This window comes from the organism of the source record quoted next, unplaced genomic scaffold (assembly GCF_019419815.1).
Source record: "Pyrus x bretschneideri cultivar Hongxiangsu unplaced genomic scaffold, Pyrus_bretschneideri_v1 Contig5, whole genome shotgun sequence".
Classification (NCBI taxonomy): domain Eukaryota; kingdom Viridiplantae; phylum Streptophyta; class Magnoliopsida; order Rosales; family Rosaceae; genus Pyrus; species Pyrus x bretschneideri.
In genome coordinates, this window is record NW_025999787.1 from 2,821,343 (window position 1) to 2,893,431 (window position 72,089).

The 72,089-nt window shown below is 36.5% G+C and overlaps 3 protein-coding genes across 6 annotated transcripts; all 3 read left to right on the top strand.

Moving 5' to 3' along the window:
* The first annotated feature begins 20,679 nt into the window (after window positions 1–20,679).
* On the top strand, window positions 20,680–33,681 carry LOC103954747 (GABA transporter 1). The gene is made up of 8 exons (XM_009366568.3): window positions 20,680–20,792; window positions 20,904–21,048; window positions 22,109–22,339; window positions 31,394–31,491; window positions 31,877–32,063; window positions 32,254–32,384; window positions 32,763–32,996; window positions 33,080–33,681. Exons 2-8 carry the CDS (start codon window positions 20,910–20,912, stop codon window positions 33,458–33,460), a joined length of 1,401 nt encoding a protein of 466 aa, XP_009364843.1. The 5' UTR covers window positions 20,680–20,792; window positions 20,904–20,909; the 3' UTR covers window positions 33,461–33,681.
* Window positions 33,682–34,094: 413 nt separating this feature from the next.
* Window positions 34,095–35,312, top strand: LOC125470289. Its single transcript, XM_048569129.1, has 2 exons — window positions 34,095–34,861; window positions 34,967–35,312. Exons 1-2 carry the CDS (start codon window positions 34,095–34,097, stop codon window positions 35,310–35,312), a joined length of 1,113 nt encoding a protein of 370 aa, XP_048425086.1.
* Window positions 35,313–48,511: 13,199 nt separating this feature from the next.
* Window positions 48,512–54,893, top strand: LOC103954746 (GABA transporter 1). Of its 4 annotated transcripts, none has more exons than XM_048569284.1 (7): window positions 48,518–48,817; window positions 49,806–50,036; window positions 52,670–52,767; window positions 53,153–53,420; window positions 53,533–53,663; window positions 54,041–54,274; window positions 54,358–54,893. In XM_048569284.1, the coding sequence occupies exons 1-7, from the start codon at window positions 48,679–48,681 to the stop codon at window positions 54,736–54,738; spliced, it is 1,482 nt and encodes a 493-aa protein (XP_048425241.1). In that variant the 5' UTR covers window positions 48,518–48,678; the 3' UTR covers window positions 54,739–54,893. The 4 variants fall into 4 exon arrangements, with proteins under 4 accessions (XP_048425243.1, XP_048425241.1, XP_018504804.2 ...); XM_018649288.2 differs by having other exon boundaries at window positions 48,522–48,817; window positions 53,153–53,339; XM_048569286.1 differs by lacking the exon at window positions 49,806–50,036 and having other exon boundaries at window positions 48,512–48,817.
* The last annotated feature ends 17,196 nt before the right edge of the window (window positions 54,894–72,089 follow it).

Consider the following 72,089-nt stretch of genomic DNA (forward strand, 5'->3'; position numbering starts at 1 on the left):
TTCCAATTGATTCAGTGTACTATTATCAATATCCTTATGTTTGACAGCTTCAAGAGCCTTAGCCTGCTAATCACAATTATCACCCATGACAAGTTTGTCAATATCAAGTGTAGGAAGCAATCTTACAAATGGACTTGACTACTTGCAACAACAGATGCGCGTGACTCCAGAAATCATCCCTTAAAATGGCAGCTTCAATACTTGAAATGTCATTTGGTGCACTAAGCTTCCATTGCATTCACCTTTCGCCAACAACCAATTCTTGAAGTGGTTCCTTTAGTTCAAAAATCCTCTGAACGACGCAGAAAAAAGGTGCAAACTTCATATAAACTGTATAAAAGCTTCCTTTCAGATTCTAATTGAACTTACATGGAGAAAAATGTTGATATGTGGTAATGCATTGCTCAATCTCTTTAGCACATTAGACAACGGGTTTTAACGAGTCCAATTCTATTATTTTTCCATCAATGCGCATATAGATTGTGAAGTACAAGGGGAGACCAAAATATTTGAGGAAACTTTGACAACATAATCGAATCAGATAATTTGCTAGCATCGCCTAGATGAGAGATTATCTGAAGCACATTGCTGGGCCTAACTTCCATAGCAGTATCACCAAGAACAACTGCAAATACATTCTCTGCCCTATCAATATCATCTATATCTACTTCTCTAAAAAACATAAGTCCTCTTGGATTGGTGATGAATATATTAATGCAGAAGCAACCTAGCATGCTTTCTAAGCAACCAAAACACAATATTGAGCATCCAATGTGCGACAAGGACTCCTTCACTAGAGCCAAAGGTCTTTCTATCCTTCCTTTCTCTCTACTTAAGAAAGAATCGGAAAGCTCATCTATTGAGAGAGGTTCGTACCCAGGGCCAAAAGTAGAAATAGCTTTAGCCATGTCATGAAAGTAAGGACAGTTGATAACATTGAGATTCAATCCATGAACATAAAAGTATCTAGCTACTATTTCATCTATATCTTCTTTAGTGGCGCATGTAAGACTTGGTCGTGAAGTCTTGATGTGCTTGCTAGGCTTTGTACATCCAGAAGTTTTCTTTCTTCTTGTGTGCTAGTCGCTTTTCCTCTAAGGCCTTAAAGGATTCTCTTAAATACCTGTCTATTGCTGGGCTGCGTTTGACCCTAACACCAGAGAACCCAAGAAGGTGGGCTCTAGAATAAGATCCATTATAACATAGGTTACAATGGTTGCATTTCCACCTTTTGGTGCCACTTCTTTTGTCAAGCCTACCGAACACAGTAACATGCTTCCATCCCCACTTATTAGATTATGATGACACTAATTGAAGGATATGGACATACCCGTATATTATTGTTCAATGACATTGAATTGACCATTAAAGAGGCATTATATTCTCCACGTTTTGGAAGAATGTTGTTGAGCTTTAAAGACATTCGAGACAATAACTATCACCATGAAACCTCTGTAGAAAATTAAGTTGAATTTTTGTGCATCATTTCCATGAATACGGCTAGAAGCATATTCTAGAAAAGTGGAGTGTTTCCCAAGTAGATTGTATACTATAACCATATGCTCCATAGAAAGCCACTATGTGGCTGGCCATACCTCAAGGATTGCACACGAAATTTTGCTTTGGCATGATCGGTTGGGACATCCTCAACGAGTTGTGATGCACTGTATTCTCAAATCTTCAAACTGGCAACCTCTAACTAGAAGATTAGGTGAGTTCCAGAAGGACATTGCATGCCAAACCTGCTCTATAGGAAATCTAATTATTCAACCTTCCTATGATAAGATCCAATTTAGGGGATATTTGTGGACTAATTCAACCACCATGTGGCCATTCAGATACTTTATGGTATTGGTTGATGCTTCCACATGCTGGTCACATATGTGTTTATTGTCTATAAGAAACACTACATTCTCCAAACTGTTCGCTCAGGTTATCAAGCTCATGGCTCATCACCCTAATTATCGATATATCTATTCGATTGGATAATGCTGGAGAATTTATATTGAAAACCTTCGATGACTATTACATGTCGGTTGGTATTGAAGTTGAACATCCAATACCCCATGTTCATACCCAGAACAGCCTGGCCGAAGCTTTCATTAAGCGCTTTCAAATGATTGTTCGTTCGTTAGTCATACGTACCAAGCTCCCAATTGATGCTTGAAGCTATGCAATGTTGCACGCAGCCATGTTAGTCTGCTTGAGGACCGTCACGACCTAACCACATAGCGCCCTTTAGTTAGTTACCGGATAACAACACGACATATTGCATCTGTGTGTTTTTAGTTGTGCGATCTATATGCCGATTGGGCCGCCTTTATGTACTAAAATGGGTCCTCAGAGAAGGATAGGAATCTATGTCGGTTATGATTATCCTTCTAATATTCGTTACTTAGAACTTTTGACAGGTGATCTCTTTATCGCTTGTTTCGTGGATTGTCACTTCTATGAGACAGTCTTTCCGTCATTGGGGAGAGATAAGAACGTCAATGTTCCATAAGAACGACGTAAATTATCATGGACAACTCCCACTTTATCTTATTGAGATCCCCACATAGCCCAGTTTAAGCTTGAGTGTGATGTATCTTAGATCTTTAGAGCATGCCAAATGCTTTCACAGATCTAGCGAGAGTGATGAGATCACATACACTAGCTGCAAACGTTCATACTAAGATGAATGTACCAAATGTATGACAGACCTTCCTCTCAGAAAGTGGGGACTCTTGTGGCCGACCCTCATACATTGGCGGCTAGCCAACGATATGCTTTTACCCAAAAGTGTGGCAGACCTTTTGGTTCAAAGGATTCACAACCTCAGAAGAGGAAACCCACAACACAGGCTTGTAAGCCTATCGTGAATCCAACCATCGCTTACTCATTCTATCAAAACATAAGGAAATTTTAGACTATGGAAGCGTCTTAGAAGAGGCGAATCTACTTGTCAAGAATTGAGAGATTTCGATCCATTATGCTAGCTCGAATAATGTTTGGAATAGAAATGGGATGATAATCGATGATGTATTAGCATACGTAGTAGCTACTAAGATCATGTTAAGCGATGACATTGAACCTTGTTCCATTAATGAATCTTGACATACAATTGATTGGTCAAACTGAAAATAAATAATCAAAGTTGAACTCGATTCTCTTGCAAAACGCAAGGTGTTTAGGCCCATAGTTCCTAAACCATCACATGTGAAGCACATTGGCTACATGTGAGTTTTCGTAAGGAAGCGTAAGGAGAGGAATGAAATAGTACAATATAAAGCACATCTTGTGGCGCAAGGCTTCTCAAAACGCCCTGAGATTGATTATAAAGAAACGTATTCTCCCGTAATGGATGTGATTACGGTCCGCTACCTTATTAGTTTGGTAGTTTTCAAAAAACTCGATATTCAACTCATGGACATGGTAACTGCGTATCTCTATAAGGATCTTGATACGTAAATCTATAAAAAAGTTCCCGAATAATTTACATTGACTAGATCAAATAGTTCTAACCATGGAACACCCTCTCCATTTGACTAAGGTGTTCACTCTACGGATTGAAGCAATCCGAGCTAATGTGGTATAACCGTCTAAGTGAGTATTTGATAAGTCAGGAATATTTGGACAATGAACTATGCCCTTGCGTACTTATTAAGAAGTCACATTCTGGATTTGCAATCGTTGCAGTTTATGTCGATGACATGAATCTCATTGGGACTTCTGAAGACCTTGAGAAAACTAATGATAGAATTTTTATCACTTGCAAAAATAGGGATAAAACTACTTAAAAATACTTACAAGAGTACAAGGTACATAATCATAGTATAGTCGGCTTTAGTAAAGCCGTTCTCCACAGGGATTGAATGAATAATTTATGTCAAACCAAATCTTAGTTAATTATTTAAAAAAAAGTTTGAGAAAAGGTTGATTTTATGACCTAAAATAATAAAAACGAATTTAAATAAAAACAATTAGAGAAATAAGAAAATAAAAGAAAACAGTTTTGAAAATCAATTTAAGCACTAGGGTTCCACCGTCGCCTTAATAATCATATGTTGTTCTTCCAATTACTTATGACTTACACATTCATAGTTTGAAGGTTAGGTTTTCCTAAAGTATGCTTTACTTGGTCCTCAATCTAGAACGTATATCAAACATGCAACCCGTATGTTGTATTCAAATCAAATCTAAACATGCAAGACTCATTAAGTTTTATGAAAACCCCTTGAAAAATCATGCAACCCTTAAGACGTGGTATTCATCTTAAGTGAAATTACACTTATTAACCACAAGAAGCCTTCGTCAATTTCAGGGACCGCCTTTGACCAAAATTGCATCAAATTACTTTTCTAAATATCCTAATTGTGATTAAGCATTAAGACAAATAGATAGTTTAAATACGGAGATTAATAATTCAAAACTTGCATGCATAATATCATTAAAATTGAAAAGAAAGTACATATTCTTGCTAAGGCTCGTGGCCTTGCCTACCAAAAAAAAAAAAAGTTATACACAATCATAAAACAAAAGGAATTTTATTGAAATAGAAAAAGGATAGAAAATACCTTGAAAATAAACTTGAATCGTGAAAAGCTCTCTAAGCCAAATTCTCCAAAGTAGTGCGGCTCTAACCGTAATGGCTAAATAGCCTTATATATACTAACACAAAATAAAATCCTTCCTAGAAAAGGTTTTCTAAAAAGTAGGAATCAAAATTACTTAAGAGAAACTTGAAAACATAATAGAATAAGATAACTAGGAAACACATTCCTATCCTAACTTTGGGAAATTTGCCTAGCCACAAAGAATCTCACGTTATCGATCTTTAGGGCTCCAAAACAGGTGCAAAACGACTTGAATTAAAGCTTAGGATGTCTTGAACATAGTTACAAGCCTCAAATCCAAAAGACATCATCTTGGACGCCAAAAAGCCCAAAGAAGCCCAAAACTTCAATTTCACAGCACTGCATGTTGTACCTTTATTTCATCGCCATAAATAAACCGCTAGGTAGAAAAATCTGAAACTTTGATACAAACAAGCTGAAAGACTCATGAACATCTTCTAATTAGAGTCACTTCAAAATTCATCTGTTTAATCATTTTTTGCTCAAGAAGAAGTCAAATATACTACATTGGAAATACAATTCAAAGTATCAAAATTCTACCAAAATAATTAATAAATTAATAATAAGATTAGAATTAAATATATAATATAATACTGACTCATCAACTAATGCACACTTGAAGTTGGAATTCAAGAAGAAACGTGTTTAAAAAACTTGATAATGTCTTGGCCTGGAGATTGAGCATCATTTGGATGGAATCCTAGTACATCAGTCAAACTACACCCCAGAATATGTTGCATCATTTTAATGAGGATAAAGCAAAGCCTTTGAGCACTCATATGGTCGTTCGATCGCTAGATGCTAAACAAGATCTCTTCCATCCTAAGGAGGATGAAGAAGAGATTTTGGAACCCAAAGTTCCATATCTAATTGCGATAATCGCTTTATTGTACTTAACTTAGTGCAATAGACCCGACATCTTCTTCGCTGTCAATCTTTTGGCAAGATACAGTAATTTGCCCACACACAGATACTAGACAAATGTTAAAGACATCTTCCATTACCTCAAGGGTATGATGGATTTGGATTTGTTCTCACATCAGCAACAAGAGCATTATACGATTGAAGTTAAGCAAATCCGTTCTTAGGACAACCTGCTCGACCTTTTCACCAAATTTTTGTTGAATACGACATTTCAGAAGCTTGTTCAAGGAATTAGCATGCATAAACTTTCTGAGTTGTAACATTGTTAGCTTTCTTTGGAATCATGTCAAATTCAGGAGGAGCATACTCACTTGATCTTAATGTACTCTTTTTCCCTACGATTGTGAGCATTGATCCCTTTGGGTTTTTGCTACCTAACAAAGTTTTAACGATGTACCCATCCTAGGTTGGTCATATCCCAGATGTATGTCCCGTAGACATTTAATTTGGCTTGACACTTTCTCACGCACTTTCCTTAGACTATGGGTTTTTGTCCCGTCTTGGGTTTTACCATAGCCATTGGGTTTTCATGAGATTTAGTTCCATATGCAAGTGTCTTTGTCTAAGACTAGCGTGTTTCCAGATCAATAATTCCTACTAAGATTGTATTTACTTGGAGGACAAGTAATCCCTCTCCTTTATACTACTATAAATAAATGCACTACGCTTGGGGATAACATCTCATAAACACGGAGAAATCTCTACACTTTCTCCACTCTTTCTCTCCTTGCTGCACCTTATATTCCTTGTCAGTTAATATAGGCCACAACACTTTTCAAATTGAATAGTATTCATATTTTCTTCCCATATATAAAAAGTACTCGAATTTTCATCCCCAAATCTGCTTTATTCGGGCAGATATCAAATTTAATGGGTTGAACTGGCATCCCTAAATGGGACTTAACTAAAACAAACTTTACAGATTGAATTTTTATGCTACACATTCTATGGATTGTTTCTACCAGCTGTTGTTTTCAAATTGGTTGAAAACAAATACTTCAGTTCTCTTTTTAATTAGTTAATAATTATATTAATTGCATTGACATAATAATCTTTTTATTTAATTTGTTTCAATTGCCATGATGGTACAACGAGTTTTAAGACCATCTCCAACCAAAGAAGGGCCAGAGGGCTCATTTTAGCCCTCTGGCCCTCCAAGAAATTAATATTTTAATGAACAGTGCATGGCCATATTTCTTACCATCTCTAACCGAGAGCCATAGGGCTCGTTTTAGCCCTGTCACCAAAAACCAGTCTCCAACCGAGGGCCAAACATAATTATTATTTAAATTTAAAAAACTACAACAACTTAAATTTAAAAACTACAACTTATATTTAAAAACTACAACTTAAATTTAAAAACTACAAATTAAATTTAAAAACTACAACAACTTAAATTTATAAGGAAAAAAAATGAAAATTTGCCGTTAGATTTGAATTTTTCTTGGCTATAAATAGGGTGGATATTGGGCTATAATTCACACACCTTTGAATTCAATCTCTTTCAATTCAAGTTTACAATGAATTCCAACTTTGGATTCTATTCGAATTCCAGTTAGGGGTCTTCATCCAATTCTGAATTGAAAGAAAAATGGGCTCAAATGAGACGAGAAGATGAGGAGTTTGATGAAGAAGATGAAGCATGGTGTAACACACAATATGTGGCAGCCATGGCTGCGACCATGGCATGTCAGCCAACTGAGGAGCAACCTTAATAGGGTGGCTCTGTTGCTGGTCGCTCTTACAAACCACGAAATAGAGTGATGATGCATGCCAATCTGATAAACAATTACTTCAACCCTAACTCAGTGTACATAGAAGATGATTTCAGATGTCGCTTTCGGATAAGGTGTCATGTCTTTGAGCGTTTACTTCATGATGTCCAGCAGGTCAATCTATACTTTCAACAGAAGCTGGACAGAGCAGGTCACCCTTATTTTTCACCTCATCAGAAGGTTACTGTTGCACTACGAATGATGGCCTATGACTTCCCAGCTGATTCGATGGATGAAACCTATGGTATGTCTGAGTCTACATGCCTTGATACTTTTGCTGAATTCTGTAACATAATTGTTTAGCTTTACAAAGAGAAATACTTCGCGAGCCAAATTAAGAAGATCTGGATCGGCTCATTCGCAAAGCTGAAGACCGTAGGTTTCCGGGCATGATAGGGTTATTAGACTGCATGCATTGGAATTGAAGAACTATCCCACCGGATGGCAAATAGGCTTTAGCGGAAGGTCGAGAAAACCAACTATTATGTTAGAGGCGGTTGCCTCGTATGACACATGGATCTAGCATGCTTTCTTTGGAGTCCCTGGATCCCAAAATAACATTACAGTTCTTGGGCGTTCACCCCTTTTCATAACCTGACGGAAGGTAAATCACCTCAACTTGACTACTATAACAACGACCGTCAGTACAATATGACGTATTACTTAGCACATGGCATCTACCCAAAGTGGGTGACACTTGTCCAAGAAATTCCAAACCCTAAAAATGATGCCGAAAAGTGTTTTACCTTACACCAAGAGGCATACCTGAAAGATGTTGAGAGAGCTTTCGGTATTCTATAAGCATGGTGGAAGATCATCAAGGAACTGGCAAGATGGTGGAGTTGAGAAAATTTGGACTCTATCATGATGTCTTGCATCATATTACACAACATGATTGTGGAGGATAAGCGAGATGAGTATATTGATGGAGAGTTTGATGATGACCAAGAGGATCCAAATAGGTCAAGAAGGGCCCATGCAAAAATATATGATGAGCCTAATTTGCATTTGAATCCAATAACTGATAGTATCTCTTTAAATGAGTACATGAGGCGCTATAGGATGATATGTTCCCGTGCCACAAACAAGTACCTACAAGAGGATCTTGTTGCACATCTTTGGGCCAAAAGAAGCATGGAGTAGATGTTTAAGTTTTATGTTGTTAAATGTTTTTAAAAATGTTGTTTAAGTTTCTTGTTATTAAATATTTTTTTATGTTGTATAATTTTTATGTTGTTTAATGTTATTTAATGTTGTTTCATATTGTTTAATGTTGTTTCATGTTACTTAATTTAATTTAATGTTGTCTAATGACTTAGGAAGTTATAGGAAAAAATATCGAATTTAAAAAAAAAATTGTAAAACAAAAAAACTGTAAAAAAATCAAAATCAATATCAAAATAAAAAATAACAGCTAGCTGACGTCAGCTAAATAGCTGTTGCAATTTGAATTATGGCATGGCCCAGGGCCGGTTGGCTAGCTCATTTGGCCTGCTTGGTTGGCCCTTTGGCCCTTTTTTTGTCAGTGAGGCCCACGAGCCCTTTGGCTTGGCTCTCAGTTGGAGACGGTTTTCAGGCTATTTTCTGCCCCTCTGACCTTCTGGACGCTTCGGTTGGAGATGGCCTAAGGACTTAGTCTCTAGTATATGTACTGGCAACCATGAGTTTTTTTCGATACACAAGATCATCATCTCTATTCTCTAATCGAGCGCGTATTCTCTATATTATTGTCTTGCACTTTCATTTTTTTTAAGGAAAAGATTCAAGTTGTTCATTCGACTTGAGTATTGTGAGTGTATGCTTACAAAAGTCAATAGGTTGTTGTATCCTGGAGGGTATGGCGTCATAACCTACTACACCGATGGGCAAAATCTACTTTTAAGGACAGTGACTTACATGTCTCAACCTAATTTTTGTTCATGTTCAAAGAAGCATAAGCTAGTTCGTGCGAAGAACTGTTTACCAATGACTAACTCCCACATCCAACGAAGCATTATAATCTCTACTACACTTATTTTTTGCACATGTTAATGCTTGACCTTCTAACATTTTGTATCATAAAATGTTGCTAGGGCTTATCACCGTCTCACAAAATTTAAACTAATTATATCATATAGACATTTTCTAAAGAAGCATCTAGTGACTCTAGTCCCATCAAGTTTCTAAGAGCAATTGAAATTTTTATAAGAATGCAACTAATAAAAGAAAAACTACCAGCAAAATAGTAAAAGTGTTTTTGAGCTCCTCTTATCAATAAATGCGTGTTGGTAATCATAAAATGGAAGGGCATTATTCACTCACTCCTGAGCGCCACTTATGAGTGGAGGGGCATTATGCTCTCACTCCTGAGCTCCACTTAATCAATAAAATTTTTAGTATGCTCAAAACACGATGCGTTGCGTTACATGTCATTACATAATTTTATATTATTCTAAAATCTTTTAACTATTCTAGATAGACACATTGAAAAATTTCTTTCACATATTCCTTGACTCTCACTCTCTCAAACATGACACTAGTAGAAAAACATGTTTGTGTGACGGAGCAAATTTCGTGGCGCAAAGTATGTTTGCGCGACGCAAAACACAAAACTTCGTGCAAACGACCTCTGCGTGACCAAGGCTGGCGTCGTGCAAAATAGCTTTGCGCAACGTAGGTGCAATTGCGTTGCGCAAAGCTGCTTTGCACGACACAACACCTACGTCGTGCGAAGTTTTTTTTTTTTTTTTTTTTGCTTTTGCTTTTCTTTTGGGGTTCTTGCATTGCCTTTTTCTTTTGTGGGCGATTGAATTAGTTCATTGTATTCATATAGGTTTAAAGAGTGTAGCTGTAAAAAATCATCAAAATCAGAGTTAAAAAAAAGGTTAAATCATGATTTTTCGTTTATAGCTGTCGAAAAGGTTTGTCCCGTTACATAATATCTGAATGTTTGTTTTTTGCGATTGTTGGCGTATGCGATCTCGAAGCATATACAAACAAGTTTGAAGGTTGGATCATTGAAACTAGTTTCGTACAATGCGTTTCCCATCAAAACAATAGATTTACTAACACTTGGAGTTTATTTATACTTTCAATAAGCATAACATAAGATTTTATGGTATTCAATTGTGTAAGTATTTTAAATTGATGATCGAATTAGTTTATTGTATTCATATAGGATCAAGAGTGTAGCTGTAAAAAAATCATCAAAATCAGAGTTAAAATAACCGTTAAATTGTGATTTTTCATTTATAATCGTCAAAAAGTTTGGCAGGTTACTTGATCTTTAAATGTTAGTTTTTTGTGATTTTTGGTGTATGTGATCTCGAAGTATATACAAACAAGTTTGACGGTTGGATTGTTGAAACTAATTTTGTACAATGCATTTCCCATGAAGTTCAATGGTATATGTATTTACTAAGTAGATTTTAATTTAGTTATTTTGTACTCATAAGCAAAAGGGGCAAAAAAAAAAAAAAAAAAAAAAGACTTTGCACGACGCAGGTGTACCTACGTCATGCTAAGTCTTTTATTTATTTTTTATTTTTTTGCCCTTTTCCTTTTCTTTTGGGGTTCTTGTATTGCCTTTTTCTTTTGTGGTATCCACTTGTGTAAATGCTTTAAATAGACGATCGAATTAGTTCATTGTATTCATATAAGGTTAAAGAGTGTAGCTGTAAAAAATCATCAAAATCGGAGTTAAAATAACCGTTAAATTGTGATTTTCTTTTATAACCGTCGAAAAGATTTGTCCCGTTACAGAATCTCTGAATGTTTGTTTTTTTCCACTTTTTGGCGTATGCGATCTCAAAGCATATAAAAACAAGTTTGACGGTTGGATCGTTCAAACTAGTTTCGTACAATGCGTTTCCCATTGAAATGATAGATTCACTAAATCTTGGAATTTATTAATACTTACATCAAATATAACATAAGATTTTGTGGTATCTACATGTGTAAATATTTTAAATTGACAATCGAATCAGTTCGTTGTACTCATATAGGGTTAAAGAGTGTAGTTGTAAAAAACATCACAATCAGAGTTAAAATAACCGTTAAATCGTGATTTTTTGTTTATAGCCATCGAAAAGGTTTGTCCCGTTACTTGATATCTGAATGTTTATTTTTTGTGATTTTTGGCATATGTGATCTCGAAACATATACAAACAAGTTTGACAGTTGGATCTTCGAAACGAGTTTCGTACAATGCGTTTCCCATCAAGTTCAATGGTGCGTGTGTGTATATATATATTTACTAAGTATATTTTAATTAATTTATTTTTTATTTATAATACTTTAGAAATTGAATGATATATATGTAAAAAAAATTATTGTGTGTTTTTGTTAGAAAAATATATTATTGTAGGGTTTATGTAAAAAAAAAAAATTGAATTTGAAAGGAGGAAAGTCACATTTTCAGTAATTCTTATAATAATTAACAAAAAAACAAAAAAAAAAACCTCACACGACGTTTTAATGTGATCATCGTGCAAAACCACTTTGCGCGATGTCAAATTGTATACCTACGTCACGCCAGTTGTGATAATTTTGGCGGTGCAATAGTGAAAAATAGGCCTTTTTTTTTTCAATTTTCCAATTCTTTCCCGTACACCTCCAAATCTTGAACCCCAAAGCTTTCTTCCTGTAGACCTCCAACTCTTTCTTTCTTCCCTCTCGCTCATCTCTCTCCCTCTCTTTCCCGTGAACCCTAAATCTTAAGCCCAGACCACCACACGAATCTCTCCCTCTCATTCTAAACGACGGGCCACCACGCTCTCCAAGCCGACGCGAATCAAGTCCCAAAATCAAGGTAAGGGTTTCTGATTTTCAATGGGCTTTTGTTATTTAGGGTTTAGGCTCAAATTGCATGTTGATTTCTGAGTACTTTGTCGAAATCTCTAGATAAAATTGGATGTTGGTTTTGGTTTAGGGTCAAATTGCTTTTTTTTTTTTTGTGATGTGATTCGAGTTGATTGTCTGAAGTGTTTGCAATTTTATTGATCTGCATGTGTGTTTTGTGTATGAACATGGAGGAAAATGCTAACAATTTCTGGGCACTGTTCAATTATTCAATAGCATCATCCCTTTTGTTCGTTTGGGACCATGACATTAATGCCTCTATCCATCTACCCTCAGTGTTTTGTAGTTGCATGAGTTGAGCTCCTTGGACTGGTATCAATTTGTTTCCAGGTACAAGAAAAACTTGACAAGATTGGCATATGAACTACATTTTGAATGCGTATGCTGGGTGGGGACTTGTAAAATTTATGATTAACGATTGTGATTTGATTACGATGAGAATATTGAGTAAAATAATTTCATTGTCGATTTCAATAACTGAAGTAGTTAAGAGTATTTATTCTCGATTTTAATGTCCTGTTCGATTATTTTCACTCTAGGACTTAGCTAGGATGATACCCGTTTTTTCTTCACTGTTTTTGTAGGTTCGCAGCGAACTTAAACTCAAGTGATTAAGAACAATTATTTATGCATTTGAGACTTTAGGTCTAATTATGTCTTTCCATTGTCGCTTGTATAGAAAAAGATACTCAACACCTAAACTTTTAGTGATGGGATGGTTGGGATGATAGTATGTATTGAAGGTGGGGGTTTCTAGCTTGGACCCTCAACAAATTACAAAGAAAGAAACTCTCCCTATAGATCTGCCATTGGCATCGTCTTGATAATTTACAGAGTCCTTTCAGTTAAAAACTAATAACTTCTTAATAAGACGTAAGTTTGTTAAGAATATTGGTGTTTGTCAAGTTGATAAGTAGTAGATAACTACTTATGTTGTTGTCTAGTCACAATCCTAGAGCAAATGACGGAGAAACAAAATGGGAAGTGAGTGAGAGTGTAAACTAACTGAGTGAGTTGGGCACAATTTTTGATTAAGATTACATCAACTTTTCTCTGGTATGTGAGGTTTATGAAAAAATAATTGCATATTTTTTGTAATTGCTCCGTTGCATACGAGGTCAGTGCTTGGAAACGAAAACGCCAAAGTAAATTAAAGAAGAAACTTAAACAAGATTAATGATTAACAGTTCAATGGAGCATTTTGGGTACTTCATAGTAAAACTTGTGTAGGAAATGTGGATAAATCGCCCCAAATTATGGACCCGGAGATCTCTGCAATTGTTTGGCTTAAAGAGAATTTCATGAATTTAAATATTAAAATAAAAGTTGTTTTCTAGGAATGATGATTTATGGCTTCTAGTTTGGTATTAGCATTTGTTGTTTAGACATAGGTACGGTTTTTGTGTGTTAGTAGTGTATAATAACTTGAACAAGAAGTATAGGTCTGGCGGCAGTGGTTAATGATGCTATGTTGACAAAATCATTAGTTATTGTGTGAGCACCAACTCTAGTTGAAGAATTTGGATAAAGGAAGTGCTTTTATATTTCCAAATGTTTGTATGGATCTGTTATTAGAAAGTCATAGTTACAGGGATGAAGAATTTTGAGTTATGTGTGCTTGTTATTTGGTTGACCTTTGAATGGAAGTCCTTTTACATTTTAAACGTCCTTTTGCTGAGAAAAAAAAAAAAAACTAAAAAGTGTAGACGGATATCACTGCAGTTATTATTGGAACGTAGATTTCTAAAGGATAAATTTGAAGAGTCTGATCTTTTGAGAAACTAACTTTGACTGCCTCTGTTTGCGAAGGATTATGGATTTGGTTATTTGTTTTGTTTAGTCGTTTCGATTAGTAATTGTTGTGATTAAACACGGCAGAGGTCGATGCATTGAAGGAGGAAGTGACAACCTTAAAGGGTCAGCTTGCAATCCAGGAAGAGTAGATAAGGGCCCAGGGCGAGTAAATGAGGGCGCATCTGAGGGCCCAGGGTTAGGAGATAAGAACCTATGGCAGGACAGTGAGAGACCTTGTACAAGCCATATATATGTCCGGCCTCCAAATCTCGCTACCAACACCTTATCTTGTTTCACCTTCGACCTCAGAGCCACCTTGCCCTACCGATACCCAGTAGCCAGATGTATTAAACCTAGTTCACTTGTAGTTTTTTCTTTTTTGTTTGGACATCTTGTATGTACATTTTCATATATTTTATAATTAAATTCTTTTGCTTGGTTAATTAATTATTCTTTGCAATTTAATTAATGTTGTAAATCGACGGTGTGTGCAGTGAATAAATAAAATAAGACACAAAATTTACGAGGTTATTCTACAGTTAGTGTGACTGTAGTACGTCATCGGAGCAGCAGTGGTGCTTTCATTATAATTTAGAATAATAGGAATACAAAATAACTTTCTGTATTATTTCCTCTCGTCTTCCTCTTTTCTCTCTCTTCCTCTGTCATGAACTTGTCTCTTTGATGTTGTGTGGAGTTTGTATTTATATAGAAAAAAGGAGTCGTATGAGGCAAGCTTCGGCAAACAGTGGAAGGGCTCATTATTTAATTCTTTGAGTGGATATCCACTGTTCTACAACACTCCCTCTTGGATGACCATAAGTCTTCGATTGACTCGTTAAAATCTTGATCTGTTTTTGGATGCTCTCCCTGATGAGTATCTCCCCTGATGAGTATCTCCCCCTGATTTCAAATCATTTAGGCTGATAGTTGATCATTCTGCTTTAGTCTCTTAGCAAGAAGAGTTGCCGAAATAAATGCTTTACTTGTTAATTTTCTACGTGCTTGTTCTTGAACTGGGCTGGAGGGTCTTCTGCTAGACTCCCTCCAAAGGTCTGAATTTACTCCTTTTATCTAGAGCTGAATTTGATTCAAGGGTGATGGACACTTGATCTTGAATTGGACTTGTGATTTCTTCAAGAGCCTTGGGACTTGTTCTTGAATGAAATGGGACCACGAGTGGCTTCGTGTGACAAATGAACTTCGGCTTTGTTAGGAATGAATCGGCACGCGTTTTGTTGTACTTGTCTCCACATGTGCAATGTATCATTTTCACTTACCTTATCTATTGCCCTTGCAGAAGTGGTATTTTCCCTATGTAAGTGTGACATCTTCTCTTGTAGCATTTGTCCCTTGATGCAGGAGTGGAATGCAACCCTTTCATTTGAATGGTCCTTCAGAACATCACTTCTCAGCGACTTATCATGCTTGGTAGCTTCAGTGTAAATAGCGAACATCATATCAACAGTTGAAAATGGGTACTCGAGGGCAATGAAAGGCAATAAACCAGGCAAAAGTTCCGGGCAATCAGTTCTAGATCGGGAGCTTGATTCCATGTGGCAACTGATTGCTTTTTTTTCTCCTTATCCTGTAGGTGAGAACAAGGACAAAGGAAAGGATAAGGAGATTGCATGATATGAGATACTCTTGTTATGAGTGTGACTTGTTTGAAGAGGTATTCTCAGAGAGGAAGAAAACTGAGTATTTTGAGATGCAATCTCGGAGATGAGGAAAAGTTAGGTATTCATGCAGGTCTGCCTTGTTATGGAGAATAAACATATATTGAGATTTCCCAATAGCAAGTAGTAATGTTGTGCCTTTACTCTTGTCAACAACTGTGGTATAATTAGAACAATAAGATTTACATGTTTTCAACATTGTCATAAATCTTTGACGAAGTTGCACATGATATCTGAAAAACTGAGATTGCGTCTGAAAAATGTTGATGAACTTTGATCCAGGAAATCTAGCTTTTGAAATTCGGAGAGCGGTGCATTTTCGATCTCCGAACAAGTGGCTTTGTTGCCTCTTCTTTTTATAGAGGCATCAATTATGCTTAAAATGTATGCTCGGAAAACTGCATGCATGTAGAATTTTCCCCTTCTTGCACTTTTGAGATTTTATCTGACGTCATTTTTCCTTTATCATTTCTGAAAATGGCTTGCCTATCTAACCTTTGTTTAGATTTGAGACTCGGGAGGGATACTGATGAGTCGAGCCAGGAAAATATATGGCACCCGTCCTTCTCATCTTCTAATGGCCACAGTTAGAGACTCTGCGATGAGGAAGAACATAACCGCTAACGTGGTGGCTAGGAATCTTCTCACTCCAAAGGATAATAGAATCCTTTCAAAACGGTCTGATGAATCGGCCGTTCAAGACTCTTTGGCTCTCAGTGTTCAGTGTGCTGCCTCTGTTTCCAATATGGGCCAACGCCTACTTGCTCGAACTCGCCAAGTTGAATCATTGATAACTGAGGTGGTAAGTCTTAAACAAGATATTAGAGGGCTTAAGCATGAGAATAGAGTGTTACACATGCTTACAAATAATTACTCAACGAGCATGAAAAGAAAGCTTGACCAGCTGCTGGAATCTGAAAGTCGGACTCAAAGTGACAATCAGAGGTTCGAGGCTTTATTCCAATGGCACCTATTGCCTTCGTCATTCGGAGTTTTACCAAGTATAGAGGCTCCAAATAATCAACCTCCGGTGCCTCCCCTTTCTGGGGTACTTCCAAGTATTGAGGCGTTACCTGAGCAACCTTTGTGAAGGCTCCACCCTATTTGTTTTAACTTATGTGTATGTACATGTCTATAATTTCTCTGAGATATCAATTGATAAGCTTTATTTCATTCAATGTATTGTGCTAATACAATAAAGCATATACTTCACTAAGATGTGGTACTTCTGGACCAAATATCAATTTATCTTTACCTTATCGAAGATAAATGATCATTCTTAGTGTCTAAATCATTTGAGTATTCAACTCATAGTCTTCAATCCATATGATTCTTTAATATCATAAACATCATGGATAATATTCGTGTTGGCATATTGTTCGATCTGCAGTTTGAGACAATATTCCTTTCAACATTTTATAATCTTTCTAGACTTTTCAGGAGTCCTAATCTAATGTCATTGACTCTTGCAAAAGATTTTAGTATGTTGGAACAATATCATAGTGATAGTACTCATTAAGGCAGTTTATACCATCCATTAGTATTGAGTACATATTTTATGTTTTACCTATTTAGGGCTTTCTTCAAGCAATAAGAATCCTTCAGGGATTTTCTACACTTCATGACACATTTTCCTTTGGAATTTATACAGAGCAATTTGCTTCCATGTATTCTTGAGGGATTTACTTATGGAGATATGATGTGGGCGACGTACAACCCTTCATATATAATTCTCCATTCATATGAATTCCTTTACAACCTTGTGTCATATCATGTGAGTGTATTTCACGATATTACAAATGCACATATGTAACCTTCTAGGTTTAACATCTTTTGGCTATTTGTATTGTATTCAAGTATATAGGTCTATTTATCCATGTTCTTACAAAATTGTAATGAATTGCCTTTCTCCATTTTGGTCAATAATTTTGTTGATGGAAAAAGAAGAGAACTTAATATCAACATAGCTCATTGATTAATTTAGTAGCTACTTGTAAAAACTAACATTACCATTGGTTATCGTCAATCTGTGATCCCATATTCTCATGCACATGCGCATTGCATAAAAACTTTTCATTGCTTTGGATATCCATTGCCTCTTCAAGGGCATTACACTAATCTCTTCTAGGATAGTCATAATTTAGAGAATGCGGATCATAACCTCTTCTTGAGTGTTATAGAGCTTGGATTGCAAGCTCCACTTCCAGGAGTTGAGTCATTGGAACCTATATTTCTACCATGCTTCATGCATGAGACACCAAGATTCTCATGTCTGCGGATTGTCCTTTTTGGGGCGTGTATCCATGCGGTGACTGTCATGCTTCTGGCATGCAACAGTTATGCTTTGGGAATGCAATAGTTGAATTGTGTCATATTCTTCTTTTTTCGAAAGACCGAACCTTTTGAGTCTAAGGGTCTGCCACACTTCAGGCATGCAACAGATAAATCATTTACTGCCTCATTATATTGTCCAACAGGGCCATCAATTCTTGTAGGCACATTTGAAGCAAGTATATGTGATTTCATCACTTTTGTTGCATCATTAAATGCATCTGACATTTAATTAACACATCATTCAATTATTCTTACTTCATTTTCATATCGATTGCTTCGTAAATCAAAATAAGACAAATTCTCTTCGTTCTTCTGAAACGGTCTTTTCTCATCATTCTTCTGGAATGATATTTTATCATCGTTCTTTTGGAACGATGTTATTTTCTCCCCCTAACGGCGAGAAAATTTTCTTATCAAAATGATAGTTCGCAAACCACGCTGTAAGGGTTCAAAATATTGAATGATATATGATGAATCAAATCCAACATAAATTCCTAGTCTGTGATGCTGCCTCATTTTAGTCTATTGTGGCAGTGCAATAGGCACATAGATAACACAACCAAAAACTCATAAATGTGTAATGTTTGGCTTGCGTCCAAACACGAGTTGTACTGAAAAATATTGATGGTTGGCAACAAGTCTCAACCGAATTAATATTGCATCATGTAAAATGACATTTCCCCATGTAGAAACTTAGCAATTTCATTTTCATGAGCAGAGCGCAGGTAATCAATTTTATCCGCTTAATAAATACTTCTGCTAAACCATTTTGAGTATGGATATAAGGAACTTCTGGTGTGGACTGAGACTCTTCTGACCTTTATACTGTTAAGTTGAGGCACTGCGGCACTTCAAACTTACTGTACTCATTAAGGAACTTCATGTCCTGATCTGAGGATCATGGGACTTCATGCCTAATCTTTTTGTATGATGGAACTTCGGGTCCAATCATTTTTATATGATGAGGATCAAGAAATTGCAAGTTCTGATCTGATCAAGGAACTTCAGGTCCTGTATATACTCATCGTAACAAAAGATAAGTACAATAAATAAATTAAAGCAATAGGCGGTAATTCGAGCCATAGTAAATAAATTGCATTTAAGTAAATAAAGCTTGTGACAAGGGCTTTAATTCAACACCATTCACACAAATCAAAACTTAAAGCAGTAAGCGGTAAAACCGTCCATGATAAATAAATTGCTTTAAAGTAAATAGAACTTGTGAAAGGGACTCCAATTCACATAAATAACAAGAAGTATCAGACCTCCTTTTATTTATTATTTTTCTTTCTTTTGTCAACACTTATTCAAACCCTGTTATTATTACTTTTCTTATTTCTACAGCATGGTGCCATGCACCAACAGAAACATTTATATTTGTTTTGTTTATTTATTTATTTATTATTTTGACCAAATGGTGCTGTGGACTATTCACATTTCTTTATATTTTATTATTATTATTTTTCTTTGGGTGCAGTCAAGACCACACATTTCCAAACTTTTTTTATTTGTTTTATTTTTTCACATGTGCCTTACCATTCCATCAATCCCCATTTTCTATTATTTTTCTTCCTTCTCTGTCAGTCTCGAAACGCAGGGCCAGTTGGGTTGTTATGAAGGTTGCCCAAATTCAATTGCATCCAAAAGGCTACGAGAGACTGAATATGGCATTGCGAAGCATGAACCTCCTCACAGAGACATAGATGACAGTGAGGTTGATGGAGGCACAAGAGAGCGAGGCCTGTGTGGAGTTAGTCCTGCCATCACCATCTTATATAACTGAGGATTCATCGGAGTCTTCGAGATCCGTTGAAAACAACGCGATCTGGGTTTCTAAGTTTGATGAGATTCTTCTAGATCTTTGGAAACCAATTATCAAGTACGAGTTTTCTCATCTCGTTTTTATTCTGTGAGATTTTAGTTGACGGAGGTGAGAGGTAGATAGTGCTTCACCTGATTTATGGCGTTGTGCTTTCTACTAACATGAGAGCTTCTCGTGCTGATAATGTGTTGTAAATCGACGGTGTGTGCAGTGGAATAAATAAAGCAAGATACAAAATTTACGAGGTTCCTCTACAGTCAGTGTGACTGGAGTATGTCCTCGGAGCAGCAGTGGTGCTTTCATTATAATTTAGAATAATAGGAATACAAAATAACTCTCTCTATTTTTTCCTCTCCTCTTCCTCTTTTCTCTCTCTTCCTCTGTCATGAACTTGTCTCTTAGATGTTGTGTGGAGTTTGTATTTATATAGAAAATAGGAGTTGTATAAGGCAAGCTTCGGCAAACAGTGGAGGGCCCATTATTTAATTCTTTGAGTGGACATCCACTATTCTACAACAATTACAATATTTATCAAAAATTAAAAAAAAATTATTTTTGACCAAAACAAAAAAAAAAGGTTTGCACGACCCATGCCTACGTCGCGCAAAGCCACTAAGGCACTTTGCACGACACAGGGCGCAAAGCCACTAAGGCACTTTGCATGACACGCGCCCTGTGTTGTGCAAACCCTATTGTCACTGTCTTGGTGCGACGGTTAGCGCGGAACGAAAGTTACGTCACGCAAACCCTTAGGCAATGATTTTTGACTTTGCGCAACGAAAATCCCTACGTCGCGCAAGGTGTTTTTTCTACGATTAGCTCGCAAGAGGGGTTTGACCATTAAGTAGAGACGTAGCCACGTTGACAACACTACAGACCTTTTATATCACATGTTTTTTTTTTTTCTCTCTATTATATTAGAAAGAAAAACAATAATATATAGTGACGAGATGCCGGAGGAAAGTTGCGCATCATCGAAGGGACCGCTTTGACTGTATGCGCTACGCAGGTCGGCTATATATTATGTACACACGCAGATATATAACCCCAAGTCTCTTCAAGATCTGATCCCATCCCACTTCTTTTGTTGCTCTTGGTTTTGTTTTCTGTTTTTCGGCAGAGAGAGATGGGGACGCTGCCACCAACATCGGTAGTAGTAGATGATGATCGAGTAGATGATGCAAAAGTTGGCCGCGAAGAAGATGATCATGATCACGAACAGAAGCAACTCGATGCCGGTGCTCGTTTTGTTCTCAAATCCAAAGGTACACCTATAAACTACTTTGTTAATTCTTCATATCATATTATAAGATACAGAATATTACGGTTGTATGAATTCATATTAGGAAGAGAAACTATTGTCTAATGATTTAAATGATTATGAGCCTCTTCTTTTTATTTATGTATTGAGTTCAACAATTCGTATACGTAATCTTATGTTTTTCAATATATATAACGATGTACACATATTAAGTTCAAATAATATCATGTATAAAGAGGTGTGTCGAAAATATAAATCTTAAACCTAAAAAAAAAAAAAAAAAAAAAAAAAATCTTGCCTAAATAATTTCAGCTCTCTCAACCATAACTGGTAATTCGATTAAAAAAATTAGATTTAGAATGGAAGCTTATTTTCTGTTTGTTTATCATTATTGTGATGATCTCTTCCACCGTGGTCATTATCATTATCATCACATTGATTGGTGGCTTTGATATTTTTTTCTTCACCCTTTTGTTCTCTCTCTCTCTCTCTCTCTCTCTCTCTCTCTCATAATTCATATGGGTCAAAATTCTGGTTGTTACTGTTTCTCACACCACTGTACATGTTGAGTTGTTGACCATACGTACCACTTAATTTGCGTTGTGCATACATATGTGCTCGAGTATAACATCTTGTTTTATAAGATTTTTAGCCGTTTAGATTTCTATTTATGTTAGGGATACGATATATATTGGTGCAACTGCTAAGAACAAAACAACAACAAAAAAGGGTAACAATCGCAAAGTAAGTGTGATGGTTTCAGGCGTACTTATTGCTAAAAGTGTTAATACTTTGGTTACTGTTATCATGCTTTTAGCAATAACTAATCTAGAAATAGTCTCGCTTGCTCAATGTCTATTTGTAGTCTTTTTATTTGTGTTATTTGTGTTGAAATTTTCTAGTATCATTTTTCATAAATAGCTTCAAATAATATTGTTATATAAAATGGGGGAAAGAAGTAAAAAGAAAAGACAGAATATTTGAATTTGTAATATTGTTAATGTAGGGGGAAAGAAGTAAAAAGAAAAGACAGAATATTTGAATTTGTAGTATTGTTAATGTAGGATCATGGGTGCACTGCGGTTATCACTTGACAACATCGATTGTTGCTCCGGCACTCCTGAGTTTGCCGTACGCTTTCACCTTCCTCGGATGGGAGGCCGGAATTTTGTGTTTAGTCATCGGAGCATTAGTTACTTTCTATTCGTACAATTTAATCTCTTTGGTTCTTGAACACTATGCTCAATTGGGTCATCGCCATCTACGATTCAGAGACATGGCTCATGACATTTTAGGTACGTACGAATTTGAAGACCCTTTTTTGGCCTCTCATTTCTTAATTATGTGCACCTGTCGTTAATAAGTTTTTAATGTTATTACTAGCAATAACACTATCAGTACATGACAATCCACTACTTGCTAGTAGAGTTAAAGTGTTGTTATATTTATAAGTTTACTTGACATGTAGATATGGTGTTGCAAAAGTCTTAAGGTCAACATTTATAGTTTAGGGTTCTGTTTGGGCCTGAAATACCAGTAAGCTTAAGTGAGATCGTGGGAAGATTAAGCTTAAGTGAGGCTCAGTAAAGTCCTCAGTGAATTAAAATTGCCAAAGATAAGGATGGGCTCATATGAGGTCCAAATTATTCTAAAAGTCATAATTCATTCTTGATCAGATAGTGATGAATTAAGTGCACAAAGGGGTTAGGTTCAGAATCCTGGTTCAAATCAAAGATGTTAGGACTGAATAAAGATGAGTTTTGACTAAGGAAGTGATTATAGTGATAAAGAGAGAATATTCAAGTAAACACAATCCTATATGGACTCTACCTAGGCGACTTATTTATCATGAAGTTCATCTCTATAAATAGAAGAGGTTCTACAATATGAAAGCCTTCAACTCAACAAAAAACTCAAACACTCTATGTGAAACCCTTCTCACATCTTAAGAAAAAAACTAACAATCTTAACCCTCCCCTCAACACATCTTCAATTTGAATAAGTAAACAACAATGGAGTAGTATGATCAAATAGCTTAGGAGCATAGTTTGGACAAGTAAATAGCACCGCTTCTAAGTTGGTTGGTTATCTATCCAAGTCTTAGTAGATGAAGACTTCTTACTTCTTTTGCCCGAAGAAGTCGTTTCACTAACCTCCCGGCAAAGTAAAGTGTTCTATGATTGGTTACTCTCGTCTCCCTTTAGTAACTTTGCCCTTAAAACCTCGGGTGCACCTATACTTTCACGAGTTAAGTTAAGTCAACAAAACCTGGTGCAGTAGATCCTAAACTTCGCTAATAATTTCTTCAATTTCTAGAATCCAAGGACGAGACACGTTCCTTCCTCTGCTGTAGTTTCTCAAATGTAGAAGTCGCAACGCATCCAATACCACCACCACCACACCTATTCTACTTGTTTGGCTGAACTTAGTCTTAAGTTGGCACGCCCACATTTATCAGAAGAACACAGTTAACTCATAGTTACTCAGTTACAAACCACGTAGACTTTGTAATTTTTAAAGTTATTTAAAGTTTAAATTTTAATAAGGGAACTTTAATGAAAAGCTCTCGGTACTGTTTACTTTAACGAAAAACCACATTTTTACACTAGAAAGTCAATCCTGGTACTATTCACTTTACTCTTTATTTTGTTCTTATCGTTAAAACTCAAAGTTTTCAAACTTTTTTCATTAATTTTCCTTTTTAATAATACATGTCTAGGCTATAAATTGAGCAGTTCGAGTAGACATATAGCTGCCATGTAGTCTATCGCCTACCCACATTGCCTACTAGTTTATTATTGCATATCATGGGTGCCCTATCCTACATATATTTGCACTAATCTTAGCGTCACATGGGTTTTTGACTAGTTGTAGCCCAAGCTAGTGGTCTCTTTCCTCCCACTAGAGGCATATGAATATGATTGATGAGTAATAAATATTGATATCAAAATAAAACATATGATATTAATACATATTGCAACTTTAGTAAGTGGTAGATTATCATGATTGTTAGGGTCTTTTTTCTTCAACTTGTTGCATTTTGGCTTGAACCCATCCCTTTTTTTCCTCAGTGGAGAATAATGTAAAATATTGTTTGTTCCTAAAGAAATATAGAGAGCAATTGTAAGTGTAGAATCTGTAGATGCATCAATGACAATAATGTACACAACCAGCACTAGATTTAGTTAACCAGTGTCAAAAATGTGTTAGGAAACCTCTTAGTACTATGGTTTAGTACTATTCTTCTTCACTTGTAAGTGAGAAGTCATAGGTTTGATTTTCGTCAAAGGTGAAGTTGAACCACATCATTATGGTGGATCCAATGTGAGACTTAGTTCATTCTCTCACCCCCTTATTGTAGATACCATCGTTTGTCCAAAAAAAAAAAGTGCTAATTTTTACACTCTCTTTTTTATTTATGGTCATTAGATTAAATAAGTCAAGTGAAATCCAAGGTTATAAATAAATATTTTATAGAGGCTTGTTATAAATAGTTAAAAGTTAGAGAGATAACCTTTACTAACGACAAGAGCGAAGCAGGTGTAAAATATCACACTGTAACTATTACACCAAGGGATGACAAGTAAAAGAGGGAGGAATAGATACTGATGTTATTGATCTTTCCTTTTTCCTCTGTGTATTTTGATAGCAGTCAGAGCGCTCTATTTATAGAGCAACTCCAAACGTATTAATTACACCCTTTGAAAAATATGATCTCCTTCATTTCCAAAGTCTACATTACTATGTGTGGGTATTGAAAAATTTGTGTGGGCATTCATTAATCTGCCAATATTTTCAACATTGCCAATGTTTTCAATATTGCCAATGTTTTCAACACTCCCTCTTGGATGCCCACATATCAACATTAGTTGCCTCGTTAAAACCTTGCTTGGAAAAACCCAGTGGGAAAAAACCATAGCGAAGGAAAAAGAGTACAACTTTATCTGGATAGTATGCTTATGTTGCCTTGTTAAAACCTTGATAGGAAAAACTTAGTGGGAAAAATCCTAATCGAAGTAAAAAGAGTATAACATGCATGTATCATGGATGCTCCCCCTGATATTTATCTACCCCTGATTCCGCATTCTCCAAATTTATCTGATTGGTACGTTGACGTAATCCGATACTTTGCACTAACTTCTGAAACGTGCACTTTGGTAGAGATTTGGTGAACAAGTCTGCCAGATTTTCATTGGAACGGATTTGTCTTACTTCAATAACTTTAACCTTTTGAAGCTCATGTGCACTGAAAAACTTTGGAGATATGTGTTTAGTTTTATCACCCTTGATAAATCTTCTTTCATTTGGGCAACATAGGCTGCATTATCTTCATAGATGACAGTTAGAGTGTCTGTCTTTGAAGGTAGACCATATGAATTCCGAGTATGATGGATCATTGATCTTAACCAAGAACATTCATGACTTTCTTCATGTAAAACAAGTATTTCTGAATGATTTGAAGATGTAGCAACTAATGTTTGCTTTGTTGAGCGCCATGAGATTGATGTATCTCCATTCTTGAACACATATCCGGTTTGTGAGTGGGTTTTATAGGGATCAGAAAGAAAACTAGCATCTGCATATCCAACAATGACTTAGCCATTTGTGGATTTCTTTGAGTAGAAGAGACCCATGTCTGTTGTCTCACAAAGGTATCGCAATACATCTTTGACTCCTTTCCAATGATGACTTGTTGGAGCAGAGCTATACCTTACTAACAAGTTGATTGAAAAGGCTATATCTGGTCTAGTACATTGTGCTAAATATAGTAAAGCACCTATTGCACTCAATATATGGTACTTCTGGACCAAGGACCAGTTCATCATCTTCTTTTGGACAGAATAGATCTTTCTTAATATCTAGAGAATGAACAACCGTTGGCGTGCTGAGTGGATAAGCCTTGTCCATGCCAAATTGCTTCAAGTTTTTTTCAATATAAGTTGATTGGTGAACCAAAATTCCACTAGCACAATGCTCAATCTGCAGGCCGAGACAAAATTTTGTTTTTCTAAGGTCTTTCATTTCAAATTTGCTTTTCAAATATTCAGCAGTTTTATTGAGCTCTTTAGGTTTTCCAACTAGGTTCATATCATCGACATATACTGCCACTATAGCAAATCCAGAGTTTGATTTCTTAACACACAAGGGCAAATGACATTGTTGGTACACCATTCTTTGATTTAATACTCACTGAGATGATTATACCACATTCCTCCAGATTGTTTCAGCCCATGCAATGATCTCTTTAATTTGATTGAGAGCATACCTTGTGGTTTATTAGTTGTTTTAGGCAACTTAAGTCATTTTGGGACTTTCATATATATGTCAGTATCTAATTCTCCATATAGATATGCGGTGATGACATCCATAAGTTGCATGTTAAGTTTTTCTGAAACCACTAAACTTATTAAGTAACGGAACATAATTGCATCCATTACAAGAGAGTACGTCTCCTCATAATCAATTACAGGTCTTTGTGAAAAGCCTTGTGCAACGAGTCGTGCTTTATATCTTGCAATCTCGTTTTTCTCATTACGTTTCCTTGTGAATACCCATTTGTAACCCATGGGTTAAAACCAAGCGGGGTTTGGACTACTGGTCCAAAAACATTTCACCTTTCGAAGGAATTTAATTCTGCCTGGATTGCATCTTTCCACTTAGGCCAATCTTGTCTCTGTTTGCATTCATCAACAGAGTAGGGCTCCAGATCATCACTTAGTATGATTTCATTGGCTACTGCGAATGCGAACATGTCGTCGATAATTATTTCATTTCGATCTCACAATTCATTATTACAAACATAATTTATGGAGATTTCTTTGCTTTCATGTACTTCTGTTTCTTCGGGTACATGTGTCTCATCAAGGACATTTTCTTTTTCTGAAAGTACAGAATCATGAATTGTGGATTTGTCATTCATTTTCTCTTCTTGAATGATTTCATTTGGATTCAGTTGTGCCCTCATCTTTCTCTTTCAATAGGCTGAATCTTTTGAACCTGAAGGTCTACCACGCTTCAGGCGTGCACCAGATGAATCATTCGCTGCCACTTTATTTTGTCCAACAGGGACATCAATTCTTGTAGGTGCATTTACAGCTGGTATATGTGATTTTGTCACTTTCATAGCATCATTAAATGCATCTGGCATTTGATTGACACTACTTTGAAGATGAACAATCCTTTTTACTTCATTTTCACATTGAATGCTTGAGGATCAAAATGAGATAAGGTGGGAATAACCCATGTCAGCTCTTGCCATTTTTCTGGAACGGTCTTTTCTCCCTCTAACGATGGGAATACTGTCTCATCAAAGTGACAATCAGCAAAACGAGCTGTAAACATATCACCTGTCAGGGGTTCCAAATATCTAATGATAGATGGTGCATCAAAAGCCACATAAATTCCTAATCGGCCATGATGTCCCATTTTAGTTTGTTATGGTGGTGAAATAGGTACATAAACAGCACAATCAAAAACTCGTAAATGTGAAATGTTTGGCTAATATCCAAACACAAGTTGTACTAAGGAGTATTGGTGGTTGGCTATAGGCCTTAATTGAACTAATGATGCAGCATGTAAGATGGCATGTCTCCATACAAAGACTGGTAATTTTGTTTTCATGAGCAGAGTGCGGGCTATTAACTAAGCCCGCTTGATCAATGCTTCTGCTAAACCATTTTGAGTATGGACATGAGGAGCAAAGTGTTCAACATCAATGCCCAATGTCATGCAGTGATCATCAAAGGTTTGAGACGTAAATTCACCAGCGTTATCAAGTCGGATTGACTTAATGGGGTAATCTGGGAACTATGCTCACAACTTAATTATCTAAACAAGAAGTCTCACAAAAGCTACATTCTGAGTAGACAAGACACAAACATGTGACCATCAGGTAGATGCATCAACCAAAACCAAAAAATATCGAAATGGTCCACAAGATGGTTGAATAGGCCCACAAATATCCCCTTGAATTCTTTGCAGAAATGATGGGCATTCAACATCAACCTTTAATTGTGATGGTTTAATTATCAACTTCCCTTGAGAACAAGCCTTGCAAGGGTTATCATTTGAGATAGCAATGTGTTTGCTCAATAATGGATGTCCATTATAGTTGGTAATGATTCTATGCATCATGGTAGATTCTAGGTGACCCAGACGATTATGCCAAAGCATGTAAACTTTTGAATCAATGAACTTATGGTTCATAACAGTATGTGATTCAATTTCTTTATGTATGTATAATACAATCCACTCGTCAAACCATGCAACTTCTCCAATATACACTTCATTGGAGGTAATGCCTAAGTACTCCACATTTTCTGCACTTTTCGTTTCAATGTTGTATCCATTTAAACATATGTCTTTAAAACTCAACAAATTTCGAGTAGATCGAGTAGTGTACAATGCATTCTGTATGTTCCATTTGGTAACATAATCTAGGCTTTCCTTGAGCCTTCCATTACATCCGAAGGGCTTGATGTTGTTGTTACCCTTACTTTTGTAAACATCAATCTTGAGAAATACTCTCGATCTCAAAGTATTGTATGCGTGGTTGCGCAGTCTACAAGACAAATATCTCCACCATTTCTCATGTTTTGAGAATGACCATAGTTTTTATCCATGCTCTCTTAGTGAGGGAATCATAGTTAAAAGCAAGTTATAACAAGAAATTTAAACACCATTTTTATTGAATTTGAAATGCTAGTTTTGAACTACATGTTCAGTACATCAAACATAAACGATTTAGTTGGACCGGTATACTTCATTCCCTCTTTCCACAATAAAATCTGAGACATCTAAGTAAGTTGTGTTCAACTGCCTTGATAAATCACACACTGGATTAGGTATATCTATTGGTTTAGCCTGGTCGAGAAAATTGGTTTCAACACCCTTTTCCTTGATGGAGGCTTGATATAGATCCACTAAATGTTTTGGGGTACGACAAGTACGCGCCCAGTGCCCATTGCCACCACACCTATGGCAAGCTCTTTTAAAGTTTTTGGGAGCATTGTTCATATGAGCTTTGCCTTTGTGACGATTCACATTTTTAAAGCTGGGGCCTGAATTATGCCTTGAAACCTGGTTGTGAAACTGGACACCATGATTCTTGCCTTTCCCGTTCTACCGTCCTTGCCTGTGGCCACTCGTTTGTGATTATTGCCACCAGAGGATGTGGCGTTCACTTCGAGAGAATCAGCAAATCCAGTAGGTCAAGAGTGATAATTCTTTATCAAGAGCTTATTGTTTTGTTCAGCAACTAGGAGCACAGATATCAAATGGTTGTATTCAGTGAAACCTTACTCTCTATATTGCTGCTGCAGGAGCACGTTTGAGGCATGAAAGGTGCTGAAAGTCTTTTCCATCATATCTTCCTCAGTGATGGTTTCTCTACAGAGTTCCATCTGGGAGCTAATTCTGAACATCGCAGAATTGTACTCAGCCACTAACTTGAAATCTTGGATCCTTAGGTGAGTCTACTCATAACGAGTTCTTGGAAGAATCACCGTTTTCTAGTGATTGTATCTGTTTCCCAACACCTTCCAGAGTGCTAATGGATCTTCAACCATTAGGTACTCGTTTTTTAGTCCTTCATCAAGGTGGCGAGGGATAAAGATCATGGCCTTCTCCCGATCTTGAGAAGATGCAATGTTCCCTTCGTTGATTGTTTCTCTAAGATTCCCTGCCTCCAAATGGATCTTGGTATCCATTACCCAGGTAAGGTAGTTATTCCCAGTAAAATCAAGCTATGCCAAGTTCGCCATTTTCTTTTTTGAAAGAAAACTGAGATGTGCAAGAACTTGAAATAATATGTATTATGGAGCTATTTAGTGTTGGAACTTCTAGTTCTTACAAATTTTTCATTTTGATCTTCAGGCCAAAATGATAAGCACTCGAAACTTCAGGCTCGAGATTTACAAGATGAATGAGGAGGGCGATTGTATTGCATCATTCTTGTTGAAATAACATAACATAGGATGGGCGATTATTCCGCACCACTCAAGTAGTAGGAAAATTTAAATATACAGAGTAGGGTGGGCCATTATACCGCTCCATCTAAAATTGCAATAAAATTAGATTTGTAGTCCAAGATAGGTGATGATACCGCACTATCTTGGATTGCAGCAAGAATAAATTTGCAGTTCAAGATGGGCAATTGTATCGCACCATCTTGGATTGCAGTAAAATTAACATAAATAAACACTGGGTTACTAATCAAGAACTACACCAAACAAGAAATCAAAGATATATGTAACTGTTAGGTTGAGAACTAAAAGCAGGCATGGTGCAAATAGTTATTCGCGAGGGTATGTCCAGCAGTTGACATGGATGAAAAAGATGAACAGTAAAATCGTTAGAGGAAACTTTTTTTTCTTTCTTTTGTTCGACGAAGAGAAATGAGAAAATGGTTAGATTTTAGAGAGTCGTGCTGATAACATGTTATAAATAGGTAAAAGTTAGAGAGATAACCTTTACTAATGACAGGAGTGAAGCAGGTGTAAAATATCACACTGTAACTATAACACCAAGGGATGACAAATAAAAGAAGGAGGAATATATACTGATGTTATTGATCTTTCCTTTTTTCTCTGTGTATTTTGATAGCAGTCGGAGCACACTATTTATAGAGCAACTCCAAACGTATTTATTACACCCTTTGAAAAATATGATCTCCTTCATTTCCAAAGTCTACATTACTATGTGTGGGTATTGAAAAATTTGTGTGGACATTCATTAATCTGCCAACATTTTCAACATTACCAATGTTTTTAATACTACCAATGTTTTCAACAAGGCTCTATTTATTTAACGTGTATTAGAGGCATTTTCCTCTCCTCATGTGGGATGTGGCTTGCCTGCCATTAACTTTGAAATGGGCCAAATGGCCCTTGTCAATTTTTATTTACCAAAAGAAAATGGGTTTGCCCATATTGAAAAGAAGATTTAGCAAGAAAACAGGTTGAATAATATTGATATATTGATGACCAATTAACTTTTGATGAAGTCGCATTTTTCTTTTTAATGTCGGAAGATGTGTCAGGGTTGATTGTTTGACATTCACACCTACTCTATCCAAAAATATAATCACCAAAACTTAATTTTAGCATTATAAAAAAGTACCTCAATGAATCAATGATCATATTCGTTCCTGTGTTAAGGGGTATGTGATACTCGAAATCTATTATGATCGATTCTAAAAACTCTCACCTGTAAAATATGAAAATAAATATCATTAGACAGTAATAGAAAGTAATTAAGATAATCAGTGTTTAAAATGTATACTTTCACATATTATAAGTAGAAAAATAAACTTATGCCAATATGTCATTGTTACAAATCGAATCTTACAGGTCCGAGATGGAGTCGTTATTTTGTCGGACCAATTCAATTCCTAGTATGCTATGGCGCTGTTGTGGCCTGTACTCTTTTAGGAGGACAATGCATAAAGGTAATCTGATTAATTTTTTATCACCTTCTTTATTATTATTATTTTTTTAATGTTTTTTATTGTTTGGGCATGTTGATATTATGCACATTAAAAGGAGGCGAATTAGCAATATGTCACACAATGAGCGAGTCATAATAAATTGATATCAAACTTGCAGTCGACAAGATTTGAATCTAAGATCTTCTACTTACAAGTAGAGAGAGATACCACTAGACTCTAATAGGAAGTGACACTGCTTGTTTGTTTCTTAACGAAGAAAATTTTCAACTTACTCTTTCACTGGGTAGAAGACTTTTTTTAAGGCTTCCACTCATATATATTATGATTCTTCTCAGCTGGTAACTTTGTTTTTGTTTGAAAACTTTCATGTTTTATAATTATGCAGGCAGTTTACTTGCTGACCAACCCAAATGGGACTATGAAGCTATACGAGTTTGTGATCATATTTGGGTGCTTAATGCTGCTTTTGGCTCAAATCCCATCTTTTCACTCTCTCAGGCACATCAACTTGGTGTCTGTCTTTCTTTGCCTAGCATATAGTGCTTGTACCACTGCTGCCTGCATCTACATTGGTAATGTCTTTGCTACATTGCCAAACAGGACATACAGTCACTAAAATCAAGTTCATTGCCTTGTGGGTTATTTGGGCATAGTTAAGTTGACTAAAGAACTATGTTTCTCGTAGGTGCTCAAATTCATATCACTCTTTCCATAATTTAGAATAGATGAAAACTTACACAAATGAATATAATTTTTTTTCAGGAAGTTCTTCCAAGGGGCCGCATAAGAACTATTCCTTGAATGGCAACAGTCAAAGTCGAGTTTTTGGGGTCTTTAATGCTAATGCCATCATTGCTACAACATTTGGCAACGGTATCATTCCAGAAATTCAGGTTCAAAATATTCCAATTGTCCTTAGTTCCCTCTCATATTCTTAGGAATTAGTACCAAACATGTTTGGAAGTGCTGCTTGCAACAAAGTGTTTTTATTAGGAGGTGATTTGTTAAAAGCACATAAGTTATTTTATTAAAAACTCGAGTGCTTCTTACATATTTACCTGAAATCATTTCATAGAAAAGCGTTATCGGATCCTTGTACAAGAAGCACCTAAAGTCCAACCGAAAAATAATTTTTCATATTTCAGCAAATAACAGCCAAAAGTGCTTTTGGAATGATCAAAACTACTCACAAACACACCCTAGTAGGCTCAAACATGTTACTTTATTTTCTGGATTTTCGGAACTAATAATTGTAAAATTTTTGGTAATAGGCAACAATAGCACCACCAGTGAAGGGAAAGATGTTCAAGGGACTCTGTGTTTGTTATGCAGTTGTGACGATGACTTTCTTCAGTGTTACCATCTCTGGCTATTGGGCATTTGGCAACCAATCTGAAGGCCTCATCCTTAGCAACTTCTTGGATGATGGCAAACCTTTGGTGCCAAAGTGGTTCATCTTCATGATTAACCTTTTCATCATACTGCAACTATCAGCGGTTGGTGTGGTAAGAAATTAATCGAACACCACCACCCGAAATCTCTTCTTCAAACATGGAGCAAAACACTAATCCATTTGCTTGGTTTGCAGGTTTATCTCCAGCCCACAAATGAAGTTCTTGAGCGAGCATTTGCAGATCCAACTAGCAAAGAGTTCTCTGCTCGCAATGTGATCCCTCGGGCAGTTTCTCGCTCGATGTCTGTCATCTTAGCAACCATTATAGCAGCAATGCTTCCATTTTTCGGGGACATCAATGCAGTTATTGGGGCTTTTGGTTTCATCCCCCTTGACTTCGTCTTGCCTGTTGTGCTCTATAACTTGACCTTCAAGCCATCTAAAAGAAGCCCCATTTTCGTGTTAAACACCACTATCGCAGTGGTTTTCTCAATATTGGGGGTTCTAGCTGCAATTGCTGCAGTAAGACAAATAAGCCTCGATGCCAAAACTTATCGGTTGTTTGCTAATGTATGAACACCATTCAGCAAATATTGCTTGCTTCCGCTCAAGTGGTATAGACAAGCTGGATGAAGTGTAGATCCTAGGTTGGATTTCCCTTGTAACTAAAGTATTTGATCGCTGTTCCAGTGTGCATAATGTTATGTATCTGCTATTTGCAGGGATTCTTATTTTTACTTGCAACAGTAGGTGCAAGTAATAAGCTAATGAGTAAATAAGAAGTCCTTTAATGTTAATTGTGTATGAACTTAGTCTTCAAAATGACAAGTGTAAGGCTCAAATGTGTAAGGCTAAATTAGCCATGTGTAGTGATCCTAAAAGTTAGCTAGATGCGTATCTGAGATCAAATGTGTTGTTTTTGGATCCAACTAAGGCAAAATGGTTGTAAAAGGAGTGCATGTGTGCGTGCTCATTTAAAGTAGTAGAAAATATATTTTCTCTCGACAACTTCTACAGAGAAGAAGAACTTTCTCATTCCTCAATCCTTTTTCTTATTGTTATCCTGCATTACTTAGTGAAAATACTTCACACTTACATGGCCTCAGAGCCAGGTTGGATCAACTGAGTCTGGGTGTGAATCTGTGAGGTCACTGAGCTAAATTGAAGCTCGGTGAAGGTCGCCGGAGTTTCATTATCATTCAGGCCAATGATGTCTGGATCTGGAAGCTCGGAGGTGAGAACTCCCATTTTCTCCGGTAAGAACTACGAGTTCTGGAGAATTAAGATGGTTACGGTTTTCAAATCTCTTGGGTTATGGAATCTGGTAGAAAAGGGGATTACATCCCCTGATTCGAAGAAGAAGAAGAAGGAAACTGAAGAGTCATCGGCATATATAGTCGATGAAGAAATGAATGTTGTGTTCATGATGGATGCAAAGGCTCTAGGAATCATACAAATTGCAGTCTTTGACCACATCTTCCCTCAGATTGCCAATGCTGATTCAGATCTATTGTATGGGGAATATCACGGTGGTGGTCAGGTTATATCAATAAAACTTCAAAATCTTAGACGACAATTTGAATATGCTAGGATGCGAGATGATGAATCTCTATCTGGTTATCTTACAAGGCTGAATGAATTGATTAATCGGATGAAAACATTCGGTGAATCTCTTTCTAATGAAAGACTTGTGCAAAAGGTTCTGATTAGTCTAAGTCAACCATATGATCCTATCTGTTTGGTTATAGAAAATACAAAATGTTTGGAGACTGTAAAATTGCAGAAGGTAATTGCAATCTTAAAGAGCCAAGAACAACAGTTTGATTTGCATATTATTGATACTACTGGGAAAGCATTTACATCTCTCTCAGTGAGTCCAAATGGACAAAATAGAAGTGGAGCTCAATCTGATCCATCTCAGTTCCAGAAGAATTGGAATTCTAAGGGCAAGAAATGGAAGTCAAAACCTAAGTTCCAGTAGAAATTTCATGCTAGTCCTGCACAAAATGCACAGTTAATGGGTCAAGCAGTCACAAAACCACAGTGCAGGGTATGCTCTAAATTCCACTTTAGTGAGTGTAGGTATAAGGGAAAACCTAAATGTTATAACTATGAAAGGTTTGGACACTGGGCTCGAGAGTGTATTGCAGGAAAATCAGTTCAAAAGGCAAATAATGCTAATCAAATAGAGGTGACAAGAAACTTGTTCTATGCAAATAACACTATCTCTGAATCAGTTGTCAATGGTGAATGGTATGTTGACAGTGGTTGCAACAACCACATGACTGGAAATGAGAAATTGTTGGTTGATATAAGGACAAATGTAGTAGGCAAAGTACAAATGCCAACTGGTGAGCTTATGAATGTAGCTGGAATGGGGACTCTAGTAATTGAAGGAGAACTTACTGAGTGTGGGACAGATGGATAAGCATGGGTATTATTTGCTGTTTGGTGGTAAAATATGCAGTATTTTTTATGGTCTTTTACTGGAATGCCTTGTAATTAAAGTAGAAATGAAAAGGAATAGATGCTATCCTTTAGCATTCCTGCCTGATGATCATATAGCTCTGAAAACAAGCTTGTCTCAATCTACTTGGACCTGGCACAAAAAGTTAGGCCATCTGCATCTAAGAAGATTAAAACAACTCAAAGAGAAGGAAATGGTGCATGAACTTCCATATTTAGAAGAAGTTGATGAAGTGTGTGAAGGTTGTCAGCTTGGAAAGTAACATAGAGAGTGGTTCCCAAAGAATCAGGCATGGAGAGCAAGTAACCCACTAGAGTTGATTCATGTGGATCTATGTGGACCAATGCAAAATGAGTGCATAGCTGGAAACAAGTATTTTATGCTTCTTGTAGATGACTACACAAGAATGATGTGGGTTTATTTTCTCAGATACAAGTCAGATGCATTGAATTGTTTTAGAAAATTCAAATCTATGGTAGAGCTACAAAGTGGTTTTAAAGTAAAATGTCTAAGAAGTGACAGAGGGGGTGAATTCACATCTTATGAGTTTAACAAGTTGTGTGAAGATGAAGGTATTCAAAGAACTCTCTATGGCTTATACTCCACAACAGAATAGAGTTGTAGAGAGAAAGAACAAAACTGCAATTGAAATGGCAAAAGCCATGCTTCATAATAAAGGATTACCTTACTATGTGTGGGCAGAATCTGTACACACAGTTGTCTACATACTGAATAGGTGTCCTACAAAAGCTCTCAGAGATATAACTCCATTTAAAGCATTCAGTGGTCGAAAACCAGGGATTGCACATCTTAGAATCTTTGGTTGTTTGTGCTATGTACACATATCAAGTGAGTTAAGACAGAAACTAGATGCAATGAGTGTCGAGGGCATATTTGTAGGTTATGCCACTTGTGAAAAGGGGTACAGAGTGTATGATCCTATTACTAAGAAACTTATACTCTCGAGAGATATGTTTGATGAAAATGTAGCCTGGGAGTAGAAGAAGATCTCTGAGAATTATGTAACTATGCTTAATCATGATGAGCTACTTCATATGCCTAAGGGTGCATCACTTGAAACAACTCCTGAAGGTCAGAACTATGTCCAAACACCAAGCTTATTATCTTCTCATAAATCAGCAAGTGAGGTGAGTAGCAGTATGAGAAAATCTCAAGCTTTTGATCACACTCCATTGAGGTGGAGGAACCTGGATGATGTTCTAGCTCAATGAAATCTCTGCATTGTGGAACATGAAAAGTTTGATGAGGCAGCTAAGGATGAATCATAGATGATAGCTATGAAAGATGAACTGTAAATGATTGAAAAGAATGCAACATGGAAGCTAGTGGACAGACCCACTGATAAACCTATAATTGGGGTTAAGTGGGTGTTCAAAACCAAGCTTAATCTTGATGGATCAGTGCAGAAAAATAAAGCAAGGCTAGTAGCCAAGGGATATGCTCAGAAACCAGGTGTTGACTATAATGAGACCTTTGCACCTGTGGCTGGACTTGATACAATTCAATCATTAGTTGCATTAGCAGCACAGAAAAGTTGGAAACTATATCAACTTGATGTCAAGTCTGCTTTTTTGAATGGAGTACTCGAAGAAGAGGTTTATGTAGAACAGCCAGATGGTTTTGTGGTCAAGGGGAGTGAAGACAAAGTGTACAAGCTTCATAAAGTTTTGTATAGCTTAAAACAGGCACCAAGGGCCTGGTATAGTGAAATTTACTTTTATTTCACTTAATGTAGATTTGAGAAGAGTCAAAGTGAGGCCACTCTATACACTAAAACTAGAGGTGAAGCAGAAATCTTAATTGTGTCTCTATATGTAGATGATATTGTGTACACGGGTAATAGTCAACAAATGTTGGAAGAATTCAAGAGTGATATGATGACAAAGTATGAAATGACAGATTTGGGGCTCTTGCATCATTTTCTGGGAATGGGAGTCATCCAAACACACCACATACAAGCTTTTTTCTTCATCAAAGAAAGTATGCTATATCTTTGTTGGACAAATTTGGCTTCAGTGAGTGTAAATCTGTTGCTACACCTTTGGTTACCACTGAGAAGCTTAGCAAAGATGATGGCAGTGGTGAAGCAAATGAAGAACAATATAGGAAAATTGTGGGAAGCCTATTGTATCTCACAGCTACAAGACCCGATGTGATGTATGCAGCTAGTTTACTTGCAAGGTTCATGCACTGCCCTACCAACAAACATTATAGTACTACCAAAAGGGTTCTCAGGTATATCAAAGGAACACTTGACTATAGCTTGGAGTATGTGAAGGGAAGAAATGCAATTCTAATCGGTTACTGTGATAGTGACTAGGGTGGTTCAGTGGATGACAGTAAAAGCACCACAGGGTATGCTTTCTCCTTTGGTAGTGGAATTTTCTCTTGGGCTTCAATCAAACAGAATTGTGTAGCTCTCTCTACTGCTAAAGCAGGGTATATTAATGCATCAGAGGCAACTGCATAAGCAATTTGGCTCAGATTTGTGTTAGAGGACTTTGGTGAATTTCAAACTGAGGTTACTCCACTTCAGTGTGACAATACTGCTGCAATTGCTATCACAAAGAATCTTGTGTTTCACCAGAAAACTAAGCACATTGATCGAATATATCATTTCATCAAGGATGCTTTACAAGAAGGGATCATTGATCTTGTATATTGTCCTACAAATGAGCAACTAGCAAATATCTTCACAAAGTCATTGGCTAAGGATCGGTTCTGCTATCTCAGGGATAAACTTGGAGTGAAATCAGCTCAAAACTTAAAGGGGAGTGTAGAATTGTAAGTAATGAGCTGATGAGTGAATAAGAAGTCCTTTAATGTTAATTGTGTATGCACTTAGTCTTCAAAATTACAAGTGTAAGGCTCAAATGTGTAACGCTAAATTAGCCATGTGTAGCGATCCTAAAAGTTAGGTATATGTGTGTCTGAGATCAAATGTGTTGTTTTTGGATCTAGCTAAGGCAAAATGATTGTAAAAAGAGTGCATGTATGCGTGCTCATTTAAAGTAGTAGAAAATATATTTTCTCTCGGCAACTTTTGCAGAGAAAAAGAACTTTCGCATTCCTCAATCCTTTTTCTTATTGTTATCCTGCATAACTTAGTAAAAATACTTCACACTTACAAGACAATCTGCAATATAACAAATGGTTGAAATCAACACAATATAATGCGTCTATGTATGATGTTGTGCCATCTTTGCAAAAGTAGGTGCGAAAGAATCTCTACTGTAGAAATATCCATGATTTAATTTCAAATGTCTCAAGATATAAAATTGCAGTAGAAATTTGATCTCATGTCTGTTTCCTATCATAAAATCTTAAGCTATCGTCATGCAACAAGAAGTTCAAAATACCAACCCCTAAGCCAAAGCGCAAAATCCATAACAAGTTACAACATAAAAACAACGACGATAACAAGTCCAAGGTCTCATTTAACGGCATATCAAACGCTAATAGAAATCTTGCACTGTGGGCTTGCAAACTAAATAACACATTTCTTCAGGTCAAAAACTCAGAATAGATTTGAACAAGTTTGAAATAAAAGATATCAGTATACCCTTGTCAGTGACTTTGTATGTGTGTGCGCGTATGTGAGAGAGAGAGACAGAAATAGAGCTACCCCTATGTCTAAGGAACAAAAGGGATGATGCCAATAGATGTTCCTGGACCCAGTATTGACTGCGGGACAGTCTGACCAAAACCTGGTAGTGAAGCAGGATTGAATTTCAGATTAAAACCTGGTGAAGAAGCAGGGTTAACATTCTGGCCAAAATACGGTGGAGAAGCAGGGTTAACATTCTGACCAAACTCGGTAGAGAATAAGATTGATGTTGTTTGCACCAATGAGATGACCTGATCCACTATTGGCCGGAGTTTCCAAGAGAGCAGATGCAGGTGAAGGTCATATCTCATCGTTCTTTGCCTTTGGAGGAATCATTATCAAGGGCGTAGCCCTTGTAATGCCTGCATTTCCACTTTGCACAACATCAAATTGTATACCTACGTTGTGCCAGTTGTGATAATTTTGGCGGTGCAATAGTGGAAAATAGGCCTTTTTTTTCAATTTTCCAATTCTTTCCCGTGCACCTCCAAATCTTGAACCCCAAAGCTTTCTTCCTATAGACCTCCAACTCTTTCTTTCTTCCCTCTCGCTCATCTTCCCCTCTCTCTTTCCCGTGAACCCCAAATCTTGAACCCAGACCACCACGTGAATCTCTCATTCTCATTCTAAACAACGGGCCACCACGCTCTCGAAGCCACTGTGAATCAAGTACCAAAATCAAGGTAAGGCTTTTTTATTTTCGATGGGTTTCTGTTATTTAGGGTTTGAGCTCAAATTGCATGTTGATTTCTAAGTACTTTTCCGAAATCTCCAGATAAAATTGGATGTTGGTTTTGGTTTAAGGTGAAATTGCTTTTTTCGTGATGTGATTCGAGTTAATTGTCTGAAGTGTTTGCAATTTTGTTGATCTGTATGTGTGTTTTGTGTATGAACATGGAGGAAAATGCTAACAATTTTTGGGCACTGTTCAATTATTTCTGGGCATCCATCTTCGATAACATCATCCCTTTTGTTTGTTTGGGACCATGACATTAACGCCCTCATTCGTCCACCCTCAGTGTTTTGTAGTTGCATGAGTTAAGCTCCTTGGACTGGTATCAATTTGTTTTCAGGTACAAGAAAAACTTGACAAGATTGGCATATGAACTACATTTTGAATGTGCATGCTGGGTAGGGACTTGTAGAATTTATGATTAACGATTGTGATTTGATTACGATGAGAATATTGAGTAAAATAATTTCATTGTCGATTTTAGTAACTAAAGTAGTTAAGAGTATTTATTCTCGATTTTAATGTCCTATTCGATTATTTTCACTCTACGACATAGCTAGGATGATACCCGTTTTTTCTTCACTATTTTTGTAGGTTCACAGCGAACTTAAACTCTAGTGATTAAGAACAATTATTTCTGCATTTGAGACTTTAGGTCTGATTATGTCTTTCCATTGTCGCTTGTGTAGAAAAAGATACTCAACACCTAAACTTATAGTGATGGGATGGTTGGGATGATAGTATGTATTGAAGGTGGGGGTTTCTAGCTTGGACCCTCAACAAATTACAAAGAAAGAAACTCTCCCTATAGATCTGCCATTAGCATCTTCTTGATAATTTACAGATTCCTTTTAGTTAAAAACTAATAATTTCTTAATAAGACATAAGTCTGTTAAGAATATTGGTTTTTGTCAAGTTGATAAGTAGTATATAACTACTTATGTTGTTGTCTATCACAATCCTAGAGCAAATGACGGAGTAACAAACTGGGAAATGAGTGAGAGTGTAAACTAACTGAGTGAGTAGGGCACAGTTCTTAAATAAGATTACACCAACTTTTCTCTGGTAGGTGAGGTCTATGAAAAAATAATTGCATATTTTTTGTAATTGCTTCGTTGAATACAAGGTCAGTGCTTGGAAATGAAAATGCCAAAGCAAATTAAAGAAGAAACTTAAACAAGATTAATGATTGACAGCTCAATGGAGCATTTTAGTTACTTCATAGTAAAACCTGGTAGGAAATGTGGATAAATCGCCCCGGGAAGACCCGAAGTTTTCTGCAATTGTTTGGCTTAAAGAGAATTTCATGAATTTGAATATTAAAATAAAAGTTGTTTCCTAGGAATGATGATTTATGGTTTTTAGTATGGTATTAGCATTTGTTGTTTGGACACAGGTACTGTTTTTGTGTGTTAGGTAGTGTATAATAACTTGAACAAGAAGTATGGGTCTGGCGGCAGTGGTTAATGATGCTATGTTGAAAAAATCATTAGTTATTGTGTAAGCACCAACTCTAGTTGAAGAATTTGGATAAAGGAAGTGCTTTTATGTTTCCAAATGTTTGTATGGATCTGTTATTAGAAAGTCATAGTTACAGGGGTGAAGAATTTTGAGTAATATGTGCTTGTTATCTGGTTGACCTCTGAATGGAAGTCCTTTTACGTTTTTAAACATCTCTTTGTTGAGAAAAAAAAAACTATTAAGTGTAGACGGATATCACTGTAGTTATTATTGGAACGTAGATTTCTAAAGGATAAACTAGAAGAGTATGATCTTTTGGGAAACGACCAATGCTTTGATAAGTACTAATTTTCTTTTCCTGTAAAATTTGATCTGCCCACTATTGGCATTGACTAAGTAGAGGTACTAACTTTGATTGGCTTTGTTTGCAAGGGAGTATGGATTTGGTTATTTGTTTTCTTTAGTCGTTTTGATTACTAATTGTTGTGATTAAACACGGCAGAGGTCAATGCATTGAAGGAGGAAGTGACAACCTTAAAGGGCCAAGTTGCGATCCAAGAAGAGCAGATGAGGGCCTAGCTAAGGGCCCAGGGCAAAGAGATAAGGACCTATGCCGGGACAGTGAGAGACCTTGTAAAAGCCATACAGATGTCTAACCTCCAAATCTCGCTACCAGCACCTCATCTTGTTTCACTTTCGACCTAAGAGCGACCTTGCCCTGCCAATACCCAGTAGCCTGATGTATTAAACCTAGTTCACTTGTAGTTTTTTCATTTTTTTTTTTTGGACATCTTGTATATACACTTTCATATATTTTATAATTAAATACTTTTGCTTGGTTAATTAATTATTCTTTAGAATTTAATCACTGTTGTAAATCGACCGTGTGTTCAGCGGAATAAATAAAATAAGACAAAAAATTTACGAGGTTCCTCTATAGTCAATGTGACTGGAGTACATCCTCGGAGCAACAGTGGTGCTTTCATTATAATTTAGAATAATAGGAATACAAAATAACTCTCTCTATTATTTCCTCTCATCTTCCTCTTTTCTCTCTCTTCCTCTATCGTGAACTTGTCTCTTTAATGTTGTGTGGAGTTTGTATTTATATAGAAAATAGGAGTCGTATGAGGCAAGCTTCGGCAAACAGTGGAAGGGCCCATTATTTAATTCTTTGAGTGGACATCCATTGTTCTACAACACTTCCCCTTGGATGGCCACAAGTCTTCGATTGACTCATTAAAATCTTAATTTGTTTTTGGATACTTCTCCTGATGAGTATCTCCCCTTGATTTCAAATCATTTAGGCTGATAGTTGATCATTGTGCTTCAATCTCTTAGCAAGAAGAGTTCCCGAAATAGGTGTTTTACTTGTTACTTTCCACATACTTGTTCTTGAATTGGCTGGAGGGTCTTCTGCTAGACTTCCTCCAAAGGTCTGAATTTACCCCTTTTATCTGGAGCTGAATTTGATTCAAGGGTGATGGACACTTGATCTTGAATCAGACTTGTGATTTCTTCAAGGGCCTTGGGACTTGTTCTTAAATGAAATGGGACCACGAGTGGCTTCATATGACAAGTGATCTTCGGCTCTGTCAGGGATGAATCGGCACGTGCTTTGTTGTGCTTGTCTCCACATGCTTCAATGTATCATTTTCACTTGCCTTATCTGTTCCCCTTGCAGAAGTGGTATTTTCTCTATGCAGGTATGACATATTCTCTTGCAGTATTTGTCCCCTGATGTAGGAGTGGAATGCAACCCTTGCATTTGAATGGTCCTTCAGAACATCACTTCTCAGCGACTCATCATGCTTGGTAGCTTCAGTGTAAATAGCCAACATCATATCAACAGTTGAAAATGGGTACTCGAGAACAATGCAAGGTAATCAACCGGGCAAAGGTTCCGGGTAATCAGTTCCAGATCGGGAGCTTGATTCCATGTGGCGACTAATTGCTCTCTTTCTCCTTATCCTGCAGGTGAGAACAAGGACAAAGGAAATGGCAGGGAGATTGCATGATATGAGATACTCCTGCTCTCATCCCTGATGATACGAGCTACTCTTGCTATGGTGTGACTTGTTTGAAGAGGTATTCCTGGAGAGGAAGAAAGCTGAGTATTTCGAGATGCTTTGTTGAAGATGCATTCTCAAAGATGAGGAAAAGTTAGGTATTCTTGCAGGTCTACCTTGTTATGAAGAACGAACGTATATAAAAATTTCCCAATATCAAGTAGTAATGTTATGCCTTTACTCTTGTCAGCAACTGTGATGTAATTAGAATAGTAAGATTTACGTGTTTTCAACTTTATCAAAAATCTTTGACAAAGTTGCATGTGATATCTGAAAAGCTAAGATTGTGTCTGAGAAATGTTGATGAATTTGATCTAGGAAATCCGGCTTTTGAAATTCAGAGAGCGGTGCCATTTCGATCTCCGAACAAGTGGCTCTGTTGCCTCTTCTTTTTATAGAGGCATCAATGGTGCTCAAAATGTATGCTCGAAAAACTGTTGCATGTAGAATTTTCCCCTTCTTGCACTTTTGACATTTTATCTGACCTCATTTTTCCTTCAACATTTCTAAAAATGGCTTGCCCATCTAACCTTTGTTTAGATTTGAGTCTTGAGAGGGATATCGACGAGTTGTGTCAGGATAATATATGGCGCCTGTTCTTCTCATCTTTTAATGGCCTCTTACAATTGGAGACTCTGTGATGAGGAATAACATAACCGCTACAGTGGTAGCTAGGAATCTTCTCACTCCAAAGGATAATAGAATCCTTTCAAAACGGTCTAATGAATTGGCCGTTCAAGACTCCTTAGCTCTCAGTGTTTAGTGTGCTGCCTCTGTTTCCAATATAGGCCAACGCCTACTTGCTCGAACTCGCCAAGTTGAATCATTGATAGTTGAGGTGTCAAGTCTTAAACAAGATATCAGAGGGCTCAAGCACGAGAATAGAGTGTTACACATGCTTACAAATAATTAGTCAACAAGCATGAAAAGAAAGCTTGACCAGTTGCTAGAATCCGAAAATAGGACTCAAAGTGACAATTAGAGGTTCGAGGCTTTATTCCAATGGCACCTATTGCCTTTGTCATCTGGAGTTTTACCAAGTATAGAGGCTCCAAATAATCAACCTCCGGCGCCTCCCATTTTTGGGTACTTTCGAGTACTAACGCGTCACATGAGCAACTTTTGTGAAGGCTCCATCCTGTTTGTTTTAACTTATGTGCATGTACATGTCTGTAATTTCTCTGAGATATCAATCGATAAGCTTTATTTCATTCAATGTATTGTGCTAAATACAATAAAGCATATACTTCACTAAGATGTGGTACTTCTGGACCAAATATTAATTTATCTTTACCCTATTGAAGATAAATGATCATTCTTAGTATCTAAATCATTTATGTAGTCAACTCATAATCTTCAATCCATAAGATTCCTTAATATCATAAACATCATGGATAATACTCGTGTTGGCATATTGTTCAATCTGCAGTTCGAGACAATATTCCTTTCAACACTTTATAATCTTTCTAGACTCTTCAGGAGTCCTAATCTAATGTTATCGACTCTTGCAAGAGATTTTAGTATGTTGCAACAATATCATAGTGATAGTACTCACTAAGGCAATTTATACCATCCATTGGTATTGAGTACATATTTTATGTTTTACCTTTTCAGGGCTTTCTTCAAGCAATATGAATCCTTCAGGGATTTTCTACAGTTCATGACACATTTTTCTGTGGAATTTATATAGAGCAATTTGCTTCCATGTATTCTTAAGGGATTTACTAATGGAGACATCATGTGGGCGGCGTACAACCCTTCGTATATAATTCTCCATTCATATGAACTCCTTTACAACCTTGTGCCATATCATGTGAGAGTATTTCACGGTATTACAAATGCCCATATGTAACCTTCTAGGTTCAACATCTTTCGGCTATTTGTATTGTATTCAAGTATATAAGTTTAATTTTCCACATTCTTACAAAATTGTAATGGAATTGCCTTTCTCCATTTTGGCCAATAATTTTGTTTACGGAAAAAGAACAGGACTCAATGTCAACAGAGCTCATTGAAGAATTTAGTAGCTACGTCTAAAAACCAACATTACCATTGGTTATCATCAGTCTGTGATCCCATATTCTCATGTGCATGCGCATATGCATGCATAAAAGCTTTTCATTTCTTTGGATATCCATTGCCTCTTCAAGGGCATTACACTATTTCTTCTAGGATAGTCATAATTTAGAGAATGCGGATCATAACCTCTCCTTGAGTGTTATAGAGCTTGGATTGTAAGCTCCACTTCCAGGAGTTGAGTCATTGGAACATATATTTCTACCATGCTTCATGCATGAGACACCAACATTCCCATGTCTGCGGATTGTCCTTTCTGCGGCGTGTATCCATGCGGCGACTATCATGCTTCTAGCATGCAACAGTTATTATGCTTCGGGAATGCAATAGTTTGATAGTGTCATATTCTTCTTCTTTCGAATGACTGAACCTTTTGAGTCTAAGGGTCTGCCACGCGTTAGGCATGTAACAGATAAATCATTCACTGCCTCATTATATTGTCCAATAAGGACATCAATTCTTGTAGGCACATTTGAAGCAAGTATATGTGATTTCATCACTTTCGTTCCATCATTAAATGGATCTGGCATTTGATTAACACATCATTCAATTATTCTTACTTCATTTTCATATTGATTGCTTCGTGAATCAAAATAAGACAAATTCTCTTCGTTCTTCTGGAACGGTCTTTTCTTATCATTCTTGTGGAATGATATTTTCTCATTGTTCTTCTGGAACGATGTTATTTTCTCCCCTTAATAGTGAGAAAATTGTCTTATGAAAATGATGGTCCGCAAACCACGCAGTAAACATATCCCCAGTCAAGGGTTCAAAATATTGAATGATAGATGATGAATCAAATCCAACATAAATTCCTAGTCTGTGATGATGTCTCATTTTAGTATATTGTGGTAGTGCAATAGGCACATAGATAACACAACCAAAAACTCGTAAATGTGTAATGTTTGGCTTATGCCCAAACATGAGTTGTACTGAAAAGTATTGATGGTTGGCAACAAGTCTCAACCGAATTAATATTGCATCATGTAAAATGACATGTCCCCATGTAGAAACTTGGCAATTTCATTTTCATGAGCAGAGTGCAGGTAATCAATTTCATCCGCTTAATCAATACTTCTGCTAAACCATTTTGAGTATGGATATAAGGAACTTCTGGTGTGGACTGAGACTCTTCTGGCCTTTATTACAATTAAGTTGAGGCACTGCGGCACTTCAAACTTATTGTACTCATTAAGGAACTTCATGTCTTGATTTGAGGATCAAGGGACTTCATGCCCAATCTTTTTGTATGATGGAACTTTGGGTCCAATCATTTTTATATGATGAGGATCAAGAAATTGCAGGTTCTAATCTGACCAAGAAACTTCAGGTCCTGTATATACTCATCGTAACAAAAGATAAGTACAATAAATAAATTAAAGCAATGGGCGGCAATTCCAGCCATAGTAAATAAATTACATTTAAGTAAATAAAGCTTGTGACAAGGGCTTTAATTCAGCACCATTCACATAAATCAAACTTAAAGCAATAGGCGGTAAAACCGTCAATGATAAATAAATTGCTTTAAAGTAAATAGAACTTGTGAAAGGGTTTTAAACCAACACCAATTCACATAAATAACAAGAAGTATCAAACCTCCTTTTATTTATTATTTTTCTTTCTTTTGTCAACACTTATTCAAACCTTTTTATTATTACTTTTCTTATTTCTACAGCATGGTGCCATGCACCAACAGAAACCTCTATTTGTTTTATTTATTTATTTATTTATTATTTTGACCAAATGGTGCCATGGACCATTCAAATCCCTTTATATTTTATTATTAGTATTTTTCTTAGGGTGCAATCAACACCACACATTTCCAAACCATTTTTTTTCACATGTGCCTTACCATTCCATCAATCCCCCTTTTCTATTATTTTTCTTCATTCTCTATCAGTCTCGAAACACAGGGCCAATTAGGTTGTTATGGAGGCTGCCCAAATTCAATTCAATCCAAAAGGCTACCAGAGACTGGCGTTGTTCTTGCATGACCTAGGGAACATGGCATCGCGAAGCAAGAACCTCCATACAGAGACATAGAGGACAGCGGGGTTGATGGCGACACTAGAAAGGGAGGCCTGTGTGGAGTTAGTCCTGCCATCACCATCTCAGACAACTGAGGATTCATGGGAGTCCTCAAGATCCGTTGAAAACAGCGCGATCTAGGTTTCTAAGTTTGATGAGATTCTTTTAGATCTCTAGAAACCAATTATCAAATACGAGTTTTCTCATCTCGTTACGACTATAGGTCGTAAAATTTCAATTCTCACCGAAATTCGGTGGAACGCTTCTAGCGCGGTGGGAGAGACAGAAAATGGACATACCTTTTATTCTGTGAGATTTTAGCTGACACCTGATTTATGGCGTTGTGCTTTGCATTGACATGAGAGCTTCTCATGCTGATAACGTGTTGTAAATCAATGGTGTGTGCAGTGGAACAAATAAAACAAGACATAAAATTTATGAGGTTCCTCTACAGTCAGTGTGACTAGAGTACGTCCTCGGAGCAGCAGTGGTGCTTTCATTATAATTTAGAATTATAGGAATACAAAATAACTCTCTCTATTATTTCCTCTCCTTTTCCTCTTTTCTCTCTCTTCCTCTGTCGTGAACTTGTCTCTTTGATGTTGTGTGGAGTTTGTATTTATATAGAAAATAGGAGTCGTATGAGGCAAGTTTCGATAAACAGTGGAAGGGCTCATTATTTAATTATTTGAGTGGACATCCACTATTCTACAACAATTACAATATTTATCAAAAATTAAAAAAAATATATATTTTTGACCAAAAAAAAAAAGAAAGGGTTTTCACGACCCATGCCTACATCGCTCAAAGCCACTAAGGCACTTTGCGCCACGTAGGTCCCGCGTCGCGCAAAGTGACTTTGCACGGCCCATGTTACTTCTTCGTCACGCACACCCTACTGTTACTGTCCTTGGCGCGACGGTTAGCACTCGACGAAGGTTGCATCACACAAACCCTTAGGCAACGATTTTTGACTTTGCACGACGAAGGTCCCTAGGTCACGCAAGGTGTTTTTTCTACAATTAGCTCGCAAGAAGGGTTTGACTGTTATGTAGAGACGTAGCCACGTTGACAACACTACAGACCTTTTATATCACATGTTTTTTTTTTTCTCTTCATTATATTAGAAAGAAAAACAATAATATATAGTGACGAGACGACGGAAGAAAGTTGCGTATCATCGAAGGGACTGCTTTGACTGTATGCGCTACGCATGTCGGCTATATATTATGTACACACGCTGATATATAACCCCAAGTCTCTTCAAGATCTGATCCCATCCCACTTCTTTTGTTGCTCTTGGTTTTGTTTTCTGTTTTTCGGCAGAGAGAGATGGGGACGCTGCCACCAACATCGGTAGCAGTAGATGATGATCGAGTAGATGATGCAAAAGTTGGCCGCGAAGAAGCTGATCATGATCACGAACAAAAGCAACTCGATGCCGGTGCTCGTTTTGTTCTCAAATCCAAAGGTACGCATATAAACTACTTTGTTAAGTCTTCATATCATATTATAAGATACAAAATATTATGGTTGTTGAATTTCATATTAGGAAGAGAAACTATTGTCTAATGATTTAAATGATTATGAGCCTCCTTTTTTTATTTACGTGTTGAGTTGAACAATTCGTATACGTAATCTTATGTTGTTCAATATATATAATGCTGTACACATATTAAGTTCAAATAATATCATGTATAAAGATGCGTGTAGAAAATATAAATCTTCGACCTAAAAAAAAAAAAAAAACCTTGTCTAAATAATTTCAGCTCTCTCAACTATAACTGGTAATTCGATTTAAAAAAATTAGATTTAGAATGGAAGCTCATTTTCTGTTTGTTTATCATTATTGTGATGATCTCTTCCACCGTGGTCATTATCATCTTCATCACGTTGATTGATGGCTTTGATTTTTTTTTTTCTTCACCTTTTTGTTCTCTCTCTCTCTCTCTCTCTCTCTCTCTCTCTCTCATAATTCATATGGCTCAAAATTCTGGTTGTTATTGTTTCTCACACCACTGTACATGTTGAGTTGTTGACCATACGTACCACTTAATTTGCGTTGTGTAAACATATGTGCTTGAGTTTAACATCTTGTTTTATAAGATTTTTAGCCGTTTAGATTTTTATTTATGTTAGGGATACCATATATATTGGTGCAACTGCTAACAACAAAACAACAACAAAAAAGGGTAACAATCGCAAAGTAAGTGTGATTGTTTCAGGCGTACTTATTGCTAAAAGTGTTAATACTTTTGTTACTGTTATCATGCTTTTAGCAATAACTAATCTAGAAATAGTCTCGCTTGCTCCATGTCTATTTGTAGTCTTTTTATTTGTGTTGAAATTTTCTAGTATCATTTTTCATAAATAGCTTCAAATAATATTGTTATATAAAATGGGGGAAAGAAGTAAAAAGAAAAGACAGAATATTTGAATTAGTAATATTGTTAATGTAGGATCATGGGTGCACTGCGGTTATCACTTGACAACATCGATTGTTGCTCCGTCACTCCTGAGTTTGCCGTACGCTTTCACCTTCCTCGGATGGGCGGCCGGAATTTTGTGTTTAGTCATCGGAGCATTAGTTACTTTCTATTCGTACAATTTAATCTCTTTGGTTCTTGAACACTATGCTCAATTGGGTCATCGCCATCTCCGATTTAGAGACATGGCTCATGATATTTTAGGTATGTACCAAATTGAAGACCCTTTTTTGGCCTCTCATTTCTTAATTATGTGCATCTGTCGTAATAAGTTTTTTTATGTTATTACTAGCAATCATACTATCTAGGACAATCCACTACTTACCTTTTTGTAGAGTTAAAAAGTGTTGTTATATTTATAAGTTTACTTGACATGTAGATACAATGTTGCAAAAGTCTTAAGGTCAACATTTACAGTTTAGGGTTCTGTTTGGGCCTGAAATACCAGTAAGCTTAAGTGAGATTGTGGGAAGATTAAGCTTAAGTGAGGCTCAATAGAGTCCTTAGTGAATTAAAACTGCCAAGGATAAGGATGGGCTCATATGAGGTGCAAATTATTCTAAAATTCATAATTCATTCTTGATCAGATAGTGATGAATTAAGTGCACAAAGGGGTTAGGTTCAGAATCCTGGTTCAAATCAAAGATGTCAGGACTGGATAAAGATGAGTTTTGACTAAGGAAGTGATTATAGTGATAAAGAGAGAATATTCAAGTAAACATAATCCTATATGGACTCTACCTTGGCGACTTATTTATCATGAAGTTCATCTCTATAAATAGAAAAGGTTCTACAACATGAAAGCCTTCAACTCAACAAACAACTCAAACACTCTAGGTGAAACCCTTCTCACATCCTAAGAGAAATACTAACAATCTTAACCCTCCTGTCAACACATCTTCAATTTGAATAAGTAAACAACAATGGAGTAGTATGCTCAAACAGCGTAGGAACACAGTTTGGACAAGTGAATAGCACCGCTTCTAAGTTGGTTAGTTATCTATCCAAGTCTTGGTAGGTGAAGAATTCTTAATTATTTTGCCCGAAGAGGTCTTTTCACTAACTTCCCAGCAAAGTGAAGTGTTTTAGTACCTTTGCCCTTAAAACCTAGGGCGCACCTGTACTTTCACGAGTAAAGTTGAGTCAGCCAAACCTGGTGCAGTAGATCCTAAACTTTGCAGATAATTAGGCACCCTTGTCTTTAATTTCTAGAACCCAAGGCCGAGACGTATTCCTTCCTCCGTCGTAGTTGCTCAAGTGCAGAAGTCGCATCGCATCCAATACCACCACCACCACACCTATTCTACTTGTTTGACCGAACTTGGTCTCAAGTTGGCACGCCCACATTTACCAGAAGAACACAGTTAACTCATAGTTACTCATAATTTTTAAAGTTATTCAAAGTTTAAATTTTAATAAGGGAACTTTAACGAAAACCTCTGGGTACTGTTTACTTTAACGAAAAACCACATTTTTACACTATAAAGTCAATTCTGGTACTATTTACTTTACCTTTTATTTTGTTCTTATCGTTAAAACTCAAAGTTTTCAAACCATTTTCATTAGTTTTCCTTTTTAATAATACATGTTTACGCAATAAATTGAGCGGTTTCAAGTAGACATATATATGCCACGTAGTCTATCGCCCACCCACATTGCCTACGAGTTTATTATTGCATATCATGGGTGCCCTATCCTACATAAATTTGTACTAATCTTAGCTTCACATGGGTTTTTGACTAGTTGTAGCCCAAGCTAGTGGTCTCTTTCCTCTCACTAGAGGCATATGAATATGATTGATGGGTATTAAATATTGATATCAAAATAAAACATATGATATTAATACATATAGCAACTTTAGTAAGTGGTAGATTATCTTGATAGTTAGGATCTTTTTTCTTCAACTTGTTGCATTCTAGCTTGAACCAATCCCTTTTTTTTCTTAGTGGAGAATAATGTAAAATATTGTTTGTTCTTAAAGAAATATAGAGAGCAATTGTAAGTGTAGAATCTGTAGATGCATCAATGACAATAATGTACACAACCAACACCTGATTTAGTTAACTTGCCAAAGGTAAAGTTGAACCACATCATTATGACAGATCCAATGTGAGGCTTAGTGCATTCTCTCACCACCCCCCCCCCCTTGATGTATCTATTATTGTTTGTCTTAAAATAAAAAATAAAAAAAAAAAGGTGCAAGAAAAGGGGTTTTTACACTCTCTTTTTTATTTATAGTCATTAGATTAAACAAGTCAAATGAAATCCAAGGCTATACATAAATATTTTATAGAGGCTCTATTTATTTAACGTGTATTAGAGACATTTTCCTCTCCTCATGTGGAATGTGGCTTGTCTGCCATTAACTTTGAAACAGGCCAAATGGCCCTTGTCAATTTTTATTTACCAAAAGAAAATGGGTTTGCCCATATTGAAAAGAAGATTTAGCAAGAAAACATGTTGAATAATATTGATATATTGATGACCAATTAACTTTTGATGAAGTCACACTTCTCTTCTTAATGTCGGAAGATGTGTCAGGGTTGATTGTTTGACATTCATACGTACTGTATCCAAAAACTTAATTTTAGCATGATCAAAAAGTACCGCAATGAATCCATGATCATATTCGTTCCTGTGTTAAGGGGTATGTGATACTCGAAATCCACTATGTTCGATTCTAAAAAATCTCACCTGTAAAAGGTGAAAATAAATATCATTAAACAATAATACAAAGTAATTAGGGTGATCAGTGTTTAAAATGCATACATTCACATATTATAAGTGGAAAAATAAACTTCTGCCAATATGTCATCGTTACAAATCGAATCTCACAGGTCCGAGATGGAGTCGTTATTTTGTCGGACCAATTCAATTCCTAGTATGCTATGGTGCTGTTGTGGCCTTTACTCTTTTGGGAGGACAATGCATGAAGGTAATCCGATTAATTCTTTATCACCTTCTTTATTTCTATTTTTTTTATGTTTTCTATTGTTTGAGCACGTTGATATTATGTACATTAAAGGGAGGCGAATTCGCGATAAGTCACACGATGAGCGAGTCATAATAAATTGCAAACTTGCAAACGACAAGATTTGAATCTAAGATCTTCTACTTACAAGTAGAAAGAGATACCACTAGTGTCTAATAGCAAGTGACATTGCTTTTTTGTTTCTTAACGAAGAAAATTTTCAACGACTCAGTCCCTCACTAGGTAGAAGATTTTTTTTTTTTAAGGCTTCCACTCATATATATTATGATTCTTCTCAGCTGGCAACTTTGTTTTTGTTTGAAAACTTTCATGTTTTATAATTATGCAGGCAGTTTACTTGTTGACCAACCCAAATGGGACTATGAAGCTATACGAGTTTATGATCATATTTGGGTGCTTAATGCTGCTTTTGGCTCAAATCCCATCTTTTCACTCACTCAGGCACATTAACTTGGTGTCTGTCCTTCTTTGCCTAGCATATAGTGCTTGTACCACTGCTGCCTGCATCTACATTGGTAATGTCTTTTGCTACATTGCCAAACAGGACATACAGTCACTAAAATCAAGTTCATTGCCTTATGGGTTATTTGGGCATAGTTAAGTTGACTAAAGAACTATGTTTCCCATAGGTGCTTGAATTCGTATCACTCTTTCCATAATTTAGAATAGATGAAAACTTACACGAATGAATATAATTATTTTTTCCAGGAAGTTCTTCCAAGGGGCCACATAAGAACTATTCCTTGAATGGCAACATTCAAAGTCGAGTTTTTGGGGTCTTTAATGCTAATGCCATCATTGCTACAACATTTGGCAATGGAATCATTCCAGAAATTCAGGTTCAAAATATTCCAATTGTCCTTACTTCCCTCTCATATTCTTAGGAATTAGTACCAAACATGTTTGGAAGTGCTACTTGCAACAAAGTGTTTTTATTAGGTGGTGATTTGTTAGAAGCACATATGTTATTTTATTAAAAACTCGAGTGCTTCTTGCATATTTACCTGAAATCATTTCATAGAAAAGCGTTATCAGATCCTTGTACAAGAAGCACCCAAAGTCCAACAGAAAATCAATTTTTCATATTTCAGCCATTAACAGCCAAAAGTGCTTTTGGAATGATCAAAACTACTCACAAACACACCCTAGTAAGCTCAAACATGTAACTTTATCTTCTGGATTTTCGGAACTATAATTGTAGGATTTTTGGTAATAGGCAACAATAGCACCACCAGTGAAGGGAAAGATGTTCAAGGGACTCTGTGTTTGTTATGCAGTAGTGACGATGACTTTCTTCAGTGTTACCATCTCTGGCTATTGGGCATTTGGCAACCAATCTGAAGGCCTCATCCTTAGCAACTTCTTGGATGATGGCAAACCTTTGGTGCCAAAGTGGATCATCGTCATGATCAACCTTTTCACCATACTCCAACTATCAGCGGTTGGCGTGGTAAGAAATTAATCGAACACCACCACCCAAAATCTCTTCTTCAAACATGGAGCAAAACACTAATCCAGTTGCTTGGTTTGCAGGTTTATCTCCAGCCCACAAACGAAGTTCTTGAGCGAGCATTTGCAGATCCAACTAGCAAAGAGTTCTCTGCTCGCAATGTGATCCCACGAGTAGTATCTCGCTCGATGTCTGTCATCTTAGCAACCATTATAGCAGCAATGCTTCCATTTTTTGGGGACATCAATGCGGTTATTGGGGCTTTTGGTTACATCCCCCTTGACTTCATCTTGCCTGTTGTGCTCTATAACTTAACCTTCAAGCCATCTAAAAGAAGCCCCATTTTCGTGTTAAACACCACTATTGCAGTGGTTTTCTCAATCTTGGGGGTTCTAGCTGCAATTGCTGCTGTAAGACAAATAAGCCTCGATGCCAAAACTTATCGGTTGTTTGCTAATGTATGAACACCATTAAGCGAATATTGCTTGCTTTCGCTCAAGTGGTATAGACAAGCTGGATGAAGTGTAGATCGTAGATTGGATTTCCCTTGTAACTAAAGCATTTGATCGCCGTTCCAGTGTGCATAATGTTATGCATCTGCTATTTGCAGCGATTCTTATTTTTACTTGCAACAGTAGGTGCAAGACAATCTGCAATCTAACAAATGGTTGAAATCAACAATATAATGCGTCCATGTATGATGTTGTGCCATCTTTGCAAAAGTAGGTGCGAAATAATCTCTACTGCAAAAATATCCATGATTTAATTTCGAATGTCTCAAGATATAAGATTGCATTAGAAATTTGATCTCATGTCTGTTTCCTATCATAAAATCTTAAGCTATCCTCATGCAACAAAAAGTTCAAAATACCGACCCCCAAACCAAAGCGCAAAATCCATAATAAGTTGCAACATAAAAACAACGACGATAACAGGTACAAGGTCTCGTTTACGGGCATATCAAAAGCCGATAGAAATCTTGCACTGTGGGCTTGCAAACTGAATAACACACTTCTTCTTTAGGTCAAAAGCTCATAATAGACCTGAACAAGTTTAAAACAAAAGATATCAGTTTACCCTTGTCAGTGACTTTGTATGTGTGTGTGTATGTGAGAGAGAGACAGAAATAGAGCTACCCCTATGTCTAAGGAACAAAAGGGATGATGTCAATAGATGTTCCTAGACCCAGCATTGACTGCGGGACATTTTGACCAAAACCCGGTAGTGAAGCAGGATTGAATTTCAGATTAAAACACGGTGGAGAAGCAGGGTTAACATTCTGACCAAAACTCGGTAGAGAAGCAGGATTGATGCTGTTTGCACCAATGAGATGACCTGATCCACTATTGGCCGGAGTTTCCAAGAGAGCAGATGCAGGTGAAGTGCATATCTCATCGTTCTTTGCCTTTGGAGGAATCATTATCAAGGGCGTAGCCCTTGTAATGCCTGCATTTCCTGGCACCCTCGATGGGTAAGAAGATCCGGCCCGGCAGCTCTTTTTCCTTTCTTTTCTAGTACCTTGCTCAAAACTTCCAACAACAATCTGATAGATCAAAACAATCCAAATTAAGAGTGACAGTAATTATAAAAGTTCTGCTTTAAATGTAATGGAACTTCAGAGTGATTGTGAAGAGGACTAATTAATTCTTGAAATCCTATAAAACTATCAGATCAAGCTAATAGTTTAAGGTCATAAGGAATTACCACAAGCACTTTTTAACTTGAAAAAACTAGAGTTCGTAACAAGCATTAGATTTCCAGAATAGTACGACAGGAACTGTAAAAGCAAATTATGTAATTCTACTTCCACAGTTAAAAGAAAGGACTTACTTGAACAGGCTCAGCAGCTATCATAAAACCGGCTACAGAACCACCGAAAGCCTTCCCATCATGATTAGCCAGCAAAACGTTTATCATCCAACTTTTTTCAAGTGGGTTTCGCATTGAACCATATACAAATGTTCCAGATAGAGAGAGAATCTGAAATGGACCCTGCATGAAGGAAGAAAACAAGGAAGAAAGAATTACTCTAGCCATGGCTTCATTTTATCTCACCAGGTTCTTAGTTGCTAATCATAGAATGCTTCACTGAACAAGGTTCAAGCAATTATTTTCTTCATAAAATACCAGTTAAAATGTTAGTCATGTCAGGATCCAGTTGCTTGAGGTTTAACACTAACATGCGATATGTTCATCGTTCCAGTTAAAAGTTTTATGAATTTTCTCAACTAGTGGTCAACTTTAACCAACTGATGTCATGTTGAGTTCGAGTTATGTTTGGAAATTGTAACCTACTAACTGTAAATAAAAATCTAGCAATCAATTGAAATAAATGAATTAAAGGAAAAGGAATTGGTAAAAGAATTTTGTGTGAGAATCATGCCTTGAATCTCAGATAAGAACCAGAAAGTTTGCGGATACAAACGATAGAAACCACACCCACAGCAGAAAGAATGCACATTGCTCGATTAGTTGATTGAGATAATAAAAGTAACTGACTAAGAATGTTCTGCAAAAAGAGAAAAAAGAACATAAGAATTGAGAATAACTAATCAAAATGGCCTTGAGACATTCTCACAGATGTATCTAACATTACCTCCCCACGCTCAACAGTCAGTATATGAGGCATTAACTCTCCCAGAGCGGGGTACACAGGAAACCCACCTGCAGAAACAGTAGTGGATGTTAGAACGAAAATATGCTCATATAGCAACTTACAGAAGTTAAAAGATTTAACTGGACAACAGCATGTTAAGCTAATAAATGTTACAACTTATGTGTGTTATTGCAACAAAAGCAAGCAGGATTGGCGTAGAATGAGGAAGAGAAAGAAGAACAAGGAATTTCGAACTATTTAGGAGTGATACAAGCCAAAAAAATACTCAAATTGGAGTATCATACTTCCCGTTATGATCCTTGTAGCTAGATTAGTCTCTGTTCATCATCAGAAAAAAAATTAAAAAAATTCAAACCGGGAAGAATTAACTCGAATCATCGCTGGAATTGGTGATCATTGAAAACCAAAATACACCCAATCTCCCTAAAGTTATAATCTGTAACTATCCAATATAACAGGACAAAACTGATTTTCGACGTAACAGCTTGCAAGAGATGAAAAGGTTTTCTTAAATCTAATAGAAACCATGCACCAAAAATCTTTTGATAGGATAATAATTAAGCTTTTAATAAATTACTAAACCAAATAGATACGAAAATCTTCTTTCATGAAAAGAAACCACAGACACTAAGAACCTCCCAAGTCATATAAATAACATTAAAAAACCAAAGTCAAATTCCTGTCCTAACCTGCATAATTCCACCTATTTATCCCAAAATCCAACAGTAGAACAACAAAACTTATCTTTATCATCATCTGCACCAAGTAACTAGACACAAGAGAGAAAACCAAACAGACACATATGACAGAATCGATACAGTAACCGCAATGACTTGTGGAAGAAGAAAGACACAAAAACAATTACAAGCTTACTTTTTGGACAATCAACTGTTGATTTCTAGTTCAAATGGTTGTTTGTATATTCATTCATATGTGACAATTATAAGTGAGGGCTTTTTATAGAGAGGCCGAGCAAGACTAGCAGCAAAAGACAAAAATAGCTACAAGCCACTAAAATAGGCCACTAGTTAAACCAACTAAACTAGATACAAGTTTCTAGGTAAATCATGAATACCAAAACTATGGAGAAAGATGCATGGAGCAACTGCAACACAGCATGGGAGGGATGGAGCTGCAGGTGCAGCTTTATCCTATTCACCAAGTGACACAAGGATGCATAGTGGCGGTTGCAACTCACATGTGAGTAGATGAAATTGCAGATGCAACTTGTACCTTGACCACTGATGACTTCTTTCAACACGCCTCTTCAAGCTAGATTAAGGGGGTTGATTGATCCAAGCTTGCAAAACAACCTTTGAAATTGAATAGCCTCTAGGGTTTTTGTGAAAATATCTGCCAGTTGATCATGGCTTCGAGTGAAGATAGTTTCAATCACCTTGGCTTGAACTTGGGCACGAATGTAGTGGCAATCCATTTCAATGTGTTTTGTTCTTTCGTGAAACACCGAATTCGATGCAATGTGCATGGCATCTTGGTTATCACAATGCAAATACATCGATTGAGTGTTTGGAAAACCTAGGTCTACAAGGAGACTTTTTAACCAAATAAACTCACAAGCAGTGGATGCCATCGCATGGTACTCAGCTTCGGCACTTGACCTAGCTATCACAGCTTGCTTCTTGCTCTTGCATGTAACAAGATTGCCCCCAACAAAGGTGCAAAACCTGTGGTAGATTTGCGATCAAGGGCATTACCTACCCAGTTAGCATCGATGTAGCCCATAATGTGAGTTGAACCATTTTTCTTCATGAGAATGCCCTTTCCCACTAAGCCTTTAAGGTACCTGAGAAGTCTTTTAACCATTTCCCAGTGAAGTGAGGTAGGATAATGCATGAACTGACTAATGAGACTCATTGCATAAGTGATGTCGGGTCTCGTAATAGTAAGATAAATGAGTTTCCCAACTAATCTTTGATAAGTGCTGAGATCAGTTAGGGGTTCTCCTTCAACATCCAACTTGAGCTTGCTGACTAGAGGAGTACGAGCAGGTTTGGAGTCCATCATTTTTGCCTCTTCAAGAAGACATATTTTCTTTGATTTAAGAACAGACCCTTATTAGAAGTAGTCATCTTAATCCCAAGAAAATATTTGAGAACTCCCAAATCTTTGATTGCAAATTTGTGGTGAAGAGATTGCTTGAGAGCATGAAATTCATCAACATTATCTCCTGTAATGATCAAATTATCAACATATATAAGTACCACAAGTTTACCAACTGAACCAATTCATACAAATAAGGAAGAATCAGCATGACTTCTTTTGAATCATGTAGCTTCCAAAACTGAGCTTAGTTTGGAGTACCATGCACGAGAAGATTGCTTAAGTCTGTATATGGCTTGTGAAGTTTGCAAACCATAATAGGTTCATTCTCTTGAGGATGCCCTGGTGGTAATCTCATCTATACCTCTTCTTCGAGGTCACCATGAAGAAAGGCATTCTTCACGTCCATTTGGAACAAGGGCCATTCATGATTAACAACCATAGAAAGTAGAACTCTCACAGTGTTCATCTTGGCAACATGAGCAAATGTCTCCTTATAATCAATGCCATATGTTTGAGTGAATCCTCTAGCTACTATTCTAGCCTTGTGCCTTTCAATTGCACCATCAGAGTGAAATTTAATCTTGTAAATCCACTTACTTCCCACAACTTTCTTCCATTGGGGAAGCTTGACAACACTCCATGTGCGATTATCATTCAAGGCCTTGAGTTCTTCGTGCATTGCTTCTTACCATATTGGATTGACACTAGCTTCTTAAAACTTTTAGGTTCAGTTTCATTTGACAATTGACTAAGGAAAGATGCATGAGATGGAGACAAGTTTTTATAAGTAACAGCTTGAGAAATAGGATGCCTTGCAGTATAAGCAACATACTGTTGAAACCTTGCAGGTGGATGCCTATATCTGGTAGGGTTTCTCCTTGGAGCAATCACAGTTTCTTGGAGTTGATCTTGAGCTTGAGAAAGATAAGTGAGAATTTCACAACTCACATGATCATCAGTGTGATTAATATGACGCAATTGGGAGCTACATTCATGTACTTCAGCTGGAGTGGGAAGTGGAAATGAATCCAAGAAACTCTCTACTTGCGAAATATACTCGGAGTTTTTTGGAAAATAGGGAGTGAATTCATCAAATCTCACATCTTTGGACACTATGATTTTTCGAGTACTTGGATTATAACACTTGTAACCCTTCTAAGAACTCAAATAACCCATGAATACACACTTGGTAGCTCTTGGTTCCAATTTGTCACGGTGAGCAGCTTAAATGCGGACAAAGCAAGTACGCCCGAAAGTTCTATGATGAGATACATCCATGGTTTTCCCTTTAAGGATCTCATAGGGTGATTTAGAACTCAGTATTCGACTAGGCAACCTATTAATGATGTAAGTGGCAGTAAGAATGCCTTGGGACTAAAACATCTTGGGAATATTCATTTGAAACATCAAGGACCTGGTTTTTTCCAACAAATCCCTATTTTTTCTCTTGGCTACACCATTTTGTTGTGGTGTACCGACACAAATAGGTAGACATGAAGTTAGATGTATACTCAGTACTATTGTTTAACCTAAGTGTAAGTATTTTGGAGAGAAATGAGTTTCAACAAGATTGTGAAAGTCTTTAAAAGCATCAAACACTTCACTTTTAAACTTTAATAGATACAACCACGTTGTTCTAGAGTAATCATCTACAAAGGTAACATAGTACCTATACCCATCAAATGATTCTACCCTTGAGGGACCCCAAACATCGGAGTGAACTATTTCAAAAAGACCATTGGTTCTAGACTTGGATGAAACAAAAGGAAGTCTAGTAGCTTTTGAAAGTTGACATGTCTCACATTCATGTGAATCTTTACAAAACTTAGGAAACAAAGCAGACAACATTTGTTGAGAAGGGTGAGCTAATCTTTGGTGCCAAAGCTGGTGTTCTTGATCAAAACTTAAACTGGCAAAAAGCTCTTGAGCAATGTTGATATCCCTTGACAGGTAGTACAAACCATTTAGATTGACTCCTTCACCAATCTTCCTCTTGGTGACTCGATCTTGAAAAACAACATTGTGAGGAAAGAAAATGGCTAGACAATCTACGATTTTTGTGATCTTTCCAACGGACAACAGTTGGAAAGGGAAAGAAGGAACATGAAGTGCAAGTGACTTGACCCTATCACTCATCAAGTTTATCTTCCCTTTACCTTGAATAATTTCCCCTTTACCACTTGCCACGGATATATGGCTAGGTTTATACAACTGTGTATACTCATGTAAATTGGATGCTTTGTTTGTCAAATGGTCAGTGGCACCTGAGTCTATAATCCAAACATCATGTGAATGACCTATATTTAGAGCTGTGGAAAGTGCACTTGTTATACCTGAGATGTCTCTTTGTGGTACACATTCTGAATCATTCAAGAATCCAGCAAATTTCCCAAGTAAAGCAGTGAGATTTCCAGGGGCTTCGTCCTCACTCTCAGTGCTTCCTTCTTCCTTGGTATATAAGCAGCAAACTCATTTATTAAATCAACAGGATTGGAGGTGAAATTTACCAGTCCATCAGAAGATGTGCTTCTTACATGAACGACTTGTTTTCAAACTTGGGCCTTAATTCAGGATGTAGGATCCAACACTTCTCCCTCAAATGACCACCACCATTGTAGTAAGTGCACTTCCAATCTAACCTTCTTCCTTTGAATTGCTTGTCCCCAGCTGATTTGTGGTTGACAGTGAATGCTCTAGCTTCAAAGTTGGTCTTGATTTCCACACTCATCACTTTTCTACGAGTTTCTTCTCTTTGCACACCTTGACATACACTTGCAAATGAGGTAGCTTAGGAGTCATCAAAAGGTGACTGTGAAGATCTTCATACTCTGGTCCCAAACTAGCCAAGATTTGAAAAACCTTATCTTCATCAGCTCTCTTTAGAAGCACATCAGATTCAGTGGTGTGCGGGCGATACAAATCTAGCTCATTCCACATGGTCTTCAAGCTTCCAAGGTGTTGAACAAATGCTTGATCACCTTGCTTTAAACTAGCAAGATTCTTTTTGAGTTGGAACACATGAGCAGCGTTGTTTTGACTCCTGTACATCTCCTTAACTGCTTCCTAAAGAATATACGAGGATTCTAAGTAACTGAAAAGCTCAAACAACTTGGGCTCCATGGAGTTAAGCATCCATGGCATAACAAGTTGGTCATTACACAACCATGCATCATAAGAAGTAGAGGTAGTTTCAAGAGGTTTAATGTTGCCATTGATGTACCCTAACTTGGATCTTTCTCCTGAGGCAAGCGTGACAACATGGGACCAAGGTAGATAGTTGAATTCTTTCAACAACACGGAGCACATCCTTTGATTAGGATTGATCTCTCCATGAATGATGTTGGAAGTTGAGGTAGAGGAACTCGTAGCCTCTGAAACCAAAGGGTTGTCTTCTGCCATTTTTTGTGGGATGAATAGAAGGAAAACTTATAGTAGAGAAAAAATCAGAGGCAGGCCAATTATGGTTCCTGTTTTGATACCATGTTGTGATTTCTAGTTCAAACGGTTGTTTGTATATTCATTCACATGTGACAATTACAAGTGAGGGCTCTTTATAGAGAGGCCGAGCAAGACTAGCAGCAAAAGACAAAAAACAGCTACAAGCCACTAAAATAGGCCACTAGTTAAACCAACTAAACTAGATACAAGTTTCTAGGTAAATCATGAATACCAAAACTAGGAAGAAAGATGATGGAGCAACTGCAACACAGCATGGGAGGGATGGAGCTGCAGGTGCAGCTTTATCCTATTCACCAAGTGACACAAGGATGCACAATGGCAGCTGCAACTCACATGTGAGTAGATGAAGTTACAGATGCAACTTGTACCTTGACCACTGATGACTTCTTTCAACATCAACAAACACAAAATCTAATAAAATTCCTATCTATATGGGATTTCAGTGGAAAACAGCAAGAGAACTCACCAGTAGAAGCAAAGGGCTTCAATTTATTACTCGAACCTTTAGGGCGCCCCTTTTTTCTTTTTGGTAAAGTCTCCGGAGACAAATGCGATAAGGTGGATGGATTTGGTATTATTGCTGTACTATATGCATCATCATGCTCAATTTTCTTGCCTTTTCCTTTACTATTGGTATTGTTGGAGTCCAATATTATTGGTCTTGTTGCTGATCCATTGTTGTTTCCGAAGACGACAATATCTCTTCCTGTTTCCATTAGCCCTTCTTTGGCGGCCCTCGATCCATTTTCTTCATACTCCTTCATCCCATGTTCATCTCCATCAGATTCCAACCTTACTCTAGTTTTGTCACCATCAAACTCCAACCTCACTTCAATTTCATCAGTTGACTCCAGCAGCAGCTTCATTCCATTCATTTCATTGGACCCTAAGTTCATGGTTGAGGATTCCATGAAAGTCTCAGTTGCATTGGCGGGCTCACTATCAGTGAGCGGAGTCTGAGGAAAATAGTCGGTGAAATTTTGCTCTTCCATGGATCGGTTGGTTCTGCACACAAAAAGGAAACATAAAAAATTACCGAAAATGAGGAGGGAGGCTTGATGTATGAACAGAGAATAGTTCAACAATAGTTCTGTTTGTAAATTAAAGGCGCCAAGAGGGTGTTCTTTCTTCTTCTTTTTTCTCAATTTTTTTTTTTTTTTTAGTTGGTTGAGATTTTTTTGAGCGTATATAATTTTGATGAAAGGGTGGAAAGCTTCCAATTCCTAATGTTGTTGCCTTCTTTCTTCTAGTTCAAATGAAACCCTTAATTATTTTCGTTTTGATGTAAACAAATTTCACTTGTATCTCAAACATAAAGAATATAAACCCTATTCTCTAAAAAGAAAATGAGAGGCTGAAATATCTTCGTAAATGCCTCCAGAAGGTGACCACCGGTTGATCTCTTTTTTCAAAATAAAAAAAGTAGAGTTGGGAGGGATAAAATATGCAAGTGGTGATATTCATCATATATATATATATATATATATATTAACAAATAATATTATCTACACTAAATAAATTATCATAATCAAATTAAATCCTAAACAACAAACAAGACCTTCAAGTCCAAAATTTTGACTTAAGACTTGTGGACATTCATGGACTCCTTCAAAGCAGTATTCAATCAAAATATAATCTGCCACTAGACTATGCTAAGTGGCAGTGCCACACCATTCATAGCTTGCCATGTGTTATGCTTTAAATATAATTTTTTATATTTAAAGCTTTATAAGTAAAACCAAAAACGAAAATAAAAAAAATGTAAAAAGGAAAAACTGAACAGTGGAACTATAAAGGGAAATTTTATTTGAACCCACATTTCTTATCTCTACACCCAACTAAATAAATTTATCTACCAAACTTCCAAATTTGTCCTTGAATAAATAAAAATGAAAAACTAATTTTATAACCCTAAAGCACAAACAACAATAATCTCTCTACACCCTTTTTATTTAATCCGGTGAACTCAACCCTTCTTATAGAGAGAGAGAGAGAGAGAAAAAAGTGTAAGGGTATGGTGGGTGTCAACGATTTTGGAGAAGGGTTGCCGGCGTTAGGGTTAGATTCATCGGATTAGATAAAATGGGTGTAGAGAGAAATTTTTTATGTTTGTGTTTGGGTTTATAAAATTGTTTCTTCTTCCTTATTTATTTAAGGGTGAATATGGAAGTTTGGTAAACAATTTTTTCTAGTTGGGTGTAAAGATAAGATAGTTAGGTTCAAATAAAATTTCTCAACTATAAAATGAACTATTTCTTAAATAATCAAACTTATTGAAGCCCCCAGTTCAATTTGTTGTTGACCACATTCCAATTTTCAAATGCAAAGTTCATTATAAAAATTTGTGAATAGAAGTCTTGGAAGATTTTTTTCATCTAAAAAATGGAGTATATTCGAATTTTAGGAAGAACCTTAATTTCCAAAAAAAATTGGATTGCCTCAAGGCTAAAACTCCCAGATCACAAAGTAATAATTTGGATTGCCTAAACATTGCAATGCATGAATGTCCAGCTCCATGAAAACATTTTTACGAATCTCCTACTAATAAGGATTTCTTTTTATCAGCAAAACAATTGATTAGAAATTTAAAGGATCATGCCCCAGCAGAGAGAACAGTCAAAACACCATAACAAACCGAAAGTTTAAATTGTTTGCTGAAGGACAAGGAAGACCATCACATAATACAGAGTTCATATCAATATATATATATATAACTAATATCTTCTTAAAATTATGAGAGTTCTTTATTTGTTCTAGTCATTCTTATATTCATTGTTACACAGATATTATAGGAGATAGATATATGAATAACAATATTCAATTATATATAGTCCTTGAAGAAAAGAAAAAGTATCGTATTATTTTTCTTGTAATACCAGAGGAACCAAGGAGAAAGAACATGACATGTTTTGAGTGGGTTGTAGTGCCATTCAACATAGCACAGTGACGAGCTAAGCTCCATGCAAAATTTTCTCACAAACAAGACCTCGAAGTTTAAAATTTTGATTTAAGACTTGTGGACATTCATGGACTCTTTCAAAATAGTATTCAATCAAAATTTTGCGGACTAATGTGTTTTTTTTTTTTTTTTTGAATAGGAGTATGTTTTTATCTGGTAAGAAATAATTTACTGGAAATTCATCATAGAACAATTATTCAAAATTTTCTCAAAAAGGAAAAGTAATGCACTCCGAAAGACAATTTGTTGAGTTTAACCAAAAAAAAAAAAGAAAAGAAAAAAAAAGAAAAAAGCAAAAAAAAAAAAAGAAGACAATTTCGAATTTTAAAACAAATCACAGTACTCAAAAAAACAAAAGGAGATATAGTGAAAGAGAAAAATGTGTGAGAGGTAGAAAATAGTTCACCAAACTAACATTCATTGTTTGTATATATTATTTGGTACTACGATTTAGTGATATTCCTTATCATCCTTAAACTCCAATGGGAGCAAATTTTTTTTATTTTTTACGTTGATATTTAATGGGAAGAAACTAGCATTAGTAGCACACAATAAGCAGATATTTTTCAGTGTTTCAGGCACACAACTTAGTACACCAGTTGTAATAATACAACTGATTGGAAAATTAAAAAAAAAAAATTCAACTAATTGTATTATGTGTATCGTGTCGTGTTCTCGGCTCACTGAAAAATTTATCCATGATAAGGTGACTAAAAGCATTATTAGTGCCTAATAAATTAACAAGCTTCCAACATCAGTTTAGCAAGATTGGTTTCACTTAATATTATAGCTTAGTAGTATTCATTTCTTTTTGTAAATGGGAGGTCTTAGGTTCAACTCATGTTGATGGCGAGTTTGATATCAAATTATAATAATTAGCTTATTGTGCGGCTTAACTCAATCCCTCATATCTTACTATAAATATATCATTGTATTAAAAAAAGAGTTGAACACAAACCCAAACATTACATTTCGTTCAGTTTTAAGAACCGAACTGCCAAACAAAGGTTTAATGGTTGGTTAAAAGGAGACAAACTTTTTAAATTCCTTGAATTTGTTGTAGACTGGGCTTGACAACATCTCTGAAAGTCTAGCTATATTCAATTAAGATTTTAAATGAGTTTTAACATTCTAGATGTATTCAATTCGAAATTGATTTTTAAGGATTTTAAAAAGTTAGTGAATTTAAGGGAATTGGAGATATTTCACTGCTGATTCAAGGGTAGGGTAGGGTATGGTACAAAAGGTCCTCGGACTTCTAGGCGGTTTTGTGTATTTTAAGCATTTCAAATCTCACTGCTCCCCTTGAAAATTTCAAGAATTAACTCAAAATTTTACATAGAATCTCTAGAAATCAATTAAACTCCATCAAAATCCATACATCTATAAATCCTTTAAAATCCCTCAAAATCCAAATTGAATACACTCCCTTAAGTAATCGGACAAGTTCCTCAAGGCCTAATAGAGTTTGTGCCAAGCACAAAAATGGTATGACATAGAAGATCATCTAGAAACTCTCAAATAATATAAAATTTTGTTAAATCTTCGACTAGAAGGAATCGGACATCATAGATCTGCTTATTTCCTTGATGCTAAACATAGATCGAGCCTAACAAAATAAAAAAGAAAAATAAAAAAACTAAAAAATAAAAAGAAAATCAAACATTGACATTAGAATAGATCTTCTAAACACAAATAACAAAACAACAAAGATAAATAGAACATGCAATTAAATTCAACCAACAAAATAAATGTATATTATTAACATACCTTCTAATCAACGATGAATGAAACTGCATTTGAAATTTTAATGCAGATACTAATCAAATAGTAAAATGACTTTAAGATATCAAGGGAACATATGGTTAGGGTTTACAAGACAAAGAAGAGTTGGTGGAAGAGAGATTGGTAGGGGCTTCTTGGGAAGTGAGAACAGTGTTTGGCTCGATATGTATTTAAACTAGCAAATCAAGGGTATATGGGGAATAGCGGGGATTGTGAAGATAAGGTTGATACTTTGTTCTTCAAAATTATCGAGAGCGGGAAAAAGGCGGCTGGTGGGGTTGGTGGGGTTAATGAGGGATGTATGTACATGGGTTGCAGTAGCGCAATTCTTAACAATTAAGGAATCTTTTAATATTAAAATTTTATTACGCCTTCGCTTTTAATTATAATTATTTCCATTTCTAATACTATTAATTAGTAATAAAAAATAAATAAATTCAGGGTATATAATTAAACGTCTATTGTTAATATAGGGTAAATAACATTTTACCTGCTTAGGTTTGGGTGCAATTGCAAAACATTTCTATCTCATACATTTACTTATATTTCATTTCAATATCATACATCCATTAAGTTTTTTGTCAATTTAGATGTTAAATTATAGTGTGGCAACTGTGAGTCCCACTTTTTGTTGATATGGCTGTCAAATTTGTGCCACATGGACACAACTAATAAAAAATTCTAATTAACCGTTTATTAGATGAATAATGAAAATGGTCCACCCTATTTCTCGAGCAACCTTGCCATCTTCTTCTCCAACTCAACGATAGAATGGGCTACTCCGGTGGTTGGAAAGAAGCTCGACGATGAAGTTTGGGCGGTTTGGAAAAGGAGGTTGGCGGTAGAAGTTGTTGGGCAGGTAATTAGGTTGCTAGGATAGGCAAACAGCAGGGAATTTTGGATGCGATTGTGAATGAGGGTATGGCTGGGAATATAACGGTGTGGGTGTGGCTAGTGGGGGGGGGTGTAGGAGGAAGAGGGATAGAGAAACGTAGGAGAGCGGAGAGGTTTTTAAAACTTGAAAAGACTCTTCTAATTTCTGATTTCTTCTTCTCACACAAAACTCATTACACTACATGGCTTTTATAGCCACTACAATACATCATCATTTATTTAGGTAATTATAAGGTTCTTGAGCATTGAAACATCTAGAGAAATCATGATTAACTCTAGAAATTCCAAACATCACAACTCGAGAACTTCTATCCTTTCTTATCCCTGATTTATGACTCTTTCTTGTAACTGAAATTTGGGTCAACCTTCCAACATTGCCTCCCTTAAACCAAATTTGCTTTTGATTCCTATTCTTGCAACATCTCGCTTGAACACTTGTCCACCAAGTGGTTTTGTGAACACGTTTGCAATTTGTTCATCTGTTTTGCAATACTTTAGCTGTATAATTCCCTCACTAACAAGCTCCCTTAGGAAATGAAAACGGATGCGGATGTGCTTTGTTCTCCTATGTAGAACAGGATCTTTTGAGATTGAAATTGTTGAGCTATTGTCACATAACAAAGTGGTTGGACCCTTTTATTTATGCATCAGACTTTCCAAAATGCCAAGTAGCCAAACTGTATGACATCCTGCAAAAGAGGCAGCTATATACTCCGCTTCCGTTGTAGATAGGGCAATAATCGGTTGATTCCTCGAACTCCATGAAATCACGCCACTTCCCAGACTAAAGATATAACTTGAAATGCTTTTGCAATCATCAATACTTCCAGCTAAATCACTGTCAATATAGCCAATAACTTTCACTCGAACATTTGCTTCATAAAAAATGCCATAATCAACGGTTCCTTTGATGTATCGCAAAATTCTTTTTGCAGCTTCCCAATGATTTAAATGTGGCTTTTCCATAAACCTGCTCACCAGACTTACTGCATACATGATGTCTGGTCTTGTGGCTGTTAAGTACATCAAATTACCCACCAAACTGCGAAACTTGGTGGAATCAATAAGTCTTCCTTCACCATCTTTGCTTAGCTTAGGCCTGCAATGCATGGTGTCACTACTGGGTTTGCATTCTCCATCCCAAATTTCTTCAAAACTTCTTTTGCATAACTCTCTTGAGAAATGAAAATGTCTTTCTTAGATTGAGAAACTTCAATACCAAGAAAGTGATGTAGCTTGCCCAAATCTGTCATCTTAAATTCTTCCATAATAAAGAGCTTAAAACCATTCAATAACTCCAAATCATTTCCGGTAAAGATAAGGTCATCCACATAAAGATTTACAACCATGAAACTTCCTTGTGAGGTGCTTTTGACATAGAGGGTATGTTCATACGGACACTTCTGAAAACCATGCTTCTCGAAGTATGAATTAATACAGCTATACCATGCACGTGGTGATTGCTTGAGCCCATATAACGCCTTCTTAAGCTTGTGAATTTTATTTTCCTCTCCTTTCTTCACATATCCAAGTGGCTGCTCCAAATAAACTTCTTCTTGAAGGACACCATTCAAGAACGTAGACTTTACATCCATTTGAAAATTTCCCAATTGTTTTGTGCAGCAAGGGAGATGATCAATCGAATAGTATCAAGTCTGGAAACAGGAGCAAAAATTTCAGTATAGTCTTCACCTTCCTTTTGGTTATAACCCTTTGCACCGATTTTCACCTTGTACTTGTTAATGGACCCATCTGCATTTTTCTTTGTCTTATATACCCATTTAATACCAATAGGATTCTTGTGTGTTGGCAAATTTGTGAGCTCCAAGTCCCATTCTTCTCAATAGCCTTTATTTCTTCACTTCATCCATGGCTTGCTTCCATTTTTCCTCCTCACATGCTTCCATTAAATGAAATTGGATCCTCTTTAACAAAGAAGGCAAAGAATATAGTATTATCCTCCAAATCTACTTGCTCTGAAGAGTCATAAAGATCTCGTATACTTCTGAACTTTCTTGGAGGTGAGTCGTCATCACTTGATGTAGCTCTTGGAGATTGAGGAACAATTTCTGATTGATAAGTATCATCTTCTTCTTGCATAATAGGCAGCTTTGCTGGACCATTTTCTTCTTCAAAGAAAGCATTTTCATCAAAGTGGACATCACGGCTGATTAAGAACTTTTTGGTCTTCGGATTGTATAGCTTGTAGGCCTTGCTCCTTTCACTATATCCAATGAAAATGCACTTTTCTAACTTATTGTCAAGCTTGTTTCTCAACTCCTTTGGAACATGGGAATAGGCAACACAACCGAAAATCTTCAAATGTTGCACTCTCAGCTTCACTCCATACTATGCTTCATGAGGTGTGCAATCCTTCAAACTCTTTGTTGGTGATCTGTTGATTAAATATGTAGCACAGGAAACAGCTTCTGCCCAAAGTTCTTATTGCAATCTTTTCTTCTTGAGCATTCATCTCACCATCTCCATGATTGTCTGGTTTTTTCTTTCACTCACGTCATTTTGTTGCAGTGTATATCGGGCTGTCAACTGGTGCTTTATTCCATGATCTCTACAATATTTTTGAAATTCATTGGAGAGATACTCTCCACCACAATCTGTCCTTAAACTTTTGATTTGAAAGCCTGCAAACTTTTCAACTTCGGCCTTGAAATCTTTAAAGGCTTGAAATGCTTTAGATTTTTCTTTGAGGAAGTAGACCCAAACTTTTCTTGAGAAATCATCAATAACTGTAATGAAATATAGATTACCTCCAAAAGATGTTATTGGCATTGGACCACACAAGTCAGAATGAATAAGCTCCAACGGCTTCTTTTCTCCCCAGAAGGACTCTGGAGGAAATGAACTTCTATGTTGCTTACCTAATTGACAATCTTCACAAACACCATCCACCGGATCAATTTGAGGCAGCCCATATACCATTCTTTTGTTTGACGGCAACTTCAAACTTCCATAATTTAAATGGCCATATCTGTCATGCCATAACTTAAAGACTTCTTTTTCAGCACTCACAAAGCAAGATAGTTTTGTTGTTTGGAGCTTCAAAGGAAACAAGTTATTTGCAGCAAGTCCAACCTTGGCAACAAATTTATCCTCCTTTTTTAGAACACAAAAATCACCACAGAGGCAAATATCATAACCCTTCCTCAACAGATTGCCCATACTCAATAAATTACTCTTCAAACCAGGAACATAGTATACTTCAGAAATCTTCTCAATTGTTCTACATTTTGATTTGAAAAACACCTCACCAATTCCCTCAATTTTATAGGCTCTATCATCACCAATTCTCACTTGACCACGATCAAACTTATAGAAAGCAACAAAAAAGGTTTTTGTTACCTGTCATATGCTTGCTAGCTCCGCTATCCAAATACCACACATCATTCATTTGATCTCCATGACGTGCAAGCAATAAAGTTTCTTTATAATCACCATCTCCAGAGTTGGTTTGATGCATATAACTTGCTCCATATTGTTTTTCATCATCAGCCTTTTTGAACCGACATTCTCTGATCTTGTGCTCAGGTTTGTTGCAGTAGTAGCATTCCAAATATCACAACTCTAGAACTTCTATCATTTCTTATCCCTGATTTATGACTCTTTCTTGTAATTGAAATTTGGGTTAACCTTCCAACATGGGGGTGGCCTTTGATCAACTTTTCATTTGATCAGGCACAAGTTTGTGCTAAGGCTGGGCACGGTATGATACAGTTCAGGGTAGGATATGGTATGTGTGCTTTCTATTTTTTTCTCAATTCGTAAGACTTTGGCAATTTTTGAGTTTAGTTAAACAAATTGTATCTTAAAATGTCTTTGTTTTTACTAATTCATTTCGTTTGATGGAGGGGGATTTTGGTATGTAGTAAGAACTAGAAGAATGTCTATCAAGATTGCAAGATTAAAAGACTTCTTCTACGTGATTTTTTTTCTTCATTTGATTAAGAATTACTCTCTAATGTTTTTAGGAGTGTCAAATTGCTAGAATGAAAGATGAATTGGATTTTGGGTTGCTTCAT

Excerpts from the sequence above, each read along its gene's own strand:
- LOC103954747 (XM_009366568.3), top strand. The coding sequence starts at position 20,910 with ATGGGGACGCTGCCACCAACATCGGTAGTAGTAGATGATGATCGAGTA. Across the intron at positions 32,385-32,762 it reads GTATCATTCCAGAAATTCAG|GCAACAATAGCACCACCAGT; the intron begins GTTCAAAATATT and ends TTTTGGTAATAG. Across the intron at positions 32,997-33,079 it reads AACTATCAGCGGTTGGTGTG|GTTTATCTCCAGCCCACAAA; the intron begins GTAAGAAATTAA and ends CTTGGTTTGCAG.
- LOC103954746 (XM_048569284.1), top strand. The coding sequence starts at position 48,679 with ATGGGGACGCTGCCACCAACATCGGTAGCAGTAGATGATGATCGAGTA. Across the intron at positions 50,037-52,669 it reads CATGGCTCATGATATTTTAG|GTCCGAGATGGAGTCGTTAT; the intron begins GTATGTACCAAA and ends CGAATCTCACAG. Across the intron at positions 53,664-54,040 it reads GAATCATTCCAGAAATTCAG|GCAACAATAGCACCACCAGT; the intron begins GTTCAAAATATT and ends TTTTGGTAATAG.
- LOC125470289 (XM_048569129.1), top strand. The coding sequence starts at position 34,095 with ATGTCTGGATCTGGAAGCTCGGAGGTGAGAACTCCCATTTTCTCCGGT. Across the intron at positions 34,862-34,966 it reads AAGTCAAAACCTAAGTTCCA|GTATAAGGGAAAACCTAAAT; the intron begins GTAGAAATTTCA and ends TAGTGAGTGTAG.